General features: G+C 42.4%; 1 protein-coding gene, 1 long non-coding RNA gene, 2 other non-coding genes and 1 pseudogene across 7 annotated transcripts; 4 read left to right on the top strand and 1 right to left on the bottom strand.

The window, feature by feature from the left end:
* Nucleotides 1–3,144: 3,144 nt before the first annotated feature.
* trnai-aau (transfer RNA isoleucine (anticodon AAU)) lies at nt 3,145–3,218 on the top strand. The gene has a single exon. It is a non-coding gene; the product is annotated as a tRNA-Ile (tRNA).
* Nucleotides 3,219–3,825: 607 nt separating this feature from the next.
* On the top strand, nt 3,826–3,899 carry trnai-aau (transfer RNA isoleucine (anticodon AAU)). The gene has a single exon. It is a non-coding gene; the product is annotated as a tRNA-Ile (tRNA).
* A 4,065-nt stretch (nt 3,900–7,964) lies between these two features.
* On the top strand, nt 7,965–8,073 carry LOC116364616 (uncharacterized; annotated as a pseudogene).
* Nucleotides 8,074–10,235: 2,162 nt separating this feature from the next.
* On the bottom strand, nt 10,236–39,268 carry LOC116364613 (uncharacterized). Of its 4 annotated transcripts, XM_031817635.1 has the most exons (28): nt 39,229–39,268; nt 37,763–38,338; nt 33,088–33,639; nt 32,359–32,620; nt 31,927–32,050; nt 31,623–31,728; nt 31,284–31,471; nt 30,195–30,353; nt 20,966–21,024; nt 20,797–20,877; nt 20,573–20,697; nt 19,833–19,976; nt 19,441–19,539; nt 19,169–19,330; nt 18,930–19,029; nt 18,531–18,751; nt 17,736–17,892; nt 17,327–17,550; nt 16,919–17,039; nt 16,402–16,598; nt 16,173–16,287; nt 15,793–15,962; nt 15,607–15,704; nt 15,309–15,439; nt 14,790–14,979; nt 10,647–10,788; nt 10,439–10,535; nt 10,236–10,359 (listed from the first exon to the last, which is right to left on the bottom strand). In XM_031817635.1, exons 3-28 carry the CDS (start codon nt 33,568–33,570, stop codon nt 10,286–10,288), a joined length of 4,029 nt encoding a protein of 1,342 aa, XP_031673495.1. In that variant the 5' UTR covers nt 33,571–33,639; nt 37,763–38,338; nt 39,229–39,268; the 3' UTR covers nt 10,236–10,285. The 4 variants fall into 4 exon arrangements, with proteins under 4 accessions (XP_031673495.1, XP_031673493.1, XP_031673494.1 ...); XM_031817633.1 differs by lacking the exons at nt 37,763–38,338; nt 39,229–39,268 and adding an exon at nt 33,826–33,981; XM_031817634.1 differs by lacking the exons at nt 37,763–38,338; nt 39,229–39,268 and adding an exon at nt 33,826–33,981 and having other exon boundaries at nt 19,833–19,973.
* Nucleotides 26,061–28,094, top strand: LOC116364614 (uncharacterized). The gene is made up of 3 exons (XR_004208017.1): nt 26,061–26,540; nt 26,845–26,975; nt 27,300–28,094. It is a non-coding gene; the product is annotated as an uncharacterized LOC116364614 (long non-coding RNA).
* Nucleotides 39,269–68,161: the final 28,893 nt, after the last annotated feature.

Here is a 68,161-nt window from a genome sequence, read left to right as displayed (position 1 = left end):
GGTCGGAGAACCAAGGGGCTATATCTGTTCCTGGTTCTAAATTTCTTAAATGGGGCATGTTTATTAAGATGGTTAGGAAGGCATTTTAAAAAATATCCAGGCATCCTCTACTGACGGGATGAGATCAATATCTTCCAGGATACCCCGGCCAGGTCCGATTAGAAAGGCCTGCTCGCAGAAGTGTGTTCAGGGAGCGTTTTACAGTGATGAAGTGGAGGTCGTTTGACCGCTGACCCATTACGGATGCAGGCAATGAGGCAGTGATCGCTGAGATCTTGGTTGAAGACAGCAGAGGTGTATTTAGAGGGGAAGTTGGTTAGGATGATATCTATGAGGGTGCCCGTGTTTAAGGTTTTGGGGAGGTACCTGGTAGGTTCATTGATTATTTGTGTGAGATTGAGGGCATCAAGTTTAGATTGTAGGATGGCTGGGGTGTTAAGCATGTTCCAGTTTAGGTCGCCTAGCAGCACGAACTCTGAAGATAGATGGGGGGCAATCAGTTCACATATGGTGTCCAGAGCACAGCTGGGGCAGAGGGTGGTCTATAGCAGGCGGCAACGGTGAGAGACTTGTTTTTAGAGAGGTGGATTTTTAAAAGTAGAAGTTCAAATTGTTTGGGTACAGACCTGGATAGTAGGACAGAACTCTGCAGGCTATCTTTGCAGTAGATTGCAACACCGCCCCCTTTGGCAGTTCTATCTTGTCTGAAAATGTTGTAGTTTGGAATTAAAATGTCTGAGTTTTGGTGGTCTTCCTAAGCCAGGATTCAGACACAGCTAGAACATCCGGGTTGGCAGAGTGTGCTAAAGCAGTGAATAGAACAAACTTAGGGAGGAGGCTTCTAATGTTAACATGCATGAAACCAAGGCTATTACGGTTACAGAAGTCGTCAAAGAGAGCGCCTGGGGAATAGGAGTGGAGCTAGGCACTGCAGGGCCTGGATTCACCTCTACATCGCCAGAGGAACATAGGAGGAGTAGAATAAGGGTACGGCTAAAAGCTATGAGAATTGGTCGTCTAGAACGTCTGGAACATAGAGTAAAAGGAGGTTTCTGGGGGCGATAAAATAGCATCAAGGTATAATGTACAGACAAATGTATGGTAGGATGTGAATACAGTGGAGGTAAACCTAGGTATTGAGTGATGAAGAGAGAGATATTGTCTCTAGAAACATCGTTGAAACCAGGAGATGTCATTGCATGTGTGGGTGGTGGAACTAATAGGTTGGATAAGGTATAGTGAGCAGGACTAGAGGCTCTACAGTGAAATAAGCCAATAAACACTAACCAGAACAGAAATGGACAAGACATATTGACATTAAGGAGAGGCATGCTTAGTCGAGTGATCAAAAGGGTCCGGTGAGTGGAGAGGTTGGTTGGTGATTTAGACAGCTAGCCAGGGCATCGGTAGCAAGCTAGCATAGGATGGAGGTCTGTTGTTAGCCACCTCCTGCGCTCCGTCAGTAGATTAATCCAAATCACACAACAACAAAAATAAAAACAATAGATATAGTTATAGAGGCCCAAGAAGAAAACATAATAATAATAATAAAATAAAAAAAAAAATTGTCAGATTGTCTATTCAGATAGCAGCCGGTAAGACAGCTAACGGTTAGCAGGCCGCAGATGGGCGTTCAGGTAACGTCGCGACGGAGGAGCCAGCCGAATAACTCCTTCGGGTAGATAACGTCGGCAGTCCAGTTGTGAAGGCCCGGTGGGGCTCCGCGAAGGCAGCAAAACGGGTCCGGATAGGCGACTGCAGCCCAGGTGCGATTGATGGAACTCAGGAGTGATTGACGGAGCTTGCTAGCTCCGGAACAATTGATGTTTGCTCCGGAATCGACGAAGGGCGATAGTCACACGGATAGCAGCTAGCTAGCTGTGAGATCCGGGCATGAATGTCCAGAGAGCAGTCGAAATCCAGGGACATGGAGAGAAAAATTGGTCCGGTATGCTCCGCTCCGAGCCGCGCTGCGCCGTACAGAACTGGCGATAGACTTTCGAGCCAAAGGATAGCCGATGACCACAAACCGTGGTTAGCTGAACACCAACGACTTGCCAGTAAAGGAGCCAACTAGCTTCTGAACTAGCTTCTGGATTAGCTACTGGCTAGTTTCAGGCCAGCCTCCTGGAGTTTCTGGCTAGCTTCTTGGAGGATTACAGATCTGAGGTAAATAATACTTTTTTATAAATATACATTGGTGAGGCGGGTTGCAGGAGAGTGTTTTGAAGATGAGTTGATGGAAAATAAAAATAAAATGTATGTGAAAAAGTTGTAAATATATATATATACAGGACACGACAAGACGAGGACAAAAGACGTCTGAACTGCTATGCCACCTTGGAGAAGAATGACAAGCAACTTTCCTGTAACACATCAGTGTTACAGGAAAGTTGCTTGTCATTGTTACATGACAGTAGGTTGTCGTAGGACAAGGCTGCATGAAGTGTGAACTGGAGCTTTCTTGGATCCACAAAAAAATGTGTTTTTGGGGAATGCGGGCATGGATCCCACTACCTGTAGCATGCTAAGCAAACACAATACCAATTGATCAAATTCCCCAGCTCTCTTGAATTGCCACAAGGAGCAACCAAGAGAGTCCAGTCTTGTCAGGCTATGCTGTTGGTGGACTTGTTAGTTTGCGCTCCAGCACTTGCAGAGGCTCGGTGCATCTCAACAATTGTGCTCTGTAGCCAGCGGCCGGTTAGCTCAGTTGGTTAGAGTGAGTGATACGCTGCTCTCTGAAAGTAAGCAATGTCTTCTTTTTCATCTGACATTGTGACATCAGTATTACATGAGAATTGCTTGTCATTGTTACATGACAGTTTCTTGTCATTGTTTACATGACAGTTTCTTGTCATTGTTTACATGACAGTAGGTTGTCGTAAGACAAGGCTGCATGAAGTGTGAACTGGAGTTTTCTTGGATCCATAAAACAATGTGATTTTGGAGCATGCAGGCATCGATCCCACTACCTCACGAATGCAAAGTATTTGAGCTAATTCCCCAGCTGTTTGGAAAATCCGCAAGAAGCAACCAAGAGTGTCCAGTCTTGTCAGGCTATGCTGTTGGTTGACTTGTTAGTTTACGCTCCAGCACTTGCAGAGGCTCGGTGCATCTCAACAATTGCGTCTAATAGCTATTGGCCGGTTAGCTCAGTTGGTTAGAGCGTGGTGCTAATAACTCCAAGGTCATGGGTTCGATCCCGGTACTGGCTATGATGTACTTTTTGACAGTCAAAATTGTGAGTCACATGCATGTGAATTGTCAAGGTTGCCACAGAATTGAAATGAGTGAATTGCCGAAATAGCTCAGTTGGGAGAGAGTTAGACAGAAGATCTAAATGTCCCTAGTTCGATCCCGGGTTTCGGCATTTGTATTTGTTCTTTCTTTATGCTCTGGCTTCAAGGAAACTATCCACAGCTTTGTTTGTGGGCCTCAATTGTGTGTGCTACGCTCCTCCTCTGAAAGTAAGTAATGTCTTGCTTTTTCATCTGACATTTTGACATCAGTGTTATAGGAAAGTTGCTTGTCGTTGTTACATGACAGTAGGTTATCGTAGGACAAGGCTGCATGAAGTGTGAACTGGAGCTTTCTTGGATCCACCAAAAAAATGTGTTTTTGGGGAATGCGGGAATCGATCCCAATAGCATGCTAAGCAAACACAATACCAATTGATCAAATTCCCCAGCTGTTTGGAATTGCCACAAGGAGCAACCAAGAGTGTCCAGTCTTGTCAGTCTATGCTGTTGGTGGAATTGTTAGTTTGCGCTCCAGCACTTGCAGAGGCTCGGTGAATCTCAACAATTGCACCCAAAAGCTAGTGGCCGGTTAGCTCAGTTGGTTAGAGTGTGGTGTTAATAACACCAAGGTCATGGGTTCGATCCCTGTACTGGCTATGATGTACATTTTGAGTGTCAAAATTGTGAGTCACATGCATGTGAATTTTCAAGGGTGCCAAATAAGTACGTCTAGTAAATTGCCGAAATAGCTCAGTTGGGAGTGTGTCAGACAAAATGTCCCTGCTTCAATCCTGGGTTTCGGTATTTTGTATTTTTTGGCCAGTTGGCTCAGTTTGTTAGAGTGTGGTGCTAATAACTCCAAGGTCATGGGTTCGATCCCCGTACTAGCTATGAAGTACATATGAGTGCTATGAGTCTCAATGACAATGTGAGTTACATGCATGAGAATTGTCAAGGGTGACGACCATACCGGCCTGAGTATAAAGAAATAAGTACGAAATAACCTTGTCGCATGCAAAGGGAAAAGAAAGAGTAATAGACAGGCTAAAAATAAAGAGCTGTCAAGTCATGGCGAAAGAACTCGGGAACGATGAACTTGTGGTGTCCTTTTTGAACTTGCCGGCATATATTACGGATGATGAAATACAGTGCCTTGCGAAAGTATTCGGCCCCCTTGAACTTTGCGACCTTTTGCCACATTTCAGGCTTCAAACATAAAGATATAAAACTGTATTTTTTGGTGAAGAATCAACAACAAGTGGGACACAATCATGAAGTGGAACGACATTTATTGGATATTTCAAACTTTAACAAATCAAAAACTGAAAAATTGGGCGTGCAAAATTATTCAGCCCCCTTAAGTTAATACTTTGTAGCGCCACCTTTTGCTGCGATTACAGCTGTAATTCGCTTGGGGTATGTCTCTATCAGTTTTGCACATCGAGAGACTGAAATTTTTTCCCATTCCTCCTTGCAAAACAGCTCGAGCTCAGTGAGGTTGGATGGAGAGCATTTGTGAACAGCAGTTTTCAGTTCTTTCCACAGATTCTCGATTGGATTCAGGTCTGGACTTTGACTTGGCCATTCTAACACCTGGATATGTTTATTTTTGAACCATTCCATTGTAGATTTTGCTTTATGTTTTGGATCATTGTCTTGTTGGAAGACAAATCTCCGTCCCAGTCTCAGGTCTTTTGCAGACTCCATCAGGTTTTCTTCCAGAATGGTCCTGTATTTGGCTCCATCCATCTTCCCATCAATTTTAACCATCTTCCCTGTCCCTGCTGAAGAAAAGCAGGCCCAAACCATGATGCTGCCACCACCATGTTTGACAGCGGGGATGGTGTGTTCAGGGTGATGAGCTGTGTTGCTTTTACGCCAAACATAACGTTTTGCATGGTTGCCAATAAGTTAAATTTTGGTTTCATCTGACCAGAGCACCTTCTTCCACATGTTTGGTGTGTCTCCCAGGTGGCTTGTGGCAAATTTTAAACAACACTTTTTATGGATATCTTTAAGAAATGGCTTTCTTCTTGCCACTCTTCCATAAAGGCCAGATTTGTGCAATATACAACTGATTGTTGTCCTATGGACAGAGTCTCCCACCTCAGCTGTAGATCTCTGCAGTTCATCCAGAGTGATCATGGGCCTCTTGTCTGCATCTCTGATCCGTCTTCTCCTTGTATGAGCTGAAAGTTTAGAGGGACGGCCAGGTCTTGGTTAGATTTGCAGTGGTCTGATACTCCTTCCATTTCAATATTATCGCTTGCACAGTGCTCCTTGGGATGTTTAAAGCTTGGGAAATCTTTTTGTATCCAAATCCGGCTTTAAACTTCTTCACAACAGTATCTCGGACCTGCCTGGTGTGTTCCTTGTTCTTCATGATGCTCTCTGCGCTTTTAACGGACCTCTGAGACTATCACAGTGCAGGTGCATTTATATGGAGACTTGATTACACACAGGTGGATTGTATTTATCATCATTAGTCATTTAGGTCAACATTGGATCATTCAGAGATCCTCATTGAACTTCTGGAGAGAGTTTGCTGCACTGAAAGTAGGGGCTGAATAATTTTGCACGCCCAATTTTTCAGTTTTTGATTTGTTAAAAAAGTTTGAAATATCCAATAAATGTCGTTCCACTTCATGATTGTGTCCCACTTGTTGTTGATTCTTCACAAAAAAATACAGTTTTATATCTTTATGTTTGAAGCCTGAAATGTGGCAAAAGGTCGCAAAGTTCAAGGGGGCTGAATACTTTCGCAAGGCACTGTATATGAGAAATTACAAGGATGGAAAGTGAACGCGACAACACCAATCAAGAGGAGGATGTGGCCAGGAACGGAGATTGTGGACGGAACGAGATTTTGTAAGGTGAAGTTTACGGACAGTGTGCAATCATTGCCTTACTCAACAAAGTTCAATACAGTCGAAGGATTTGAATATTTCCGAGTGATCCACGATAACCAAGTTAAGGTATGTAGACTATGTATTCAACCGGGACACATACTTAAAGAATGTCCAGAATTGATATGTCATAAATGTGGTGAACAAGGGCATTATGCCAGGGAATGTTCGAACATCGGTGATATGTGTAGAAGGTGTGACAGACCTAAGGACAGATGTAAATGTAAGAAGGGGAGTGATGTCTTATTTCTGCAAACAATGGACCTCATTATTGAAGAAGATGAGGGGAGTGTGGCTATGGAGAGAGAGGAAGAGAGTGATATGGAAAGTGTGTCGCAGGTGATTCCAGAGACAGCTATAGATGTGCTTGGAGAGTATGCAATTCCTTCTGGCAGTATTCGAGACGCAGTCTTGGTCTCTGCTGCTGACAAGGTGGAGCAGCAGCACAGGATTGGTGAATTAGACACACAGGTAGAGATGGTGCAAGGTCCTTCTCAGGTGTCTGAACCAGCTTTAAGCCTGTGTGAAAATGACATCAAGGAGAGGGCTGGGTCCACTGGAGTTGATGGCACGGTTAAAGCGCATTTTACAAAAGGCTTGAATGTTGCTCCCCTCATAAGTCCAAGTCATGAGTCGGACGAAGAAATAGAGAGTGAGGATTTTCAGCTGTTTGCTAGAAATAAGAGATCATTGACGAAAGCTTGGGAGGTGATGGGATCTGGTAAAAAGAAAAAGTCTATTTTGAAATGACATGTTTGTCTTTGACTATATTTCTGCATACATTAACAATGATTAAAGTTGCATCACTAAATGGGAACAGTCTGAGAAATATGAACAAATTGGAGCAGGTTTTGGTGTCTGTGAAAGCTGACATGTGGTGTTTTCAAGAGACTAATTGGACAGACTCAAATTAAGAGCAAATGGTCTGAGCTAATGTTTTGTAGTCACGGAAGTGAAAAAACATGTGGAGTAGCTATTTTGGTAAAAAATGATGTGGTTCAAAATGTCAAGCAGGTATATGCAGATAACAGGGCAGACTTATTGTTGAGTTTGAAGTGCAAAATGTCATTTTTCGTCTAATGTTTATGCTTCAAATATTGGAAAGGAGAGATATGTTTATTAACCTGAGATCACTGTGTTCAGAAAATTGTATACTGGTAGGAGATTTGAACGTGAAGTGTACTAGAATGGATGTCTCGAGATGTGATCACTGTGATCAGAATCTGCTGCTCTAGTTTCAACTGTTCTGCCTTATTATTATTCGACCATGCTGGTCATTTATGAACATTGAACATCTTGACCATGTTCTGTTATAATCTCCACCCGGCACAGCCAGAAGAGGACTGGCCACCCCACATAGCCTGGTTCCTCTCTAGGTTTCTTCCTAGGTATTGGCCTTTCTAGGGAGTTTTTCCTAGCCACTGTGCTTCTCCACCTGCATTGCTTGCTGTTTGGGGTTTTAGGCTGGGTTTCTGTACAGCACTTTGAGATATCAGCTGATGTACGAAGGGCTATATAAATAAATTTGATTTGATTTGATTTGATAGTTTCAGACATGATTCGTCTAGAAATGCCTTGTGGAATTAACTCTTTGTCCGTTTTTTCCCACAAGGCTGAAATATGTGCCCTCGCTTTGAAATAAGTAAGCAAGGTTAGTTTGTATTTCATCCAACAATCTGTGCTACAAATTATGGCTACAGTATATGCAATTTCTTCCACTTTGAGTGACACAAAGATGCTTATCTAAATGGTGAAAATGCAACAGCTATTAATCAGACTCACTTTGACTTTACATAGTGCACCGAGAGAGTTTTTTGCTTATGACCACACCGGCCTGAGTACGCCTGATCTCGGAAGCTAAGCAGGGTCGGGCCTGATTAGTACTTGGATGGGAGACCACCTGGGAATACCAGGTGCTGTAAGCGTTTTGCTCCAGCAGAGGGTTCTCGTGTCATGCGTGGAGCAACTGCCTTTTATTTATCACCCTAATGTTCTTTTTATTGGACTAAATGCAGTTTGTTAGTGCTTCCCTGCCCTGATCAAATAATGGACAGTGTTTCCCTCAAAATCTAGGCAGTGCATTCAGCATTTGTTTTTAGGCTAGGAGACTGTCAATGTCTGTAGTCCATTAGGGCCCTTTAAATTTCCTTCAATGTTTCTCCATTTACATTTCCCCATTGACCGTTTGTCCCTGCATCTATAGGTTTTCGCTCTCTAAAATGTACACCTTTTTAATAGAAATATAACATGATTGGATGTTCTGTCCACGACAACGTTTAAAACCCTAGCAGGAAACCAATTAAGACATATCGATTTTGGGGTGTAGTTACCCTTTAACTAGGCATGTCAGATAAGAATGACGGCCTAGGAACTGCCTTGTTCAGGGGCAGATTTTTACCTTCTCGGCTCAGGGATTTGATCTTGCAACCTTCTGGTTACTAGTCCAACGCTCTACCCACCTGCCCGCCCAAGATTGAGCTCGTATAATATTATAAAATGCACTTCTTTCAATAAAGTGTTTCACATTCTCCACTGGTTGAAATATTATCCTGTATCCTCAGATTAATGGAGTTAGATATGCATACGTTTTTTTCCTGTATATATGAATTACAAATCAATCATGTTTAGTCTATTGTATAGTTACAATGTGTAAACATTGATATCCCAGGAGCAGTAAACACTTTTGAAGTGTACAATTGTAATACATACATGCAGACACCGCATCGTTTGATATGACTGTAAGTGTCTGTCATACCAGAACCACACCTTTATTTGCCAAGGAAGAGTACATGATTGGTGAATATATTCAATGTACAGGCTACAAGATGGGAATCTCATACGTGGTATTAACTAAAATACGTGTGTATATAGGTGTTGCATTCTTGGCACAATAAAGGTATATTCTACTCTAGGCTTCATTAATGCCATTCAGACTTGAGGGTCATTGATTGGAATGAATATTAGTTCATAACTACGTTTTAGGGTCCATACCCAGAGTGGCAGTTATTTTTAATCCGACTCAAGCAAGTCAATAGCAAGCCATGTTACTTTAGCTGCATTGCAAGGCAAGCGTACAATTGTGCAGTCAATGCTTTAGCCAGCTAGATACTTTACAGCCACTGTTTCACAAGACAACATCCTGGTTTGTTGGTTCTCAGGAGTCCCAGAAAGACAAATTCATTCTCCTAACAATAGCTAAATAGAGATTTTCGTAATTTAATTTTGACCAAAAAATATTATATATATATATATATATAGCCACGTCTCTACATTATCACATTCCTCTCAAATTGTACATTTGCTTGACTCGTTAAGACAACTTCCATCTGTTTTGTCAGCAATCTTCGTTGAGCGCCACAAGGCAAGTGTGGCTCGTGTCAAAATTAGTCTTTGGGACCCAAATGCATAATGATTGTGCAAACTCCCCTTGTGGTGGTCTGGAGCAATGAAACCGTCCCACGGTGCAAGCTCGCAACTTTAAGGAGTGTCTTCAGTCCCCGCTGTTCCGTACGGTGTGTGTTGAAATCTTATCCTGATGCGGAATAGATTGCAACGTATTCATGGCTCTACCTTCGTAGATCGGACTTGGAGATTGTGAAGAGATGTCTTGTGGGGAATGCATGGGTGTCCGAGCTGTGCGCGAGTTTAAAACAGACAGCTCGGTACATTCAGCTTGTCAACACTTCTTACACAAACAAGTAGCGATGAAGTCATGCTCTTCCCATTTGAGCCATGAGAGATTGACATGCATATCATTGAAGAAGAAATGTCCATATTGGATGGAAACCAAGCTAGTGAGAGGTATCAAGGAAAGTTGTAATTTCAGTTGAAAATTACCAACACTGCATCCAACCACAGCCTTGCTGGTTTCACTTTGGCAAACCACCATCTGCTATAACATTGAGTCAGTTCATCCTACTGGACAACGGAAAGCTTTTGTTTCGTCACCCATTGTTTGTCCTAGACGGGAAATTGGTGTGCAACACTTCTCCCTCCGGTGGATGGTTGAGTTCCATGCTTACAAAAGGGTTGATTGATACATGTCAGATGACAAGCCTACGACATGGTGTTAAGGTAGCTCCAACGGTTAGGATTGTTTTATATAGAATACTTTATTTGTCATGTTAGAACAATACATTACACCCAAAGAATGTATCCAGAAGAAACATATACATGACGCTCCTCAAAGAGGTCTTTGACATGTCGTTGATCTGTTGAGAGAGAGAGAGAGCGAACCTATTAGTTCAGTTATGGTCTGCCAGGGTCTGAAAAGCATAAAACAAGACCTACCTCTTTTCAGGTTGTCCTGATTCACACATTGTCCACTACAGGGGCCGCCAGTGGGACTACTGGCATCACAGATGACCACATCACAATGGACAAAGACCTAGGAATCAAAGATTTGATGGTGTCAGTTTTTTTGTTAAAATTCTTTTAAAGGGATGATTGCCACTCACACAAAATTAAAGAATAAAGATTGTTGGGTGAACTTTGTTACCTGGCCACTCTGCTCAACCGCATCCTCGGCGAAGGAAAACATATAGGCCTCAAAGCGTTTGACGTGAGAGGGGAAGTGGACCCTGGCGTCAACTTCTACCGGGTGGAAGACCACACGGTATGGATCCTCGGGGTTCTCACAGCTGCCAGTGTAGAGAGAGAGGGACTAAGTTATGAACAAGAAAACGCTGCAAACCCCAACCGCCTTGTGTACAAAGTCTTGTGGTGGTGTCATGACTGTCCTGTGAGGATCAGATCAATTTACAGCAGAAGTGGGTTCTTTCTCCCCCTCCAGTATGAACTAAAGGAATGTTTTTGCTAACAGGCTTTACCCAACAATCACCTTTGTCTTGAAAAAAAACATATTTCATATACAATGTAAAGGCTAGAGACGTCCTACCTGTAGAGTAAGCACGTTTCTAGTAAAATCACAAAATAAAACCAATATGAAATTCATTTTATATAGCTAATCTCTGAGTGCATAAAAGGAATGGTAACAGAAATTAACATTAGACCAGAAAACCGTGAGGCGCAAGCTAGACGTTTGGAACTTTCCTAACCTAGAAAATTAACTTAAAGACCATTCTGCTACCACATCCAAACCATCCTACTCATCACCCACTGAGGAATCAGCAACAGGGTTGATTAGCCTATCTTCCAGAACGTGTGAAAGGAAAATCCATCCTGTAGTTCTGTTCAAGACTAGTCATTGGAGCCACGGACAACCAACAACATTGACCTCATGTAGCCAATCAGAGAGAAGACCAACCACCTACCTTTCCACAAATACATTCATGCCTGTACTCCAAGCTGGTGCCGGTTCGTGTGTTCAAAAATGTATCAATGATAAGCGTCCCTTACAGAACGGTGGGGGGTGTGAAGAGAAACCTTGTAACAAGCTGTCATTGTGTCACCTGTGTGTTTAGCCTGTGTTATTTAGTTAGCTAGTAATTCAATTAAACCAACTTGTATAGTACTGAATCATAAGGCTGGGGTTTTTGCAGCTGCAAGGAGGATACGATGTAAAGTTAATAAGTTGACTATCAATTTAATAGATTTCTACCGTCTAGAGTTTAAGTCGGGAGACGGTAACTTTAAAACCGCTTCCTCGGCACCCCAAATCCTACGTTTTTATTTTATTTTAAAGAACAGAAATTGGGCTTTCCGTCAACAATATTTATTTTGGTCTACTGCAATGGCTTGTTAAAATGACAGATGTCAATGGAATAGAATATACATGTTTGACATGAGGTGAGATGTCCCTCTAAATGGTTCTTAAAATTCTAAATGATCCAGAAAGGTCGCCTGTAGTCTGACCAGAATATTGATCGTGGTTTAACCAAAGTTGCCGAATAGACAGTCGGTATCATCAACAAGGCAATCATATTTTGCAACACAAGTACTTCATTTTAAACAAGAATTTCATGCAATGCGCCAGAGCAATTCTTCCGCTGTTGGAGAAAAATTGGTCACAAAATAAATTCCACACCCACGGCATCGGAGTCACATGGAGGACTTCTGTGAACGGCGCAGCTCTAACCTACGCATTGACAGTTTAGGCCTACTTTTTTAATTTGCATCTTTGGGAGGTTTATCCTTTACGGTTTAACTGCCAGATATTAGCAAAAAGGAATGTGAAATCTGAAGACGTTACATTAAGAGAAACACCCACACCAGTACAAATCACTTGAGCTGACAGATGATAGTAAGGATTTTGCACAACGATATAGTTGCAGCTGAAGTGACAAATCTGAACCCATTTTGTGCACAGCCATGTGAATGTTGTGTCTTTTCCTATGATATACAAAACATTTCAGCCTGTTTTTTTTAAACTGCTATGACATTGCTGATTTAATAAACAGTTACGCCGTGTCCACATGGCCAAATTTAGGTTGATACCAATTCATAAAAATGGTAAAATTGCATGATTTCAAAGCAAACCCGATCCCCCAAATGAACGGTTGACAATAAAGTTGCTTCACTACACTGCTTGGTGTAACATGCAGCCAGATACTGAAAAGGCACCCGCAAAATAAAGTGTCATTTGCAGCGTGCATAATCATGGGCAAAGTCATTGTAGCCCATTACAAGGTAGGAAAAAGTAGTCATCTTTCTATAGTAACCCAATTTAAATTCTTGAGATAAAAATTAGGCCAGCATGTCCATCTGTGGCAAAGTGCTCACCCAAATAAAAAAATGTAGTAACATTTTTTTTAAATATGAACATTAGCTAGCTAAATAAGGTTAGCAAGATGCTGCTACACTTGACTGTGGTATTTGTTCATGTTTATCAACTTCCAATTAGCGCATTCCTCTAGGACAGGAAATTCCATTGAAAGCGGCATCAACTTCTGGGGATCCTGTCAACTGATCCTATTCAGTTCCAAACATCCATGCTGCACAGGCATCTGAACCATCCTTTAGGTTTAGTGCATCAACTGTTTTAAACACAAGAGGTCACTTGTGCCTGAATTCAACCCAAAACCAACAACTATTCAGTCAGTGTTAAAAGCAGTTGTATGAAACCAATCGGAAAGGCAAGCCAAGCTTGCCAGCCGCTCCTGATTTCCATTCGAATGACCATCAGCTTGGCACAACACTGAACTGTAGCAAACCAAAAGGATAACATTGAGTAAAAAGGTGTAGGTAATGCCAACATTAACCTTTTCACACACACAAGTTCCAAATATTTTCAGTCGCCCCAGTGGGAGTTGATTTTATGCGCGTGATGTCAGAATGCACTCACCGTTCCAACATGTGGACATTTAACCCGCGCTGACCTCAGACCAAGGCACACTACCTGCTAATTTTCTAGAGGCCGTTTCAACTTCTAATTTTGCCTCATTCATTCACAAAAGTAGCCCATTTCACTGTTGCAGACCATTTATATTTGAGAATTTAATGAGCCGGACAAACTTTCCTTCAAAAGAAAGCCCAAGCACTTCCCCAGATCAAGTATACAGTCCTTGAACATTTATTGCCTTCCTTACAAATAACTGTGGACATGCGTGTATTCCTATTAAAGTGCCTTATTTTCTGTGTCACGTGTTGTCGTTTCTACTGCATCGTACCATAGGTATAATGTACTTAGCGTTTTATTCATGCTTTCTGATTCTTGCCTAGATTGTAATGGACACATGTGTAAACACTTGAAGGTGGTACTGAATATGAGCTAACACCATACAATGCAGTCGGGTTATCACGTAAGCGTCTGTTCGACTTATGGTGATCTCAACTGGAGTACCCCCATTGTCATTAATGCACTGAAGTCGTCAGTTGATTTGAACACGGCATCAGAGTGTAAACTATGGTACCTCAGGGTTGCCAGATCAGACCTCCCTTTCCAGGGGTATATAGCTTAGAAAAACTGTCTGCCTCACCATTTATTGTTGATAAATTCCCAGATCTTAGTAATATTTCCTGCATCATACTCTTCACAATACCTTCCCCAAGGACTTAACCCCCAATAATGGATTGTGCTATATCTTGCAACTCTGTTTCGCTTTCGTGCTAGGTGACAACAATTGGCGTTTTGTATAGTTACCTGTAAACTACTTGTCATGTGTACGCCGTAACAAGTACAAACATTATCACGTGCTGAAGTGGCCAAACTAAGTTAAGATCTCAGGCAACGGGCGCAGTGAACAGCATTCTAGGAGTTCTTGCTTGACAAACATGGTTGCCATACTTTCTATACTAGATTTACATGGCTCCCTTGTACCGCATCATACTGTAAAACAAGTCAACCTGTTATTTAGACTAGATGATAACGTTAACATTGATATATTTTACAAGCAAAGCTGGAATAAAGTTGTGAAGAACTTTATTTCTCAACACCACAAAACATCGTTTAGATGATTTCAGACAACGCGGTTTAGAGTCGATTTGATGCAGCATACGTTCCGTTCCAATGATACGCTGCAGGGACCACTCAGTGATAACAAGCATGTGAAATTGGGTGGAGATCTGTGACAGACCACACATGGCTCACATCGTTTTTAAGCATTGTGACCACTCGACCTATGGATGGGGGCATAGCCACGGTAGCCAAAGTAAATGGCCTGCCAAGCATGATAGGTTGCTAATTACTCAGGAACCACACCTGTGGAATAACACTTGTTTAGGCCCAAAAACAACATGTTACCCATTAATGATGAGATTCCACCGGGGTCGGGAGTCACGGTCCTCGTTGAGGGTGGCCCAGCAGTGGTCAAGCACCAGCGCTACCTTGGGATCAGAGGACGTGGTCAGCTCCACCTCAAAGTGCAGAGGCTGTCTAAGGTACCTCACCACTGGATAGTCCTCCTCCTGGTGGAACGTGTTATACGAGGCGTCTGGAACACAGAACAAGACAACCGGGGTCGTGTTCAGTGGGCACCATCTGAACTTGTCCATTAAGAAATGCTCGTTTATCATATCCTGTTGTGCCCCAATGAACACAAGCCATTTATAGCCAACACTATCCACCCCCCACTAGAGGCTTCTGACAAATTCCCAAATCAGCTCCTCACCGTTACTACATAGCCACACCTGTAGATCTCAGAACGCAAGAGTAATATATCACAAGGCTTACATTTTTGGGAATGGTTTTGTAAAGGAGACCTTCCAAGATTCTTTTAGAGGCTAGGGGTCAAGTTGAAATTCTGAATTTGTGCACGCTTACCCTGAGCGAGTCTCATTCTGACCATTAGTCGACCCGTCCCAGTCTCGGCAAAAGGCTCGTTGTCACGCGGCCTGGTCAGAAAGGCCAATGTGCGAGTGATGTTGGCCACATAGTAGCAGGAAACCTTTAACCTAAAAAGAGGGATGTGAGCAACTTCAATAGGGGAAACGTCAAGCAGTGGAGTGGACACTGGTAGTAGAGGCACATTTTCCCTGTATACAAAGTATTGAGCAATGGATGAAGAAAAATGAACCTTATGAAAGCTAATAGCTACAATTGTGATGCGTAATGCACTTACTGATATTCCTCCTCTGAAGACGTCGTGGCATTCAGCTTCACCTCAAGTTCATCTGGCAAGGAGATTTCGTTCTCATACAGCATGACATTGTTGATAAACTATGTAGTAGAGGGGAATTGCTTATTACAGCCTGCAGAAGCAAACAGTCCATAAATACACATCACCTCAGGGTAATAGTCATTTTACCTTCCTGGTGGTGCCACAGGAGTTCACAGTGAAGTGGAAGTAGGCGAAGCGATCGTCACTGTAGGTGGGACCACAGGCGGGGTCGCTCAGGGTCAGCTGACCGGGGTTCAGACCGGGAGCAGACTCCACCTTCACTGCCAGCGCAGTCATCGTTCCGTTAGAGAAACACTCTTGGAGGTGGGAGAGCAAAAGACAGGTAGCCATCAGACCTGGGTTCTGTATTTGTTACACTTATTGAGCTTGAACCAATGGAATAGCACCAAAAATGCAAACCATGCCCATCTGGCACTACCATTTAGACTCACGGTATTTGCAAGGAACCCAGGTTTGGTAACCATGTTAAACGACAATTTATCGTAAGTAATTGTTTGAGAACCAACCAGTCAGCGTTTTGAGGAAGCTGCAAGCCAGGGAAAAGTATTTGATGGTCATGTTGTTGTAAGGATTCAACAGAGCCACATCCAGTCTGCTCCTGACAGAGGACGAGTGAACCGACTGGGAACCAATGGGAGAGTTCATTAGTCCAATATTGTATGCATGTATACAGGGTAAGGAATGCAAGGCTAGCTGCAGCAATTTAGGTTAACATGTTTTGGGAGAGCGTCGTACCTCAAACACTGCGTCCGGCGAAGAGAAGGGCAACGTGATGGTGAAGTCTGTGTCGCCCTCTGTTAAATACTGTTGAGCAAACTCATGGTTAAGCAGCCGCTTGCCAACCAAGACCACAAAAAAGGGCTCTTGGTTCCTGTAGTCCACAGTGATGTGGAAGTTCTCCTGATCACAGTTGCCAGTGACTGAGGGTGGCACTGCAAGGACAAACAGGGTTGTGTTCATTATTTAAGCACAAAAAACAGGAAGGTACTACTTGAACTGGTCCAAGAAGAAACCCTTGTTTAGATTGCAAAATGTTTTGCTACGGTGGGACTGAATAAACACAATCCTGGCAAATCAGGAACAGGGAAACTGGGTCCAAATACTCTAAAGCTTAACATTTTCTTTGTAGAAAGACCGCATAGGAAAACCCTACAGTATGGCTAGTTGGTCTTTCACTGCCAATTTCCCTTCAGGGCAATCATTAACGAGAGGAAACCATTCAACAGTAGTTTGGCGTAGTCCAGAGGCATACCAATGTCCAGCAGTACAGCGTCCACAACGGCAGAGTGAGAGAAAGGAGCGTACTCTGGAAAGATGACCAGGCCGTAGATCAGCTGAAGAGTGAAGGTTGTGACACCTTGTTCCGCCCTTCTCTGTAGTGAAGTTAAAAGCATTGGTCAGCATTGTTGCAACAGAACTCTATTCAACATCAAGTGACAACTAAGTACATATGGGGACTATTAAAACAAACTATATACTTATAGTAATGTTGCCCTCATTCCTCTAAATCAAATGCATACAACTGCCAAAATAATGGAAACACTTGAGTAAATGAGGGATACAAAGTACATTTGTGCCATTATTTATATTTTGTTGGTGGCCCACTTATTAGGGCATGAACAAATCACTGCGTGTGGCTTTGCATTTAACAGAAACACACCTCCTTAAAGACCACCGGGTCTGAGAAGGGCACCTCCATCCTGAAGGTCTTCAAGGTGTTGTCCGGGGATCTCTGCTCTTGAACATTGAAGCCCCTGGCGTTGCACTCTGCAACAGTTAGCACCATGGTGGGAAAGGTGATGTTCAGCAGCTCCACATCAAGGTTGAAGGTCCCCAACTCAAGCACAAACACTGCCTGCTCAGGAACTGTGTCTAAGGGCGTGTCTGTTCATTGGCAAACAAAGGAAACCATTTTGAAATGCGGTACAATGGAAGTTGAAAATTGACATTTGTTATTGGGTAAGTCCAGGTATTGCCTCCCCGTTTCAGTACATTTTCTGTTTTGTGCCTAACGAACAACCCAGGCATCCCAAATTACCATAGGCACTATTTAACTAAACCAGACTCACAGTTGCGAACTTGTGGAGGCCTGGCCATCGGAGGTGTTGTGATAGGGAAGAGGACTTTATAGCTGGTGTTCTCGTGTGCGACCTCCTCGATCCACAGCAACTCAAGCATGGGCTCAATGGTGTAAGTGACAAAGTACTGGTCATCCTGAATATGGCTCTGTAAGGGAGACGAGTGATGCAGTCAGGCTGTAATATACAATTTGAGTGCAAAAACAGGTAAATGTTCCTTAAAAGCCAGAATGTTAAATACAATTATTCTACCACTTGTCTTTGCCACTCGTAATTTAAGACACAATATCCAAAGGAAAGTATTGGTTACCAGACTTTAGAAAGCTGGTAGGTGTATGGTTGTCAACTTGCATTTCTGGCGGTGTGCATTTTCAAAGCAACTGACACGCAAAGTAAACACTTGCGCAATATGTAAACAGCAGCCGAGTGTTGCTTGCATTCAGTTGACAGTGGCAAAGCTACCGCCTCCCTAAAAAGTCAGGTAAACAATACTTTAGTGTGGATATTTGGTCTGAAATTTCAAGCGGCTAAAGGACAAACTGCAAAGACAAGAGGTAGAGTATGTTTAAGTGTAATTTTATGCAAAATTCTCACAATTTTGCAAACCATTGTATATTAGCCTGGTTAAGCAAACAATTGCTCAATAAGAAACGTTTTACACAAGACAACGTTTCTAGGAGTTTACCCATGAGAGATGGTAAAGGGTTACTGCAAAGCACTGACAACTGCTATAGTATAAAGGGCTCTACAAATAAGACAGGAACATTTTACTCATCCAATGCTGACCTTGAAGTAGCCGCCAACCGCCCCCACCGGAATTTCAACAATAATATGAGCCTCTGTGACTAAAACCGAGTAGTTTCTGGCAGCCATTTCCTCAGTGTCCAGCCTCTTAGCGTCAATTCCCATGTACACCTCCAACATGGTGAAGGCATCAGAGGAGAAAAGTGGGTCTATGTGCTTGGGCATGTACCAGGTGATCACTTCTGGAGTAAAGGCCACTGCCTCTGCAGTGACACAAGAAGCCAAGTGCACATCAAAACAGAACATTTTGCAACTGAAAACTGTGCCATTATTTGGAAAAAGTTCACCAAAACATTTTCCCAACTGAACACTACATGAATGTCTTGTCTGGAGCCAATTAAGAACTGGGCTTATAGGCTCTTAAATTATTTCACACTCAACCTGGTGTTGGACAAACAGCCGTGGCATCTACTCGAGTAACCAGCCACTTCTGCTCAAAGAAGGTTGAGGTTGAGAGCACCCGCATCGGAACCCCAGCTACCTGTTCAGGGGGCAACCACACCAGGGCCGTGTTCAGTAGGACACACCGTATTAACAATATGTTGCAGAGTTCAGGTAGGGCCACCGTTTCCAAATGTTTGCTCTACTAAACATGACCCAGTTCATGGAGGTCAGCTTACATTCTGGAGGTATGTCTCCTCTGCATTATGAGGGCTTCTTAACACCAGCCGTGTGGGAGTGTTGGCTATTGCATAGCCCTTTCTTTGGACCTCATCCACATTCATGACATTCTTGCTAGGACTAAAGACGACTGCTGTCATTTTGTATCCTGAAGCAACAGCCTGTCTCAGGAAATGGAAACATGAATTAAACAAAATTGTCAACAAACGCACATTGTTTAGCGCCATCCTGTCATTTTGTAGTGAAATTACAGAAACTGAAATATATAAACCTCAGCTCCCCTCCGGAAGTTGCCGCTCCTTGCTTTCGGGCCCCCAGTGGGCTGTTTGGGGATGGTTTGGATGTCTGGAAGAGTCCTTCTGACAGACACCTAGAGAAGAAAGGCCATTATTCCCTATGCATTTTCTCCCTCCCATACAATAGGAAATCAAGGGCCAGTTCTCAATCTGTCCACTCGCCTCCTTAAATGCATTGAGAATAGGCTAAAGTTCTCCTATGTGCATTTTGAAGACGCGAGTGGAATTGAGAGAGTCAAGACCTCTACGTTGTGTCGCAGAAGAAATGAAACACGGGACAGTTGTAGCTCTAGACAGATCATTTATACAGGCAGTACAACAAGCGGGACTATAAACATGTCCATTGGGGCATGCTCTGCTCACTTGCCTCCATGTAGTTGCGGTCGCACAGAATCTCTCGGGAGGTCCAGGGGGTGTAGCTACAGGTTTTGCCAACTCTATAAACAGGGTCTTCAGTCATGTGGTTTCCTGGCAGCCTGAACTGCATGACCAAGCTGAACATCTTATCATCCTAAAATGAAGGGGGAAGGGAAAAAAGCCTTCATTATATAGCAAAAAAAAAACATCTGGTGACATTCATGCAAGTTATAGACTGTGGCAAAATTGGCTATATGAATGCAGCTGCCACTGTATTGAAGCCACACTACAGGAGTAGAGCTCAATAGTTCACATCACTGCAGTCTGTATCAGAAAGTTGGCTGGCCCTCTGAAAGCCCTCCATAAACTTCTGCTGTACCTTACGTCATCGTTAACTTAGAGGTAAGAGATACCAGACCAAAGGGTGGCTAACAATGGAGATCCTTTTGATATCCACAGAGTTAAGTAAAACTGCGTCAATGTTTCTGGAACCGGACTTCGGCAACTCAGGCTTATTGAGGACCTTTTTACTGAAGAATGGGTTCAGTTATTTCATTTTTCCATCTAGTGATGCAAATATTGACTTGTATCTTTGTGTAGACAGGGCTCATCTGTAAAAGAGCCTGGTCTCAGCATGACTCCATGTCAAAGGTAAATAAAATTGCTACAGAATGAGTTGCAAATGCAGTGACACTGAAAGGCAAACTTTCCATTTGAAGTACAAGCAAACACTACAGTTCTTAAGGTTACCATGTTTTGGGAAAAGCAGTTTTGAAGAGAAGCAAAAAACATGGCATTCCCCATGGGGTCAAATTTAAAGCTGAATCCACACTGAGTAGCAAGGCCAGGCGTCAGGTTTATGATTTGTGTGTCATCTGGAAGGGATGGAGATGGTGTGAACACAATAGTTGACAAGCAATATCAAGCCATGAATTATGAAAGGAGAGAAAGAGAATCATAAGAGGCAAACTCACTGAAGACAGCGTCAACATCTTCAAAAAGAGGAGCGACACTCAAACGAATAACGTTACCAAGGCATTCAGCGTTGAGGTCATCTGGAATAGGAAAGGTTAGTTAAAAAAAATATTTAAAAAATCTTGTCAAACGCTTAGTGCTTAAATTTGCAAGGTACAAAATGCATACTTATAGAAGGTGTCTGTTGTGCTTGTATGCCCACAGCTGCCATCAATAGGCAAAACAACCTGTAAGGCATTTGACAAATTATTATGATTAAAAGGAGGAAGAACAACTCAAATGTTTGCGTCGCATAAGACTCTCCTAGGCCTGCTACTACTTACCCTGAGCTAAGGAAAATAATCATTGTAGAACAGATTTGTTCTGATGAAATACACAGCTACAGAACCTGATATTTGACCCAAAGTGTGCAGCCTACAGCCCAGGGGTATGCAACTTTTACCCTATGACAAAGGCTTCCCACACTCAGTCACCTGAAGCCCAAAGGGCTGCACATTCTCTTTTTATTCCCCGAGCCCTACAAAGCTGATTCAAATAATCATCCAGCTTTGTTAATCTGAATCAGCTGTGTAGTGTTAGGACAAAAACCTAAATGTAAGGCTACTGTTCAATTTTAGAAGGGTGCTCCGCCCTCACCGCTCGGCTCAGGTTAATAGAACTCCCTCATTAGCAGCACAACAGCCTTTCACAGGTGAAAAGCATAATTACCCAACCGTCTACAATTGTAGCCCAGACAGAGAGAAAGATATTGGCCTCTAATGGCCAAAATGCTGCATTTGCATGCACTTTCACAATTTGAATGTAGTCAACTGGGTGGGACTACCAACTTCATTGGCTGAGCCCTACTGGTGACCCTGTTGAAGTCATGTCCAATCGGGTCATCAGAAGGGCTCAGACAATTGTGAAGAAGAAATGTTACTACTTTAATATGAAGATAGCCTCAATGGCGCTGCCCATGCTGTCACAGACACTATATTGGCACAGATACATAGATGAGTCTTTTATCTTCTTATGGCTTCTTATTATCTTCTTGTCCAGAGGTGCCCAGAGTAAACTGCCTGCTACTCAGTCCCAGAAGCTAAGATATGCATATCATTAGTATATGTGGATAGAACACACTCTGAAGAGTGAGTATAACAGAACACATATGGCAGGCAAAAACCTGAGAAAAAATCCTACCAGGAAGTGGGAAATCTGAGGTTGGTCGTTTTTCAACCCATTCCCTATTGAAGACCCAGTGGGATATTGGTCATGTTGCACTTCCTAGATGTCAACAGGCTTCCACTAGATGCCAACAGTCTTTAGAACCTGTTTGATGCTTCTACTGTGAAGTGAGGGCGAATGAGAGGGGAATGAGTCAGAGGTCTGGCAGAATGCCTTGAGCTCGTGATGCTCGTTCACATGAGGGCGAGCTCTGTTCCATCGCAATTCTACAGACAAAGGAATTCTCCAGTTGGAACATTATTGAAGATTTATTTTAACAACATCCTAAAGATTGATTCTATACATCGTTTGACATGTTTCTACGGACTGTAACGGAACTTTTTGACATTTCGTCTGCTCCTAGTGAACACGCTTCGTGAGATTGGATTTGTTTACAAAACTCGCTAAGAAAAGTAGCTATTTGGACATAAATGATGGACATTATCGAACAAAACAAACATTTATTGTGGAACTGGGATTCCTGGGAGTGCATCCTGATGAAGATCATCAAAGGTAAGTGAATATTTATAATGTTTTTTCTGACTTCTGTTGACTGCACAATATGGCGGATATCTTTTTGGCTTGTTTGGGCTCTGAGCGCCGTACCCAGATTATTGCATGGTTTGCTTTTTCCGTAAAGGTTTTTTGTAATCTGACACAGCGGTTGCATTAAGCAGAAATATATCTTTAATTCTGTGCATAACAATTTTATTTTCATCAACATTTATTATGAGTATTTCTGTAAATTGATGTGGCTCTCTGCAAAATCACCGGATGTTTTTGGAACTACTGAACATAACGCTCCAACGTATACTGAGATTCTTTTGATATACATTTGATATACATTTGATAACTTTATCGAACAAAACCTACATGTATTGTGTAACATGAAGTCCTATGAGTGTCATCTGATGAAGATCATCAAAGGTTAGTGATTCATTTTATCTCTATTTCAGATTTTTGTGACTCCTCTCTTTCGCCGTAAAGCATATTTGAAATCAGGCACTGTGGTGGGATTAACAAGAAGTGTATCTTTAAAATGGTGTGAAATACTTGTATGTCTGAGGAATTTTAATTATGAGATTTCTGTTCTTTTGAATTTGGCGCCCTGCACTTTCACTGGCTGTTGTCACATCGATCAGCCCTAAGAAGATGTATCTATCTCTATGAGGCAAGACAATTGTCATTCAGGATTAAAAGGTGACTGCACTTCCTGATTTGGCCTTAGCTGTGTTCGAATACTCGCACTAACTGTACTGTTTGTGACATGAATTGAGTATTTAGTATGCTTATTGGTCATAGTATACCTGTATAAATATATCATAGTATACCTGTATACCTCTGGCCCTTCTTTGGACACTGTGTTAACTAACCTTCAGATGAGCTTCAATGCCATACAACTCTCCTTCTGTGGCCTCCAACTGCTCTTAAATGCAAGTAAAACTAAATACATGCTCTTCAACCGATCGCTGCCTGCACCTGTCCGCCCGTTCAGCATCACTACTCTGGACGGTTCTGACTTATAATATGTGGACTACAAATACCTAGGTGTCAGGTTAGACTGTAAACTCTCCTTCCAAACTTACATTAAGCATCTCCGATCCAAAAGCCCCATTTACTACCCACCACTGCAACCTATATGCTCTCGTTGGCTGGCCCTCGCTTCATACTCGTCGCCAAACCCACTGGCTCCAGGTCATCTACAAGTCTCTGCTAGGTAAAGCCCCGTCTTATCTCAGCTCACTGGTCACCATAGCAGCACCCACCCATAGCACACGTTCCAACAGGAGAATCTCACTGGTCACCCCCAAAGCCAATTTTTCCTTTGGCCGCCTTTACTTCCAGTTCTCTGCTGCCAATGACTGGAACAAACTGCAAAAATCACTGAAGCTGGAGACTCAGATCTCCCTCACTAAGCTTTAAGCACCAGCTGTCAGAGCAGCTCACAGATCACTGCACCTGTACATAGCCCATCTGTAAATAGCCCATCCAACTACCTCATCCCCTTGCTGTATTTATTTATTTATTTAGCTCCTTTGCACCCCAGTATCTCTACTTGCACATTCATCTTCTGCACATCTACCATTCCAGTGTTTAATTGCTATGTTGTAATTACTTTGCCACCATGGCCTATTTATTGCCTTACCTCCCTTATCCTTTCCTTATTTGCACACACTGTATATAGACTTTTTCTACTGTATTATTGACTGTATGTTTGTTTATTCCATCTGTAACTCTGTTGTTGTATGTGTCGAACTGCTTTGCTTTATCTTGGCCAGGTTGCAGTTGTAAATGAGAGCTTGTTCTCAACTAGCCTAACTGGTTAAATGAAGGTGAAATAAAATAGAAATAAAAAAATACTATGGATATATTTAGTATGCCAAATGTTCCAGGATGTCGTACTAAATTCGCCAAAATATGGACACTGTTTCCGTACTTTAGGGCCAATAATGCAATTCTTCAGGAAATGGGCGTGGCTTCACATCGTTTCCAGATTTGTTGAAAATGGCGGAAAATATGCAGTCGAAGTACAACGAGAGCGGATACAAATTCATTGCTTTAACTAATTATGACAAATATTAAGAAAATGTTGAGCAATGTAATAAAGTAATTACTTTTTAAATAAGTTAACTTACACGTTATATTGGCTGACAATTTGTTAGCTACACTGGTCTTACGAACCACATAGCGTATCAGTACAGCAGTATGTACCGGTATGTTGTTAGCTAGATACCTAACGTTAGTTGGCTACTTATAGATCAAACTTGACAGTATAATAACTATAGGCTATCTAACTAACTACCCAATGTTTGACGTGATTATTCCCGTCATTCTGAGCTTAGCTAAATGGTATAGTCATTGTGCGTTCTCAATGGACATTTTGGTGCTTTCGTAAATTCGCTCTGGCTGTCTACTCTGCTCTGAATTTACAAACAGACAATCTGACAAAGCTCTGAATTCATGAGCGCATTCTGGAACTCCTGATTGAATTTAAGAACACACCCGAAGTCGTATAATGTCTAACCAGTCATTTGTTATGCTAGATAGCTAGCAAGAGGTTGCATAGCAACAGCATCACCTTCCGGTAGACAGGTGAAAAGCTAGAACGCGCAATTGAAAGCATACTGTTCGTTTACAGAATACTAAAATGAACTAATAATATATAGTATTCAGTATATACTCATTAAGTATGTAGTATACAGTATGTTAGTGTGGGTATTCGAGCACAGCTCTTGTTTTTCATCAATGCTCATTAAGAAATGCTAGCGGCCATGACTGAAGGCAAACAAGAATTGTCTTGGGGGTGTGGTTTGATGTGGGTGTTTCTTGGATGTGTTTTTACCATTCAATTGCAATAAACAAGTGCAGTAGTGAATACGTAAGGTAAGCCAGCTTTGCTGTAGAAAACAACGTTTTGAAGTTGAGGACTTCTCCCGATGAGCATTGATACCAGAGCACGCTCATTTGGGCTACAGTTTGAATCACAATGTACCAGATGAGTGCGGAATCTGACTTTGGACATTGAATTATTATTATTTAAAAAATGTTGTGTTCGATCAAAAACATTCGGTTTCGGAAGTGAATGTAGTGGTGCGTTTGGTTGGTGGATCTGCACATCTGTACTGAGGTAGGCTGTGCAGGTAGCCCAGATGAGAGTACGTCTGAGATGGATGAAGGTGAAAGGATCAGTGATGAGTCTACCTACAAGACTGTACACATTTTTTGGTGGAAAATGTTTGTAAAAGGAGACGGGGGTGGTTTTGCCACAGATGGGGACATAGATGGAAGGGGAGAATCTAGAAGAACAAACAGGCAGGCAGAAGAGGTACAGGAGAACAAAGTAGTAGTGTTTTTTTATCTGAGACAACCAGTAAAATGTTACATCTGATAAAGTTGTCAGATGTACAGTTACTTTCGAAAGTTTTGAGCTTATGCAGCCACCGTTTGTGGTAGATGGTGGCAGATTGTGGTAAATTGCGTCTTGGCTGACACTTAAATAACGTGCCATAGAATTATGCGGAACCACGCAAGATGTGATGCAGGATGCCGCAACATTTAAGCTTATAGGGTTCCAAAAAAGGACTGCAAAAACATACGAAATAGGTTGTTCCAACCTGTAAACGAACAGTATGCTTTCAGTCGCGTGTACTAGCTCTTCACCTGTCAACCGGAAGTTGATGATGTTGCTATGCAACCTCTTGCTAGATAGTTAGCATAACAAATTACTAGTTAGACATTTTACGACTTCAGGTGTATTCTTCAATTCAATCTGGAGAACCAGATGGGCATGGTTTGCATATTTAGGGCTATTCCATTGGTTCTACTGTGCTCGGCAAGCTCAATTAAGTGTAACAAATACAGAACCCAGGTCTGATGGCTACCTGTCTTTTGCTCCCCCACCTCCAAGAGTGTTTCTCTAACGGAATGATGACTGCGCTGGCGATGAAGGTGGAGTCTGCTCCCGGTCTGAACCACCTACAGTGATGATCGCTTAGCCTGCTTCCACTTCACTGTGAACTCCTGTGGCACCACCAGGAAGGTAAAATTACTATTATCCTGAGGTGATGGGTACTGTGTATTTATGGACTGTTTGCTTCTGTAGGCTGTAATAAGCAATTCCCCTCTACTACAAAGTTTATCAACAATTCATGCTGTATGAGTGCATTACGCATCACAATTGTAGCTATTAGCTGTTATAGGGTGTTTTTTTTCCTTAACCAATTGCTCAATACTTTGTATACAGGGAAAATGTGCCTCTACTATCAGTGTGTCCACTCCACTGCTTGAAGTTTCCCCTATTGAAGTTGCATGTTTCCCCTATTGAAGTTGCATACTCTTTTAAGGTTAAAGGTTTCCTGCTACTATGTGGTCAACATCACTCGCACATTGGCCTTCCTGACCAGGCCGCTTGACAACGAGCCTTTTGCAGAGACTGGGACGGGTCAACTAATGTTCAGAATGAGACTCGTTCAGGGTAAGCGTGCACAAATTCAGAATTTCAACTTGACCCCTAGCCTCTAAAAGAATCTTGGAAGGTCTCCTTTACAAAACCATTCCCAAAAATGTAAACCTTGTGATATATTACTCTTGCGTTCTGAGATATACAGGTGTGGCTATGTAGTAACGGTGAGGAGCTGATTTGGGAATTTGTCAGAGGTCTCTGGGGGGGTAGTGTTGGCTATAAATGGCTTGTGTTCATCGGTGCACAACAGGATATTATAAACAAGCTTTTCTTAATGGACAAGTTCAGATGTTGCCCACTGAACACGACCCCCGGTTGTCTTGTTCTGTGTTCCAGACGCCTCGTATAACACGTTCCACCAGGAGGAGGACTATCCAGTGGTGAGGTACCTGAGACAGCCTCTGCACTTTGAGGTGGAGCTGACCAGGTCCTCTGACCCCAAGGTAGCGCTGGTGCTTGACCACTGCTGGGCCACCCTCAACGAGGACCGTGACTCCCGACCCCGGTGGAATCTCATCATTAATGGGTAACATGTTGTTTTTGGGCCTAAACAAGTGTTATTCCACAGGTGTGGTTCCTGAGTAATTAGCAACCTATCATGCTTGGCAGGCCATTTACTTTGGCTACCGTGGCTATGCCCCCATCCATATGTCATGAGTGGTCACAATGGTTTGAGCCAATGGTTTGAGCCATGTGCGGTCTGTCACCAGATCTCCACCCAATATAACACTTATGGGAGAGTCTGGCGCGTACGATCACATGCTTGTTATCACTGACTGGTCCCTGCAGCGGACCATTGGAACATGTAAATCTAGTTTAGAAAATATGGCAGCCATGTTTGTCAAGCAAGAACTCCCTAATCCCAGAATGCCGTTCACTGTGCCCATTTCCTGAGGTCTTAACTTAGTTTGGCCACTTCAGCATGTGACAAATCTGTGTACTTGTTACGGCGTACACATGACAAGTAGTTTACAGTTAACTAATCAAAAAGCCAATACAACCTTAGCACGAAAGCTAAACAGAGTTGCAAGATATAGCTCAATCCATTTTGGGAGGTGAAGTCCTTGGGGGAAGGTATTATGGAGAGGATGATGCAGGAAATATTAATAAGATGGGGATTTATCAACAATAAATGGCAGGGCAGACAGTTTTTCTAAGCTAAATATCCCTGGAAAGGGGGTCTGATCTGGCAACCCTGAGGTACCATAGTTTACACTCTGATGCCGTGTTCAAATCAACTAACGAATTCAGTGCATTCAAGACAATGGGGGTACTCCAGTTGAGATCACCATTAGTCTGACAGACGCGTACGTGATAACCTGACTGCATTGTATGGCGTTAGCATTAGCTCATATTCAGTACCACCTTCAAAAGTGTTTTACACACGTGTCCATTACAATCTAGGCAAGAATCAGAAAGCATGAATAAAATGCTAAGTACATTATACTTACGGTACACTACAGTAGAAACGACAACACGTTACACAGAAAATAAGGCACTTTGATCAGAATGCACGCATGTCCACAGTTATTTGTAAGGAACACAATAAATGTTCAAGGACTGTATACTTGATCTGGGGAAGTGCTTGGGCTTTCTTTTGAAGGAAAGTTTGTCCGGCTCATTAAATTCTCAAATGGAAATGATCTGCAACAGTGAAATGGGCTACATTTGTGAATGAATGAGGCAAAATTAGAAGTTGAAACGGCCTATAGAAAATTAGCAGGTAGTGTACCTTGGTCTGAGGTCAGCGCGGGTTAAATGTCCACATGTTGGAACGGTGAGTGCATTCTGACATCACGCGCATAAAATCAACTCCCACTGGGGCGACTGTTGAAGATATTTGGAACTCACGTGTGAAAAGGTTAATGTTGGCGTTACCTACACCTTTTTACTCAATGTTATCCTTTTGGTTGGCTAGAGTTCAGTGTTGTGCCAAACTGATGGTCAGTCAAATGGAAATCAAGAGCGGCTGGCAAGCTTGGCTTGCCTTTCCGATTGGTTTCAAACAACTGCTCTTAACACTGACTGAATAGTTGTTGGTTTTTTGTTGAATTCAGGCACAAGTGACTGTCCTAGAGGAATGCGCTAATTGGGAGTTGCTAAACATGAACAAATACCACGGTCAAGTGTAGCAGCATCTTGCTAACCTTATTTAGCTAGCTAATGTTCATGTAAAATCCCTTTTGCCTGATACCCCCCCCCAAAAAAAATCCCCCTATTCTCCGTTAACATTTCCCCCGTCGACCGTTTGTCTCTGCTTCTGCAGGTTTTCGCTCTCAAAAGTACACCTTTTTAATAGAAATATAACACGATTAGATGTTCTATGTCCATGACAATGTTTAAAACCCTAGCAGGGAACCACTTTTGAGGTCTGGGAAAAACGGAAGACATGTCGATTTTGGGGTGTTGTTACCCTTTATAAAGGCAAGTGTGCGCCAGGAAGAGACCTTTATTTGGTTAAGCGGTGTTGCTGTAGCGCTCATGGCACCAAACAGATGGAAGGAAACTGAATCAGGTACGGAATATTTGGACTCATTTAGATTTGTAATGTAATTAAATTTTTACCCCAATTTCGTGGTATCCAATAGGTAGTTACAATCTTTGCCCATCGCTGCAACTCCCGTAAAGACTCTGGAGAGGCGAAGGTCGAGAGCCGTGCGTCCTCCGAAACACAACCCAGCCAAGCTGCACTGCTTCTTGACACAATGCCCGCTTAACCTGGAAGCACCAATGTGTCGGAGGAAACACCATACACCTGGTGACCGTCTCCGTGCATTGCACCCCGCCCACCACAGGAGGTCGCTAGTTGGCGATGGGAGAAGAACATCCCTCCCGGCCAAACATCCCGGCTAAGCTTTGGCTTTTTAACTTTCAAACCCACATGTGTGCCTGGACTTGGATTGTCCTATGCCACGTAGCACTTACTTGTGTTTATAATTTTTCCTTTTTGTTTTCAATTACTATTCCCCTCCAAGAGAACCTGTGGTTGTTTTGGAATACCTAAAATCTGCAATTCAATCCATGACACCCTTTAGCATAGACAGACGACAATGTGGCTTTTAAAGTCAATTCAATTTGTATTCGTGGTAAATGCTGCAGATGTTGACTCAAGACCTAAATTACCTTTAAAAGCTGCATTGTTGGCGATCTAGTGCTATAGCGAGCCATGGATTGAATCCCGGCCTTAACTGTTATGTTGAAGCAAGCTACTTTACAGGAGGAACTTCCCACCTGACTTCCTGTGAAGGGTCCACAGCCAGTTTACTGACGGCAATCAAGAAACGGTCAGTGAGGTCTTTCTTCCCCGACAGGAGACGAGCCGTCCCCATGACCTCAGCCAGTCTCTCCAGGTGCTGAGCAGTGCAGCTCCTCACCGCAGCGTTACGGTGGCTGAGGAAGGAAAAACAGAGCACATCAGTTATATGTCATAGAGATACATGAGTTAGGAGATGAATGATAATGGATTGTATTGATGAAGTCTCATCGATGGATCAAAATGTTCGGTAAAACTTTATATTAAGGTCCCTTAATATACCATTTATAAATTGTTTGTAAAGAGTTTACTTACCATTTATTAATCATTATTCCTACATTTGTAAATGTCAATAAGAAATCTATAAATAGTTATTTACACATTTATAAACGCTATTTTAAATGATTTGTTCATGACTTACTAATAAGGTGTTTGATCATAGTATGATCACAATATGTAAATGATTAATAATGTTCTACTAATGTACTATAAACCAGTTATAAAGGAGTTACTGTCAAGGCATTTGTTAATGGTTGATTAATGGTTTGACTCACCATTTATATACATATTTATAAATGTATTTATAAATGTCACAAATGGTGTATTTATTAATGAGTGCATTTATGAATGTGAGTACATGTACTTACTAATACCTCAGTGCCTCACTAATAGCCCCTAATCTAAAGTGTTCACTATATATACACTTTATAAATGTTTATAAATGACTTGTTACTCCCCAAAGGCTAGCACACATCAGTAGACAGTACCTCTCCACCAATGGCTAAAAATAATCTAAGTAACGCAATGGTAAAATAAGAAGTACACAACACAAGGAAGTATAAGACATAACAAAAAAATGTGATTCCATTCAAATGTGACGTCTAGCGTTGGGGTGAGTTGCTGCCGGAAGTGTTGTGGAATAACCTAGCATGCTGATGAAAAAGGCAGTTAATTAAAAACTAGCAGTATTTCAATCTTCTCAATTTCGAGATTTGGATAATGGGACAATTTGTGGAAGTCCGGATCTACCCCTTAGTGAGTGTTAATTGACCCCTCTCCCTCTTTACCTCAGCCCACCGACCAGCAGGGCATTCATGACACGTGTAGGGGTGCAGCTCTGCACCATGTGACCCAGGGCAAAGTTGGCGCCCTGCCGGATGAAGGCGTTGGCCTTGCTGGCTTTGTGCAGCAGCACGCGTGCCGTCCCCTCCACCTCACTGTCAGCACAAGACACTGCAGAGCGCAGGTTCTTCACCTGAATCATAATAACATGCACAGGACCAGCTATTAATGTTGAGCAGTACAACCCACAAACATCAGAAACATGACACAATAATTTGACTTGTTCTCCAAATGTAGCAGATTTGTGCAGATGAATGAATAGGGCAGTGAATGAATACAGCTACCTCATTTATAATGGCAAGGCAGATATCATGGAGTTTAGGCATCAGTATGTCCATGTGGTTCTGAGCCATCACACGGAGAGAGGTCAAGCCCTCGATCTTCTTCTCCCTGCAAATCAGTGAAAGAAACGTAAGCATTTTCCACAACATTTTCCAAAAACATTAAAATTATGTTCATCAATTAGGACTCTGGTCTCTTAAATTCAGAAGTTTCTACGCTCTGTAGCTCAAATCTACATTTCCAAGGACACTACACTGTGCTTCCTTTAGCCTAGCTCCATTGGTCTTGTCTAGGGTGAATGCTCACCAGTCATCAGAGGGAGAGTGGAGCAGCTTGAAGGTCTTAGTCAGGGCCTGCTCTGGGTTGGACAGGGGCTGCAATCTGGCCTGGTTCTTTATTTGGCCCTTTGGCTCACTGGCTGCCTTATTGTCTATGGATTGACAGCAGACATCTTATTTATGTATTTACTCATTTTCATATCTGTTTGTAGCTTTTAACACTAGTTCATTATGATATCATTTTAAATTTAGCACATATATTTTTGGTGCTCTCCCTGCTCAGAAGCAGGGTCCAATTAACCTTGAGTAAAGGTTATCTCACTGTGAAACAGGCAAATCAAGTGTGGCCCTGGGCTAAAGCCATTTGTGTCTCTTCCCTTCCTACTGTTTTTCTATCACTCTACCTAGCTTCATCTCCCTGTCTAATTTACATTAGTGTGAGTACATGAGAGGGACTGACCTGAGCCGGTGGCAGCCTTTGGCAGGCTAAGGAACCTTATAGGCCGAGGCTGTTTGCTCCTGGGCTTGGTAGGAGGGGGAGCAGGCCTGGGTGGGCTGTCACGCAACTTGACCGGGGTCCCAACATCCAAGTAGTCACGGAGCTCCGCAGGGGTGTTCATATCCACTGAGCTCAGGCTTCCCAGAGAGCTGGTGGCTATTTCCCCCATGGACATGGCCGAGCCCAAACTTCTCCTGCCCATGGCCTTCACCTCATGTACCACCTTTGGTGTAGACCAGAAAACAATGCTCCCATCATAGAAATACATATAGAACTAGTATATACATAAACTAATACACAGAGAGATCCTGTATTCTAGGATCTATTCTATCATGCTGTCAAAAAGAGAGTATCCTTTCTAACTTGTACCCCCACACACTTACTCGGTACTGTATTTAGCCTCGTTATTGTTATGTCATTGTGTTACTTTAATTATTATTATTTTTTAACTTTATTATTTATTTATTTTTACTTTATTATTTATTTGGTAAATACTTTCTTAACTCTTCTTGAACTGCACTGTTGGTTTCACGGTAAGGTCTACACTTGTTGTGTTCGGCACATGTGACAAATAAAGTTTGATTTGATTTTAAGACATGGAACCACTATCTGTTTTGGCAATTTATCAGTCCAAGTATAATTCTGAACTGCAAATGTTCACATTTACAATAAATTCTAAGTCCATCCTACCTTCCAGGCCTCCTCCTTCAGGTGAGGCTCGATGTCCCTCACCTCCTCCATCAGGTCAATGGGTCCGTTGTTGTCAGCACAGCCCTGATCCGACTGGACTTTCAGGGCTTTGACTCCCCGCCTGCCCTTCTTCTTCTTGCCCCTCTTGGAGGGAGCTCCAGTGGGAGGGACGGGAACAGGCCACACGTTACTGCTGCTGAATGACTTATTTACCTGGATGGACTCCAGAGAGTGAGATCCGGGTCGAACTTGGGCTCCGTCCACCCCCACCACGTTCTTCAGTGGGGCCAGAGCTATGTGCTCAAGCCTTCGTGGCAAAGGCCTCGGTGGAGCTTTCGGCCACGGAATGCACTGAATAGAGGGGACGAAGTGGTGCGCGAAGGTGCTGCCAACCCCGATGAGAGCAGTCCGGACATAATTCTCATGGATAGCACTTATCTTTCTTTGCTTTGCTTCCATGGTCTCTCTCTCAGCTCTCTGCATCTGCAGAAGTCTGGCATCACTGATGAAGACACGATGGCCCTCTGGGACTGGGTAGCTCTCCTGATAGCCCTGGATCACAATGGTACAGTATGAAATGTATAGCAGAAGTGAAGTAGGCAAAATAGTTTCCACAGTGTGTCATAAAAAACTTTTAAGCTAAAGATTTTATGGATGTAGGCCTACTGTATGTCTATGAAACCACAAAATAAACAATAATATTTTTGGAAAAACATTTGAAAAACTGATGAGCCTTACAAAACTTGAAAACTTGTCCTGGTCATCCTGTTGGTTTAAAGCCATGTTTTGCTTCCTCAGGTTTTCGATGAGACTCTTCATCTGTGAGTTCTCTTTTTGGAGTTTGTCAAACTCACTTGATTTTCTCCCTCGATAAGCCATTGATGATAAATATTAACACTCTCAAAATAAGAACTTAACCTAAATCAAATCAAATGTATTTATATAGCCCTTCGTACATCAGCTGATATCTCAAAGTGCTGTACAGAAACCCAGCCTAAAACCCCAAACAGCAAGCAATGCAGGTGTAGAAGCACGGTGGCTAGGAAAAACTCCCTAGAAAGGCCAATACCTAGGAAGAAACCTAGAGAGGAACCAGGCTATGTGGGGTGGCCAGTCCTCTTCTGGCTGTGCCGGGTGGAGATTATAACAGAACATGGCCAAGATGTTCAAATGTTCATAAATGACCAGCATGGTCGAATAATAATAAGGCTCCAGTTGAAACTGGAGCAGCAGCACAGTCAGGTGGAAGTTGAAACTGGAGCAGCAGCATGGCCAGGTGGACTGGGGACAGCAAGGAGTCATCATGTCAGGTAGTCCTGGGGCATGGTCCTAGGGCTCAGGTCAGTTGAAACTGGAACAGCAGCATGGCCAGGTGGACTGGGGACAGCAAGGAGTCATCATGTCAGGTAGTCCTGGGGCATGGTCCTAGGGCTCAGGTCCTCCGAGAGAGAAAAAGAAAGAGAGAAGGAGAGAATTAGAGAACGCACACTTAGATTCACACAGGACACCGAATAGGACAGGAGAAGTACTCCAGATATAACAAACTGACCCCAGCCCCCCAACACATAAGCTACTGCAGCATAAATACTGGAGGCTGAGACAGGAGGGGTCAGGAGACACTGTGGCCCCATCCGAGGACACCCCCGGACAGGGCCAAACAGGAAGGATATAACCCCACCCACTTTGCCAAAGCACAACCCCCACACCACTAGAGGGATATCTTCAACCACCAACTTACCATCCTGAGACAAGGCTGAGTATAGCCCACAAAGATCTCCGCCACGGCACAACCCAAGGGGGGGGCGCCAACCCAGACAGGATGACCACAACAGTGAATCAACCCACTCAGGTGACGCACCCCCTCCAGGGACGGCATGAGAGAGCCCCAGCAAGCCAGTGACTCTGGATTATCTCTGTGAGAGATCTATCAAGAAATGAGTGGAAATTAAATGTTGCTTGTCAGATGGAAACAGCAATGTTATTAAATTTAATTTGAATTTTACTAGGCAAGTCAGTTAAGAACAAATTCTATTTTCAATGACGGCCTAGGAACAGTGGGTTAACTGCCTGTTCAGGGGAAGAACGACAGATTTGTACCTTGTCAGCTCGGGGATTTGAACTTGCAACCATTTATCATGGCAAGGTTTCCGTTACATTGTGATGCCATAATGGGGGTCTGTTGACAGTGCTGAGCACATCAGCACATGGTGAACATCAATGAAAGCTTTTTGATTCCCATATAAAATCATGAATGTGGTGAATTTGTAAATACTATATATATATATATATATATATATATATATAAACTCAGCAAAAAAATAAACGTCCCTTTTTTAGGACCCTGTCTTTCAAAGATAATTCCTAAAAATCCAAGTAACTTCACAGATCTTCATTGTAAAGGGTTTAAACACTGTTTCCCATGTTTCCCAGGCACAATCCCTACATCAGTGCTCAGACTTTCCGCAATAAACAGAGAGGCTGAACTGAGGGCTTGTAGGCCTGTTGTAAGGCAGGTCCTCATTAGACATCACCGGCAACAGCGTCACCTATGGGCACAAACCCACCGTTGCTGGACCAGACAGGACTGCCAAAAAGTGCTCTTCACTGACGAGTCGCGGTTTTGTCTCACCAGGTGTGATGGTCAGATTTACGTTTATCGTTGAAGGAATGAGCGTTACACCGAGGCCTGTACTCTGGAGCGATATCGATTTGGAGGTGGAGGGTCCGTCATGGTCTGGCGCAGAGTATCACAGCATCATCGGACTAAGCTTGTTGTCATTGCAGGCAGTCTCAACGCTGTGTATTACAGGGAAGACATCCTCCTCCCTCATATGGTACACTTCCTGCAGGCTCATCCTGACATAACCCTCTAGCATGACAATGCCACCAGCCATACTGCTCGTTCTGTGCATGATTTCCTGCAAGACAGGAATATCAGTGTTCTGCCATGGTCAGCGAAGAGCCCGGATCTCAATCCCATTGAGCACATCTGGGACCTGTTGGATCGGAGGGTGAGAGCTAGGGCCATTCCCCCCAGAAATGTCTGTGTACTTTCAGGTACCTAGGTGGAAGAGTGGGGTAACATGGTACAGCAAGAACTGGCAAATCTGGTGCAGTCCAAGGGGAGAAGATGCACTGCAGTACTTAATGCAGTTGATGGCCACACCAGATACTGTTACTTTTTATTTTGACCACTGATTTTGATTATTCCATTTCTGTTAGTCAAATTTCTGTGGAACTGGTTCAGTTTATGTCTCAGTTGTTGAATCTTGTTATGTTCATACAAATATTTACACATGTTATGTTTGCTGAAAATAAACGCAGTTGACAGTGAGAGGACATTTATTTTTTTGCTGAGTTTATATATATATATATATATATACAGTTGAAGTCGGAAGTTTACATACACCTTAGCCAAATACATTTAAACTCAGTTTTTCACAATTCCTGAAATTTAATCCTAGTAAAAATCCCCTGTTTTAGGTCAGTTAGGATCACCACTTTATTTTAAGAATGTGAAATGTCAGAATAATAGGAGAGATTTATTTATTTCAGCTTGTATTTCTTTCATCACATTCCCAGTGGGTCAGAAGTTTACCTACACTCAATTAGTATTTGGTAGCATTGCCTTTGAATTGTTTAACTTGTGTCAAACTTTATGGGTAGCCTTCCAAAAGCTTCCCACAATAAGTTGTGTGAATTTTGTCCCATTCCTCCTGACGGAGCTGGTGTAACTGAGTCAGATTCCGTTTCCTATCGCTTCAACAGTGTCAACAGTCTTCAGACATAGTTCCAGGCTTTTATTTTGAAAAATGAGCCAGAAACATAACATTGCATCAAGTGGTCACATGAGTTTTGCTCGAGCAACAGATTTTGGACAGCTATTGCTTTTCCCTCTCCTACTGTGAAAGATATTTGCGGTTGATATATTATCGATCATAATTTTAAAAACAACCTGAGGATTGATTATAAAAAACGTTTGACATGTTTCTGTGGACATTATGGAAACTATTTGGAATTTTTCCACGTTGTCGTGACCGCTCTTTCCTGTGAATTTCTGAACATAACGCGCCAAACAAACAGAGGGATTTTGGATATAAAAATTATGTTTATGGAACAAAAGGAACATTTGTTGTGTAACTGGGAGTCTCGTGAGAACATCCAAAGATCATCAAAGGTAAACAATAAATTGAATTGCTTTTCAAATTTTCATGACCGAGCTACTTGATGCTAAGTGTACTTAATGTTTTGTCGAGCGATCGATAAATTTACACAAACGCTTGGATTGCTTTCGCTGTAAAGCATAATTTCAAAATCTGACATGACAGGTGGATTAACAAAAGGCTAAACTGTGTTTTCTTATATTGCACTTGTGATTTCATGAATTTAAATATTTTTAATAATATTTATTGAATGTAGCGCTATGCTATTCAGCGGTTGTTGATGACACTTATCCCGTTAACAGGATTGCAGCCATAACAAGTTAATCCCTTCTCTTAACATGTATGGCCCCAAAACATAATCAAGCAGTTGACCAATTACGCAAGACTTTAGTTCGAAGTTAACTGAAATTAATCAACAACTGGATACATTTCTTTCTTTCTAAAGTGAAACTATCCTCTGCATTGGAGTATCTCTACAAGTATAAGTTTAACCAGTATTTCAGTTGTTTTACCGTCCCATGAAGAAGTGTGGCAGGCCTGTGAGGAAGGATCCTACAGCCATGAGGAAACAGCCCATAGCAATGAGCCTGGGCCGGTGCAGCTTCGCCCCAAAATGGCTGACCACAGCCAGGAACAGCAGGTTACCTGCAAGAAACCACAACACTACAGAAGTCAGGAATTGCAAATTATAAACACTGTTTTTTTTCAACTAAAAATGGTATATCAGTTTGGATACTAGGCTGCAACAACATAGCATCAAATACAACAATGTTAGGGGTTTGACAGTAGAGTCATGGACAAACGCCAGTCAATCAATTAATAGGAACAACTATAAAACTGGACAGTATTGAGAGCAGACTCTGATTGAACCACAAAAAAAATGGATCATACTGTAGTCTGTATCTGGTTTTTACTACATGAATTCTCAAGCAACTCAATGTTATTGTTGAAACCCATCTCAAAGCTGCTGTCTATGAGTCCGATGAGAGAGCAGGACAGGTCAAAGTGTCTCTCTGAGTGATGGCACTCTTCATGTAGGTCCCTGACAGAGCTTTGGTGAAGGAGGCGAACGACAGGGCCACGATGAACTGCTGACAAACACAAGAGAGAGAACATTCGTGTGTGTTTGTCCGTGTGTATGTGCATGCGTGGATGCGTGTGCAGACAGAGTACATGTGTAGCTGAGGTGGCCTGCAATAGTAAAAAGAACGGACACAAGTTTAAGTCTGCAAAGTTCTGCCGCTTTCTTTATTTTGAAGAATATTTTTTTTCTCTTGTTCAATTGTCTATTTTCTTGTTAGTACTTTGAAAATATTCACATCAAACAAGTGCACACTTTAAATTAAACAACATAAATGCACTTTACCTAAAGCAGAAATAAAAAATGTTCCACAAATAACCCTGTCTTAGTGTACGGTTTCACATGAAAACCACAATGTATTTCACATTCATACAATAGAAACACCTATATATGAAACCATAAATAACTTAATGTTTCTCTATATACCTCTACCTCTATAGAAAAGTGACAACAATACATTCAGCTTTAAGATAGTGGCACCTCCAGAAAATCTTCTCTCTCTCACTGTATGCACTAAAAGTCCACCAGACTGAGCGTGCTCGGCCAGTTTACCAGCTAGTGAGCACAATTTTACACAAAACAACCAATAACATGTAAAACCAACTCAGAAATCCCTAACAAATGGATTCTTGATAAAAAATCTCCTAGACAAAATCCAGTACAAGTCAGCTACTCAGTAAACATAGTCTTTGTGACTCGTAAATGTTTTTTTTACCTCAGCTAGCATCAAGCTAACATACACTCTCACTCAATGTAAATCACCTTCTTCTCTCACTCAGTTCGACACAAAGCCAAAACAAAACCTTTCCTAACGTGATAATATCTTGACAAAGTTGTTAAATAGCATGTTATTACATATTGTGTATATATTTGAACGTTTGAAGTGCTGTTACATACCTGTAATAGTAAAAGAACTGACACAGTTTACCTCTGTAAAGTTCTGGTCCTTATTCTGCAGATGGTGAGCTCTTGACCAGAACTTAATGTTTCTCCTGTTACAACAGTGCAACAGCGCCATCTATTGGCCTGATGGACTGCTGACGATAAAGTATGTAGAAAATCCCATTAAGATTCATTAAGACAAATACAGAAACAATTAGGGGGGATAAATAATAAATGGGTGTCTGTTTTTAGTGACTTTGTTTTCAACCCATTACACATGCACAATCATACATGTGCATTTAAAGCATTATTAAGATCCTTGAGTGTGGAACTGCAGGGCGTTTACGCAAAAAACACATGAATTTCACATGAACACGGGAAGTGTACCAAAAACATGTTTTAATGTAATCTTATGTGAAGATAATGTGATAACATGTAAAGCAACATGTGATTACATGAAACTACACATGTGAAAATGTGATCACGTTGTGTTCCAAAATGTCATTTGTGCTCACATAAAATGTAAGTTGAAATCATGTGGTTTTTCTGTCAGGGCAGGAATATAAGATGCATTTTGATGTTACATGATCTTGAAAATGCAATGTTCTTTGAGGTTCTTCCATGTTCCTTTCCATGTATTTTCCATTTTACTTTCCCTCAGTCCTTTTCACTTTCCTTGTCAAAACAAGCTCTGTCCCCGTCAAGACTTATTGAGCTTCTGATGGATTTTAAACCATTCAACAAATAGTTTTATAATGAAGAGTAGACCCAACTAAACACCCTGGAGTCTTTACACACACATTGAAAGGCAAAAATGTCGAATTTGGACTCATCAGACCAAAGGACAGATTTCCACCAGTCTAAGGTCCATTGCTCATGTTTCTTGGTCCAAGCAAGTCTCTTCTTATTTTTGGTGTCCGTCCTTTAGTTGCGGTTTCAATGGAGCAATTTGACCATGAAAGTCTGATTCACGCAGTCTCCTCTGTGAACAGTGCATGTTGAGATGTGTGTGTTTCTTAAACTCTGTGAAGAATTTATTTGGGCTCCAATCTGAGGTGCAGTTCACTCTACTGAACTTATCCTCTGCAGCAAAAGTAACTCTGGGTCTTCCTCATGAGAGCCAGTTTCATCATTGCGCTTCATGGTTTTTGCGACTGCACTAGAAGAAACTTTCAAAGTTCTTAAAATGTTCCGTATTGACTGACCTTCATGTTTTTAGTAATGATGGGATGTTGTTTCTCTTTGCTTATTTGAGCTGTTCTTGGCATAAAATGGACGTGGTCTTTTACCAAATAGGGATATCTTCTGTAAACCATCCACAACACAACCTGTTTTAAGAAGGAATGAAATTCCACAAATTAACTTTTAAGAAGGTACACCTGTTAATTGAAAAACATTCCAGGTGACTACCTCATGAAAAGGTTGGAGAGAATGCCAAGAGTGTGCAAAGTGGTCAAGGAAAAGGATGGCTACTTCGAAGATTCTCAAATATAAAATATATTTTGATTTGTTTAACACTTTTTGCTTACTACATGATTCCAATTGTGCTATTTCATAGTTTTGATGTCTTCACTATTATTCTAAAATGTAAAAATTTTTAAAAATAAAGAAAAACCCTTAAATGAGTAGGTGTGTCCAGACTTTTGACTGGTACTGTATATATTATGGAAATGCAAATATGGTACAATCCAAGGGTGCAAAGCTTTTGGAGACTTACCCAGAAAGACTCACAGCTTTAATCGCTGCCAAAGGTGATTCTAACATGTATTGTGAATACTTATGTAAATTAGATATTTCTGTATTTCATTTTCAATACATTTGAGAAAAAATTACAACATATTTTCACTTTGTCATTATGGGGTATTGTCTGTAGCTGGGTGAGATGATAAAAAAACTATAATTTAATCCATTTGGAATTCACGCTGTAAGAAAACAAAATGAGGAATAAGTTAAGGGGTATGAACACTTTCTGAAGGCACTGTATATCTGCAAGAAAGTGATAAATGAGTGACTCTTTGAAAGGGGGTCATATATACATTGCCTTATTAAAAATAAAAATAAAGCTATCGTGCTATAATCGGCATAGTTTCTCAGACCAAATCTTCATTCTGGTTTAAACAAAGCAATCTGATCATGCTCCAGTAAAATACACGCTACAGGGAATTAAAAAAAAAGGCTTCTGCAAAGCACATATACATTGTCCAATCAACATCCACACATTGATTTCATTCTTCGGGTCTTTATTCAAACACAAACACACGTGGAATAAAATGATCTTTCAGTGTCTTGTTGCAGGTTGTGCAATGTTCGAAAGTGTGTGAGAGATTAGCATTAATGTTTGTGTATGTGTGTGGGGTCAAGTTTGGACGGTCGTACATATGCAAATAGGCAAGATTGTACATTTCAGGTCCATGGACAGCAGCAATATCGGTATAGCGATATCTGTCATTCAGCACCACATGACAGTAGACAGCGGCCATCTCATGTGAAGTTGGCACTGGGGAAATCCCATGTAATGAGAAGCGAGGCCAAGGAGGCAAAAAGACTGAAGGAGAAGACTCCCACAAGAACTCTATGCTAAACTGTTCTGCCACATTAATTTCAAATGTTACATCTTTCGATTTGTAAATGATAGGGAATACATCTGCAAATAATTGAAACTGATTATTCAAACTACACTGTACAGCTTTTGTGTGTCTGTACATCATAGGTACAACAGTAAGCAATTCCGTTCTCAAATGTCTGTTTATTGTGAGAAACAAAAGGAAAAACACCTGTTAGACCATTACAATGCGGACTGTCATGCATTTGTACTATTACCAACAAGACAACGAAGTGATACGTGTCATGGAGACTAAAAACGGATACTTTCCAAACACCAAAAGTTCCTACGCTGAGCGATATTGTTTACTACACTATTATTCACACAATCCAAGTCAAACGTTTATTGTCATTCATACTCTTATTTTTAACCGAATATCTTTTCAAAAGTGTCCATTCTGTCAATTCAGAGCATGGAAAAATATTGGAATAATGTGCTTAAGGGGACTGACACTCAAACCGCACAACAGGATAACACAACAACCACATTTTCAATTGACAATCATTGCTTTAAATGGATGTGGTCGATAGATTTGTATAGGTGTAGCAGTGTGATGTTGTTCCCCTATATTATGCACCAAATTGCACACAAGGACCAATTCAAATCGGCCAGGTCAAGAGGGGATGTTAATAATTTGATAATAATACTAATAATTCAGTGTATTTAAAAAAAAATGTAATTACAGCTGCATAGCTAAAGTGTACAAACACTTTGTTACAATGTGGATAATATAAAGATACTGTATAGGCATATATAAACAATGTATTTAACTTGGAAACCAAGGTTGGATTAGTTGGTCTAAGCAACATGCACCTGGATAATCGGGTCATGAATCTGGACGGGCTCCTACATCCTCATATACACATTATGACAAAATAAAGAGTTTAATGTTTCACGAAATAAAGACATAGAAGCATACCCAATTATACAGGTTCTACACATTCCATTTCTCCATGGCAATAGAATGTAAACATTCTATTTTGCGCCAAACATCCCTACAACTCAATTCTAAGTGCAGCATATTGGAGGACTCCAGCCATTGATCATTCGCGACTTTAAGTCATTCCTGTTGTCTCTAGAGCATCCCGTATATCTATAGCGCTGCATTTCTTCCCCATCTTACCATGGATAGGGTTTGGTGCATTCCGGAGTTCACTTATGGTCCCACAAAGGTAATCTTAGGATAAATTCATTTTAGCATACTGTAAATGCCTGTGCATAATGTGCATAACAAAGCATCATTATTTTCATTATTTTCATTATCTTCAAAGGATTTCTGTAGAAGCAGCCTTTATTTTCAGACTCTGCAGGCCTGCTGGGAGGAAACATATTACAATAAACAGGTGAGATTCAGCCCACAAAAACATAAACAACAGAAAAAGAGTTGTATTTCAAGACAGTTTAGAGAAGGTGGTCATAAGAGTTCTTAATAATCACTTGAAGTTGTGAAATGTTGCGAGAGGCCCTTCTGAAAGCACATGATATGGTATTTCGTGGCACAGACTCACACCTTACCTCATCTTGCAGAAGAAGCTCATGGTCCACTATCTGCTGCTCCAGAGTCAAGGCCAGGTCCCTCCCCATGTCACCACGGAGCACATGAGCAACTGGCTGGTGTCTCAGGGCAAAAAATCTCTTAGGGAGAGGTGAGTACCACGTCAGCACTCACATTCACTGCCATTCCCTGCCACCAGCAGCACTCCAGGAGGTGTGGGTAAAATAAACAACAGAAAAATCAGAAGCCAGGAAAGTTGAATTGCTCTGTGTTTTATTTGAAGGGTGTGGAAGGAAACCCTGGAGGAAGGAAACGACCTCGCTCGGCTGGTAAGAGAATGAGAGTTAGAGACAAACTACAAGTTAGTGAGCTCTTTACTAGCCTTTCAACAACGAGTTAGCACAGCAGAATAGATCTGTTGTGAAATTACACCAATGGGACTTCCTGTTTCATACTGCAGGCCTGGGAAGTAAACACTTGCCTAAAAATGATGAACATAGAGCACGAGGCTTTCTGCAAGCTCCGCCGCTCCATGCACCCCACCTCCCCAGCTGACATGTGAGTTCCATGTACTGCCCTGCATATGACTTGATCCATTTATCTACACATCTGGAACTACGCAGAAACAGACTAAGACAGTGTTCTAAGTGAGTACATTGCACATCGTTTACCTTTGTTTTCTCCTTATTGTTGATTTCAGCGATCCGAAGGTCCACAGCATCGTGGAGAAAGCTGTGAGAAGCATTCTGGGCGAGCAGTCCAATGAGCCCCGTAGCAACCTGCTCAGCCCATCTCAGGTGGTGGTGGAGGTGGTGCCCAGGCTCCTCCTGGCCCTGTGGCTTCAGCCAGAGGAAGGCCATTCAGAGCACCCAATCCTAATAAGCGGGATGGCCGTGGGCATGGTGGCGGCCGTAGTGGAGAAGCTCTCCTGCATGTTAAAGGACCCTTCCCCTCACATCCCTTTCTCCCGGGCTGCTGCTTTTGACTCTGTGCGGTCGATCCTCGGGAGAATCAGTCAGTCCTTCTCCACCGATGACCTGCAGAGCCCTTTTTATATCAGCTCTGTCTGTGGCTTTGTGGCTGACGAGGTGCAGAGCTGCTTCCAGCCCCCTGCAGCCACCCTACCAGTCCCCCCTGTGCTCACGGTGGCCGTTTCCACCACACTACCAGCTGGCATCCAAGCAGGTGAGTAGAAATGATAGAGAACACTCTGACAGATGCCTGTTCTGATGACATCTTGGTGCCTTGTAGTAGTAGAGCTCATCAGGATTGTTGTTGTCACCCATAATACAGACCCGGCTTCTTCCCACCTGGAGGTTGAGGACATCACCCCTAAGAAAGAGGCAGATCCGGCTTCTTCCCACCTGGGGGTTGTGGACATCACCACTAACACAGAGGCAGATCCGGGTTCTTCCCACCTGGAGGTTCAAGACATCACCACTAACACAGAGGCAGATCCTGCTTCTTCCAACCTGAATGTGGTGGACATGACCCCTAATACAGAGGCAGCGCCCATCTCTTCCCTCTTGGAGGTTGTGGACGTCACACCTGAAGAAAGGACTCTCACGATGGCCGTCTTCGTCACTCTGCCAGCTGACATCCAAGCAGGTGAGTAACACTTAGAGAGCACTCTGACAGGTGCCGTTTGTCATGACATCTTAGTAGAACCTTTCAACTGGCCAGTGTTTAGAAGCTACGGTTTGCATTAGTTTACATTCTGATCCTCTTTTTTCCCTTTCCAGAGGATGTTGCTGTGGTCATTCCGGATGTCACCCCACACGTCACCAAGGATGTGACACTGGATGTTCCATGCAGAGCTAGGAAAGGGGCAGTCTGGCGATTATTTTGCAGGCTTTGGAGGGCAGTGTGCTGCTGCGCCTGCCACAAGGAAGAGGAGGAACAATATTAATTATTCATCACACCTGCAGAAAAGGGATTGAACCATAGACCATTAAATTATTCACATTATAATTGAACTCAATTCTGCTTTTCTTCTGTTTACTACTTAATTTCTTAACTTTTCTATAATATTTCACTTTGCAAGTATGGATTAGGTTGTGTAAATAAGTGGGACACATCCCAATGTTGATGCTTTGAATAATTTACTTTGTACATTTAAAAAAAACATGTCTTATTTGCCAACAAAAATGGAGGGCGCTCAACCAACGTTGAGTTGAGGTGCATCCAAATATTTGAATCATCATAGAAAAGGAAAAAGCCCAACTCTTGCTCACTATAAAAAATGCATTGTTTTATTCAAGCAAGGTTAAAAGATTAACGTTTCGGCCTAGTCTTTGACGATATGGAAGTTCTATTTGCCCAGTAAAAGGGTGACCCAGACTCACCCTGGTTCTTGAGGGTTGAAGACAGTGAAAAATGGTCATTACGTAAATGGGACTTTTCAATTCTTGAATAAAAATCTTTAATGAACAAGAATTTAAATACAATTGACTTGAGGATCAGAGCAGGCAGGCTGACTGGCTAGCCCTGTGCCTCTACCTCTGTGCGGTTCATCTCAACCAAGAGGTTGTGTGGGTTGTCTTTCTCTCTGTGGGTGTGAATCACTATGAGCTCTCCCTCTGCCTGCCATTTGGCTGATCAGAAGCCTTCTGCTCTTTCTTACTCACATGAACAGGAGGAATGGCCTCTGGGGTAACCTCCTCCTCTATCTAATGCCTCTTCCACCTCCTCTTTCTGACTGTGTTCGACTGAGGTCACTTGTTCTCTCTCACTGGGTGTTGGATAGTTCCTCCTCCTCTGTGTCTTTGTGATGGTGGAGGGAGTTATCCTGTTCCGGCTCCCTCTAAGGGTGTGCACCGTAATCTCTTTCGGTGTGTTGAGGGGTTCAGTGGTTTTGGAGGGAGTCTGAAGTTCGATCTCTAGAGATGAGTGTGGGGTCTGTCAAATCAAATGTATTTTTATACGCTGATATCTCAAAGTGCTGTACAGAAACCCAGCCTAAAACCCCAAACAGCAAGCAATGCTAGGAAAAACTCCCTAGAAAGGCCAAAACCTAGGAAGAAACCTAGAGAGGAACCAGGCTATGAGGGGTGGCCAGTCCTCCTCTAGCTGAGCCGGGTGGAAATTATAACAGAACATGGCCAAGATGTTCAAATGTTCATAAATGACCAGCATGGTCAAATAATAATAGTCACAGTAGTTGTCGGGGGTGCAGCAAGTCAGCACCTCAGGAGTAAATGTCAGTTGGCTTTTCATAGCCGATTATTAAGAGTATCTCTACCATCCTGCTGTCTCTAGAGAGTTGAAAACAGCAGGTCTGGGACAGGTAGGACGTCCGGTGAACAGGTCAGGGTTCCATAGCCACAGGCAAAACAGCTGAAACTGGAGAAGCAGCACGGCCAGGTGGACTGGGGACAGCAAGGAGTCATCATGCCAGGTAGTACTGAGGGATGGTCCTAGGGCTCAGGTCCTCCGAGACAGAGAAAGAAAGAGAGAATTAGAGAGAGCATACTTAAATTCACACAGGACACCGGATAAGACAGGAGAAGTACTCCAGATATAACAAACTGACCCTAGCCCCCCGACACATAAACTACTGCAGCATAAATACTGGAGGCTGAGACAGGAGGGGTCAGGAGACACTGTGGCCCCATGCGATGATACCCCCGGACAGGGCCAAACAGGAATGATATAACCCCACCCACTTTGCCAAAGCACAGACCCACATCACTAGAGGGATATCTTCAACCACCAACTTACTGAGACAAGGCCGAGTATAACCCACAAAGATCTCCGCCACGGCACAACCCAAGGGGGGGCGCCAACCCAGACAGGAAGATCTCATCGGTGACTCAACCCACTCAAGTGACGCACCCCTCCTAGAGACGGCATGAAAGAGCACCAGTATGCCAGTGACTCAGCCCCTGTAATAGGGTTAGAGGCAGAGAATCCCAGTGGAAAGAGGGGAACCGGCCAGGCAGAGACACCAAGGGCGGTGCGGTTCGTTGCTCCAGAGCCTTTCCGTTCACCTTCACACTCCTGGGCCAGACTACACTTAATCATATGACCCACTGAAGAGATGAGTCTTCAGTAAAGACTAAAAGGTTAAGACCGAGTCTGCTTCTCTCACATGGGTAGGCAGACCATTCCATAAAAATTGAGCTCTATAGGAGAAAGCCCTGCCTCCAGCTGTTTGCTTAGAAATTCTAGGGACAATTAGGAGGCCCGTGTCTTGTGACCGTAGCATACGGGTAGGTATGTACGGCAGGACCAAATCAGAGAGATAGGTAGGAGCAAGCCCATGCAATGCTTTGTAGGTTAGCAGTAAAACCTTGAAATCAGCCCATAGTGGTGTCCCCATCCCTCCTAAGGAGGAGCCACTGAGACATGTGATGAGGCCAAGGAAGATCACTCTGCAAGGACGGAATAGGACACATCACAACACTGCTGCTCATTCATATTCAAACACACCTCAGAGTACGGACACAAACATGGACGCCCCCCCCCCCCCCCCCCCCCACACACACACACACACACAATGAACTTACCTGTACATATCAGAATCATACATTCGACAGCCACCTCTTCCCCCACATGTATTGATCCCCCACCTCAAACATGTTGAGTCAATTCCAGATGCTGGAATGGTGCTGGAATACAGGTGCAGTAGGGCCTAGTATGTAATGATGTGATACCATGTGTACCCCATATCCTGTGTTTGTGTTGATGTTTTTTTATTTTATTTAAACAGGGAGTCACACTGAGATTAAACATCCATTTTACCACAGTGCCCTGTAAAAGCTGTAAAAGTTCAAGTCATATTGAACAACTACCAGAGAGAACCTTCTCTACATAGGAATTGCATACCATATATTTTTCCATACATCAAAATAATAATTTATTGTCAATCAGCCATTACTAACTTAGATAAGGTCTCAACAAGGCCCCAGTTAATGGTTGAAAATAACTAATTTACACTGAGTGTATAAAACATTAAGAACACCTGCTCTTTCCATGACATATGCTGACCAGGTGAATCCAGGTTAACGCTATAATCCCTTATGGATGTCACTAGTTAAATCCACTTAAATCAGTATAGATAAAGAGGAGGGGAAAGGTTTAAAAAATATATTGTAAAGCTTGAGACAATTGAGACATGGATTGTGTGTGTGCCATTCAGAGGGTGAATGGGCAAGACAAAATATTTACGTGCCTTTCAACGGGGCATGGTAGTCGGTGCCAGGGGTACCAGTTTGTATCAAGAACTGCAACGCTGCTGTTTTTTTTAACGCTCAACAGTTTCCCGTGTGTATCAAGAATGGTCCACCACTCAAAAGACATACAGCCAACTTGACACAACTGTGGGAAGCACTGAAGTCAACATGGGCCAGCATCCCTGTGAATGTTTTGTACACTCAGTACATTCAAAAGTATTGGTACGTGTTCTTGCCGTAACCTGTAAAGCTGGAAGAGCCTGCGAGGCAGGGGGAGGTGTAGGTGATGCCGTTGTCTGAACACTCAGGGTCCCACTCCCCAGCCAAGCAGAAGCAGTCTCTGTTACACTCTGACAACAGGCTGCCATCGTACACCAGGGGACCTGGGGGACAGAGAAAATGGCTGGTAATAATGATGTTTAAATAATTGTTGCTGAACTATCATTGACACAGGCACAGTGACAAAACAGCTAGGAATACGGGCTCAGTAACAACCATACTGAATATTCCCACAAGAGGGAGCCCCGGCACAAGCCCATGTGTGTTTTGGTCAAACTCTCCCTCATATTCCACTGATCAAAACTTTTGTTTTTATCAACCCACCAACCAACCAACCAATCAGATGTCATATTTACCCGTTGTAGGACACGGTCAGACCAGCCACCTGAACGTTGTCACACTTAGTGCCAGACTGCAGAGGGAGGAGGAGGTAGGCCATGAAGGAGGTGACGAAAGACAGCTGGGCTCCAGACACAACGCCAAGCTTATACCTCTTCGTCAGTAGACCTCCCAGGAATATCCCCACTGCACCCACAGGCAGGTTCAACTCACCTGGTAAAGTTATACTCACACGTCTTTAGTGCTACCAGTGTGCTGGAGTTTCATTTCCAATCATGTTCAACAAACCTACAGGGGATGGGAGAGAACAAAAAAAGTGTATTTAATGCCATTCAACATCAGTGCTGACAGGAGGGAACATTTCAGTTGGAGCATGTCCAGGTTTCTATGGCTTCGTTGAGACAGGCAGCCCAATTCAGTCATTGTTTTGAGTAATTGTTGTAACTTTAATGTGTTCATGTTTAAGTTAATTCATTGAGCTGTAATTAAAGATATTTCTTTCCAGTTATTTACATATGTAATTGTATTGGTTAGTATTGAGTTACGCTTTTGACTGCAAGTTCCAGAATGCTTTGCGACAGGAATGAGAGTGAGAACGCGCAAGTTATGTGCTGGTGCAAAGTGATTCAGCTGACCTTTCCGCTAGCATCTTACCTGCATTGCTCTGTAGAATCTAAAGTTCTTAAATGTAACGTGAACAAGTAATATTACTAAAAGAAGCGTTCATATCCACCCCGACGTCCCGAGTCATTACTTTGAAGACAGTTATTCTAAAAGTAATTGCTCTTTTGACCAATCAGATATGCTCTGAAAAAGAGCTGATGCGAAAATATCTAACGTGATAATTTCCCATCATTATTCAACAGGCTAATGGGTCTCCAGTTGTCTATATAAAGAGTATCCTTATTAAGTTTGGGATTCAAAGTAATCACACCTTGTTTTAAGGAAGCCGGAAACTCCCCATTTTCTATTGATTCGTGAAACATAGCAAGAATGAAAGGAATCAATTTATCATTGAATGCTTTATAAAACTCGCTTATTAAACCATCATTTCCAGGGGACCTATTGTCCTTAAGGCTTTTAATACAGTCTTTTATCTCAATTTCAGATAACTCATCATCACAAAAATCCCTGAAATCATTATCTATCTTCTTAGCAATGTTTGCAACACGTCATGCTCTTATCTTTTTTTTTTTAAATATTTTTTATTAACAACAAATCAATACATAAAGCACATGAGAGAACACAAGCATACATAGATTGTATGTATGCTGTATATGTATATATGGATTGTATATACATGTATATGTATATATGTGTATATGAAATTTGGCCAAAAGAATAATGAAATTAATTACATAAAAATGATTCCGCTTATTTCTATTGTATGTAAAGAATCCAAACAGTACATCTCTCCACAATAGTGTCAAATCTTCATAAATGTGTTCAATTATAAACCTACTGATGTCTTGCCACAGTTTTCTTACATGCATACAATGCCAAAAAAGATGCACAACTGTTTCTGGGTGGTCATTACAAAGGGAGCAATTTGAGTTGATGTTTTCCTTAAACTTCTTCATATAGTGGTTGGCAGGATAATATTTATGAATAATTTTAAAGGAAACTTCCTTAATTTTGTTAACAAGTAGGTATGTGTGTGGCAACATCCAAACTTTTTTCCAACAGCTTATTAAACCATAATTTTGTCTTGTTTTCCCACACACCTGGTTTACATTAACCCTCTGTTCCCCCCATGTCTCTGTGTGGAATTGTTTGTTGTAAAGTGTATGTGCACCTCAGACTGGTTTGCGATGGGTTATTTCATCCCATATTTTGTGCACAGGGTGCTGTTGGTTTTCTCCTCATTAAACTGCTCCCGTTATAACCCAGTTCTGCTCTCCTACGCCTGACTTCCCTGCAGCCCATTACGCACCTCCTAAAAGATCAATATCTTAGGTCTTGTACCATTGATTTTTCCAAGCGCTGGGATGCGCAGAACTTAGAACGTGGAGTTAATGAAATGCCCAGGAAATGGCACAGAAAATGTGGGGCGGCCTCTCCATAAAAGTCAATGGCCACACACCAATACATGGATTTGACAGTCAAATGATTACTTAAATAGCAGTCAACTGTTGTCACTGTTGTTATTCTATAGAGGGTCGTGATTCGTTTAGGTTAACTAACAAAAAAAGTGGTCTGGTCCCTTTTCCATGATGAAAGCCTCCCGAAATTAAAATCCAATATTCCAAAATATAGATATAAGCCTTCAAGTACTCATCTAACCAGTTTCTTCAGGGCCAACCAGTCCCCCTGTTGCCCTGAAACCCAAACCCCATAAAAAGAAGCCCAAATACGATCTGCCCTTGCCCAGTATACATACAAGGTCAGGGGACAACACTGGTTTTTCATCTTGTAGTTCAACTTGTTTTATACACAGTTTAAAGGGATAATTCATCCAAATTACAAAATGACTTAAGTTACGTTTACATTTAATTTGAAATCCAATGCATCCAAAGTGTACATGAGTCTTTTCTGGTTCATAACATATTTTTTGGTCCCTTTCAGATCACAGTCATGTCAACAGTGGGCATCAGGCTTGTAAGAGACATGAATTATCTGTGAGATTCAGTGAACAAGGCTAGAAGGTGAGATTCTGTCTCTCTTAACTACTCATTGTACTGAATAGATAATCATGAGCTAACATTGTACTACGTTATCTGCTGTAACACACAGTTAGTATTTTTAGGGAAGCAAGGCATTTGTGTAGAATGTGCATTGTAGAGTATGTTCTTTGCATTCTTTATCATGTATTTCTCATAGAAAGAGTCTATTCTAGTCATTCATCTAATCTTGTCATTCGATTTCTATGGTATTTCTCTCCATTAGGACTGGGTATTGGCTCCTACGGGTTACTCTGCCTTCCACTGTGATGGAGAATGTCTCTACCCTCTGTGTTCCTGCATGAACTCCACCACCCACACTATGATCCAACTAGTGGTCAGTATGCACTACTACACCCTCTCTCACATGAACGCTCACATTACTGGTTTCAGTGGGAAAGACGGGAAATGGTTCAGACATTAATGGCAAATATAAAAAACTAAGATTGCCATTGTAGACTCCGGTAACTTGGGTGACTGTTAATGTAGAGTAGGGATAGTGAGAAGTAACATTCAAGACTGAAGAAATGATCCCCTCTAGTGGTATACTTTATACTGTACCAGGTTACTACACACACTGATAATACAAAACATTGAGGACACCTGCTCTTTCCCATGACATAGACTGACCAAGTTAAAGCTATGACCCCTTATTGATGTCACTTGTTGAATCTACTTCAATCAGTGTAGATGAAGGGGAGTTAAAGAATGATTTTAAAACCTTGAGAGAATTGAGACATGGATTGTGTGTGTCATTCAGAGGGTGATTCAGCAAGAGAAAAGATTTAACTGTCTTTGAACGGGGTATGTTAGTAGGTGCCAGGTGCACCGGGTTAAGTGTGTCAAGAACTGCACCACTGCTGTTTTTTTTCATGCTCAACAGTTTCCCATGTGTCTCAAGAATGGTCCACCACCCAAAGGACGTCCAGCCAACACAACATGGGCCAGCACCCTTGTGGAACGCTTAGGGCAGCTTGTCGAGTCCATGCCCAGAGGAAATTAGGCTGTTCTGAGGGGAAAAGAGTGTGCAACTCAATATTAGGAAGATGTTCCTAGTCTATTGTGGACTCAGTGTATGTCATCCTACATGTTTTTAAATAGTACAGTATTTTTTTTTTAACTAGGCAAGTCAGTTAAGAACAAATTCTTATTTTCAATGATGGCCAAGGAACAGTGGGTTAACTGCCTGTTCAGGGGCAGAACTACAGATGTGTACCTTGTCAGCTCGGGGGTTTGAACATGCAACCTTCCGGTTACTAGTCCAACACTCTAACCACTAGGCTACCCTGCCGCCCCAGTATCACAAACCACTGTACAAAACCATATAAAGTGTGGGCCTGTAGTATCTGTAAATCAACTAAACGTTGTTTTTTATTTCCATATGCAGATAATAAAGCATCATTGTTCATGTAATATTCTAATATATGCATTATACCTCCAGGAAGAGGAAATGGTCATAAAATCAAATAGATGAAAAGACAGAAACAAAAATGATTTTGAACTACAACTTATTTTATTTTAAAAATGTCAAATTCAGTGCAAAGTAATGTAGTGCATTGGTGTCTAGATCCCTGTTGGGTGGCAAAGTGTCACAATAATCCTGTGGGGAGAGAAAACAAGAGAATACATTAAATTAATGGGTGTTAACTAATCAGGGTTCAACAAAGCACTTCAAGTCCTCAATTCCTTCAAAAGAGAGAGAGAAGGAGAAAGGAGTATGGTCCCTGCAGTAGGACTACATGCTGGCCATGAGGTTCTCCAAGTGGTACTCCAGGAGGCTGGAGAGCTCAGTGACCAGAGACTCGGAGTTAAAATACCAGGCCAGCTGCTGGCCAAACATGTCATCTAGCAGAGCCATCAGTCCGCCCTGAAGAGAACACCACACAACACATAGAAAATGGCTCTGAGTTACTAGCTTATCAAGAGGAGAGAGACAATTAGAAATACTGAAACCTGGTTAACCATGAATAAGGAAGTCAAAAGGAAGTACACTAAGAATATGGAAGTAAACAGGAAGTAACCTCTTGACTCTTACATTGAGCAGCAGTAGGATTCTATCAGCCTCTGGCTCCATGTTGGCAGCAGTGGGCAGGAAGGAGTACAGGAGAGAACACAGACGCTCCACGAACCCACCAGGGTGCTAAAAGAAACAAAGGAGGAGAAAAGAGAATAGAAGAGATGAGGAATTTAAGTGAAACTGCTAATAGAGAGATATCAAAACATGTTCCAGTGAGATGCTACTTACCACCATCAGGGACTTCTGAGCTGTCATCATCCCAAACAGCACCAGCTGTTCTAGGATCTAGGACAAGAATCTAGGATCTAGGACAAGGATCTAGGACAAGAAAACACATTTGTAGAAAATAGGAATGATTTCATATAGATCAGCTACTGTGATGTATAAAAGACATGCATATGGAAGAACTCAGTGAGACTTGAAAGAGTTAATGAACTCACCTTTGCCTCAGCCAGCTCCCTCTCAATGTCATTCCGCTTGGAGGGGTCACTCAGGTAGTCCACAAAGTCGTTATAGGTACGGATGAATTTGGCCTCGTCCTATGACAAAGAAAAGAGCATCTTAGTGAACAGAACACATTTCCCCTCAGGGACGCTCTCTTTCCCTTGAAAGAGAATGAGTTAGTGAGTTACCATGTGGTTTGCCTGAACAAGGCTGCCCAGGAGGACCTTTCCTGCCACAAACAGATGGTTCCTGCTCAGGGTGGAACCAAGCAGGGTCTAGGGAAGAGGGAAGAGTTAGGGTGAGACCTCTTCCTCTTGGAGACAGAACAAGAAGTCACAGAGACAAAAAGAACAGTGGGTCCACTCACAGTGAAGGCCTGGCGCAAGGAGACGAGCCTCAGGACGATGTCCTCCACTCTCTTGGTGGTAAGGTAGAGGCTGTGAAAGGGAGGGAATGAAGCATGTCAACCATTAGAGTCAATGGGGGATAACAGCATTATGACCACTATCCTTCAGCATCTGACAAGCTCAGACTACACAGACATTTAGAGGAACTCACTTTAGCAGAGGAACCTCCCTCTCCTCAGGCAGCAGGTCCTCCTCCCAGCCCTACGACAACAAAACAAGCATTCAAAATCAGTGACCAGTGCAATGACATAACAAACAATCGGTCAATGGAAGGATCTTAATGCTCCTAGTCAATAGTATGTGTGTGTAACGTCTGACCTCATAGCAGTTGTGGCCCTCAGGCTCTGGGTCAGTGAACTGCTGAGTGGTGGGAGTAGAGAAGGAGGCAGCCTCCGACCACGCTGAAGAGGAGAGAAGCCCGTCCAGCCCCATGTGGAGAGTGGCGTACACCACTGAGACATCAGTCTGCTGCTCAAAACACACACAGCACACCGGTTTACCACACACACACATTATTAGAAAACTCACCAAATCGAATGCAAAAATGCCCAGTAATGTCTAGTCTATATACATAGGAAATCGTTTATTTACCTGGTAGCAGCCAAGCGTCACGTCCACAGACGTCTCTTGGCGGAGGTGAGACGCATAGTGGGTCACCCTGCCAGCCACACGCTGACAAAGAGAGAATACATATTAAGGCCAAATGGAATAAGTGAAGAAAAGCCTAACCTACTACTGTTTCAGTAGTATTTACGTCTTACCTGGATCCAAGTGATGGACTGCACTTTGGTGGCACAGTAGGGGATGCCCTCAGGACTAAGCCTGGCTGTCTCCTTGGAGATGGCCCACACCAGTTGAGTCTCCAGGCCTTTCACCCTACTCACGTGGTGCATCCTCACCACCACCTGCTGTTGAGATAAACAACAAGACAACATCAACAAAACCACTTCGGCAATTGCTGTGACACATTTCCATCAAGATCAAATGACTGACAATATAGATTATGATTAGGTTGTTACAAAGACACATACCTGGGATCCCCCACGCATGTAGGTGATGATGGGGCCGATGAACTGGAATGTTCTCCAAGCTTTAACCACCGGACCGGCATTGTTCTGCACATTACAATACATTCATGTTGGAAACAGTAAACATTGTAACAGTGATGTGACTGTGTGTGTGTGTGTGGGGGGGGGGGGGGGGGGGGGGGGGGGTCTCTTACCCTGATCACAACAGGCCCACAGTACTGGGGGCTGAACCTAATCGGAATCAACTGCCAAATGCCAGTGGCATTTTCAGAAAATTGTACCTCAAGGATAGTCTGCACATCTGGCACATCCTCAAGGATCATAGCAGCATTCTGGACATCAAGGAGGACTGGCAGCTGTGGAACATCTAGCACATCATCCAATGGCACATCCAACTGGACCTCATCCAGGACAGTTGTTTCTAAAATGAGGAACATTGGAATATAAAATAAACTATTGTTAGGACATTAAAACATAGCAAGATTGCTAATATTAGCTAGCTAGGTAGCAAAAGTTGATTGCTTAGCAACAGTTACTAAAGTTAATGCTAGCTAGCAAGCTACAATATCTCGAGCACAAGCATTTTTGCCAAGTCTGAATGATAGAAATACACAACATTTCGCAAATTATAATGACATTGTTAAATGTAGTAAAATAAGAGTTGTAAACTCCACATACCCTCTTCGAAGTCGCTGTCCACCTGTCGACGATCACGAACCCTGCAAAACAGAAAAAGACAAGAAAAACAAGCCACAAATGAATTTGAACAACCTGTCGACGCAGTAGGCCGCCGACGTCCACGCACTCTCTCCGCCAGTCTTGAAAAGCACCCAGGCATTTTCCAGTCGATTGTTCTCAGGTCTCAAAAATCAAACAAGTTTGTTGTCAGCAGCAAAGTTGTTGTTTTCGCACAGAAAACGTTCCATAGAACGTCGGTTAGATGTCTCTTGGCAACACACGTTCGAAAATGATTGTTTACAAAATTGACAACTGTGTTGCCATAGAAATTAGTTTGGAATTCTGATTCCCTTTAGAATCCCTTAAAATTGCTTGTCATCATTCTAGTGACGTCGACGTGCTCCTTCGTAGCTCAGTTGATAAGAGCATGACGTGTTGCAAACATTGCTAAGATAGATAATGATTTCAGGGATTTTTGTGATGATGAGTTACCTGAAATTGAGATAAAAGACTGTATTAAAAGCCTTAAGGACAATAGGTCCCCTGGAAATGATGGTTTAATAAGCGAGTTTTATAAAGCATTCACTGATAAATTGATTCCTTTCATTCTTGCTATGTTTCACGAATCAATAGAAAATGGGGAGTTACCGGCTTCCTTAAAACAAGGTGTAATTACTTTGATTCCCAAACTTAATAAGGATACTCTTTATATAGACAACTGGAGACCCATTAGCCTGTTGAATAATGATGGGAAATTATCACGTTAGATATTTTCATATCAGCTCTTTTTCAGAGCATATCTGATTGGTCAAAAGAGCAATTACTTTTAGAATAACTGTCTACAAAGTAATGACTCGGGACGTTGGGGTGGATATGAACGCTTCTTTTAGTAATATTACTTGTTCACGTTACATTTAAGAACTTTAGATTCTACAGAGCAATGCAGGTAAGATGCTAGCGGAAAGGTCAGCCTAATCACTTTGCACCAGCACATAACTTGCGCGTTCTCACTCTCGTTCCTGTCGCAAGGCATTCTGGAACTTGCAGTCAAAAGCGTAATTCAATACTAACCAATACAATTACATATGTAAATAACTGTAAAGAAATATCTTTAATTACAGCTCAATGAATTAACTTAAACATGAACACATTAAAGTTACAACAATTACTCAAAACAATGACTGAATTGGGCTGCCTGTCTCAACGAAGCCATAGAAACCTGGACATGCTCCAACTGAAATGTTCCCTCCTGTCAGCACTGATGTTGAATGGCATTAAATACACTTTTTTTGTTCTCTCCCATCCCCTGTAGGTTTGTTGAACATGTGTGGAAATGAAACTCCAGCACACTGGTAGCACGTGAAAAGACGTGAGACGTGAAAAAAAGACGTGAAAAGACGTGTGAGTATAACTTTTCCAGGTGAGTTGAACCTGCCTGTGGGTGCAGTGGGGATATTCCTGGGAGATCTACTGATGAAGAGGTATAAGCTTGGCGTTGTGTCTGGAGCCCAGCTGTCTTTCGTCACCTCCTTCATGGCCTACCTCCTCCTCCCTCTGCAGTCTGGCACTAAGTGTGACAACGTTCAGGTGGCTGGTCTGACCGTGTCCTACAAGCGTAAATATGATATCTGATTGGTTGGTTGGTTGGTTGGTGGGTTGATAAAAACAAAAGTTTTGATCAGTGGAATATGAGGGAGAGCTAGACCAAAACACACATGGGCTTGTGCCGGGGCTCCCTCTTGTGGGAATATACAGTATGGTTGTTACTGAGCCAGGATTCCTGGCTGTTTTGTCACTGTGCCTGTGTCAATGATAGTTCAGCAACAATTATTTAAACATCATTATTACCAGCCATTTTCTCTGTCCCCCAGGTCCCCTGGTGTACGATGGCAGCCTGTTGTCAGAGTGTAACAGAGACTGCTACTGCTTGGCTGGGGAGTGGGACCCTGAGTGTTCAGACACCGGCATCACCTACACCTCCCCCTGCCTCGCAGGCTGCTCCAGCTTTACAGGTTATGGCAAGAACACGTACCAATACTATTAATGTACTGAGTGTACAAAACATTCACAGGGATGCTGGCCCATGTTGACTCCAATGCTTCCCACAGTTGTGTCAAGTTGGCTGTATGTCTTTTGAGTGGTGGACCATTCTTGATACACACAGGAAACTGTTGAGCGTAAAAAAACAGCAGCGTTGCAGTTCTTGACACAGTTCTTGACACAAACTGGTACCACATTTTCAACCATTAACTGGGGCCTTGTTGAGGCCTTATCTAAGTTAGTAATGGCTGATTGACAATAAAGTATTATTTTGATGTATGGAAAAAAACATGGTATGCAATTCCTATGTAGAGAAGGTTCTCTCTGGTAGTTGTTCAATATGACTACAACTTTTACAGCTTTTACAGGGCACTGTGGTAAAATGGATGTTTAATCTCAGTGTGACTCCCTGTTTAAATAAAATAAAAAAACATCAACACAAACACAAGTATGCTCTCTCTAATTCTCTCTTTCTTTCTCTCTCTCGGAGGACCTGAGCCCTAGGACCATCCCTCAGTACTACCTGGCATGATGACTCCTTGCTGTCCCCAGTCTACCTGGCCGTGCTGCTTCTCCAGTTTCAGCTGTTTTGCCTGTGGCTATGGAACCCTGACCTGTTCACTGGACGTCCTACCTGTCCCAGACCTGCTGTTTTCAACTCTCTAGAGACAGCAGGATGGTAGAGGTACTCTTAATAAATCGGCTATGAAAAGCCAACTGACATTTACTCCTGAGGTGCTGACTTGCTGCACCCCCGACAACTACTGTGACTATTATTATTTGACCATGCTGGTCATTTATGAACATTTGAACATCTTGGCCATGTTCTGTTATAATTTCCACCCGGCACAGCCAGAAGAGGACTGGCCACCCCTCATAGCATGGCTCCTCTCTAGGTTTCTTCCTAGGTTTTGGCCTTTCTAGGGAGTTTTTCCTAGCATTGCTTGCTGTTTGGGGTTTTAGGCTGGGTTTCTGTACAGCACTTTGAGATATCAGCGGATAAAAATACATTTGATTTGACAGACCCCACACTCATCTCTAGAGATCGAACTTCAGACTCCCTCCAAAACCACTGAACCCCTCAACACACCGAAAGAGATTACGGTGCACACCCTTAGAGGAAGCCGGAACAGGATAACGCCCTCCACCATCACAAAGACACAGAGGAGGAGGAACTATCCAACACCCAGGGAGAGAGAACGAGTGACCTCAGTCGAACACAGTCAGAAAGAGGAGGTGGAAGAGGCATTAGATAGAGGAGGAGGTTACCCCAGAGGCCATTCCTCCTGTTCATGTGAGTAAGAAAGAGCAGAAGGCTTCTGATCAGCCAAATGGCAGGCAGAGGGAGAGCTCATAGTGATTCACACCCACAGAGAGAAAGACAACCCACACAACCTCTTGGTTGAGATGAACCGCAGAGGTAGAGGCACAGGGCTAGCCTGCCTGCTCTGATCCTCAAGTCAATTGTATTTAAATTCATGTTCATTAAAGATTTTTATTCAAGAATTGAAAAGTCCCATTTACTTAATGATCATTTTTCACTGTCTTCAACCCTCAAGAACCAGGGTGAGTCTGGGTCACCCTTTTACTGCTGCTCATTCCTTAAAGTACTATTACCAACGAATACCTGTTTGTCTGTAGTCATAGCTGTTCTTAACCTGTTCAACTCTGACGCCCTCTGGTGGCATTTTATAAACGATGCATAATATTGTATTCTGCCCGCATAAAGTACATTTCGGTCCTTACAGAAACATGCTAACGGAAAAGGAAAGGTGAATACCTAGTCAGTTGTGCAACTGAATGTATTCAACTAAAATGTGTCTTACGCATTTGACCCAACCACTCTGAATCAGAGATGTGCGTGGTCTGCCTTAATCGACATTCACGTCATCCGCGCCCAGGGAACAGTGGGTTACCTCCCTTGCTCAGGGGCAGAACGACAGTTAAGTACTGTTAGAAAGCTAAGAACTGTGGGATTCTGATAATCGTCAGAAACAATGTGACAATTACAGAGCCCGAGATACGGTGGAGGTCCCAATTGTCAGTTGTTGGGGAATAAGAGGTTTGAAAGTCTAGGATTGACATAAAATATGTAAACAATTACTCGCTCTAAACATGTGCACATTTCCATAGGAACATAGCCATTTTAAAAGCGCGGGGTTTGTGCAACGTTTTTCGTTTTACAGGATATACACATGAGAAGAAAGCTGAAGTCTCTACCTATCCATTGATATAAATATTCCCCTGTCTGATTCCCAGTTCATCCACTAGTTAGCAATAGGAGATCACATGAGTTCTCTTGGCCACTTGAAACCAGTTGCATCTGGATCCTGTCATTTCCTAATGAGCCGCCCCCAGGTGGTGAGGGTAGGCAACAATTTGTAACTGGATCCTGGACTTCCTGACAGGCCGCCCCAGGTGGTGAGGGTAGGCAACATCATATCTGCCATGCTGATCCTCAACACGGGGACCCCTCAGGGGTGCCTGCTTAGTCCCTTCCTGTACTCCATGTTCACCTGCGACTCCAACACCATCATTAAGTTAGCCAATGACACGATTGTGGTAGGGCCTGATCACCAACGACGATGAGACAGCCTATAGGGATTTTAAAAAATTGGTTTATTGCTTAAACACAAATTTTAACACAGCATAAACCAATACTGATCAAATTAGAAATCAAAGCAGTGGTCGGTTTTATGGGGAAAACAGTCAATCAAATACACATGGTAAGCAGATGTTAATAATGCGAGTGTAGCGAAATGCTTGTGCTTCTAGTTCCGACCGTGCAGTAATATCTAACATATCTAATTTCACAACAACTACCTTATACACACACAAGTGTAAAGGAATAAATAAGAATATGTACATATAAATATATGGATGAGCGATGGTCAAACGGCATAGGCAAGATGCAGTAGATGGTATAGAGTACAGTATATACATATGAGATGAGTAATATAGGGTATGTAAACATTATATAAAGTGGCATTGTTTAAAGTGACTAGTGATGTATTTATTACATCCAATGTTTTATTATTAAAGTGGCTAGAGATTGAGTCAGTATGTTGGCAGCAGCCACTCAATGTTAGTGATGGCTGGTTAACAGTCTGATGACCTTGAGATAGAAGCTGTTTTTCAGTCTCTCGGTCCCAGCTTTGATGCACCTGTACTGACCTCGCCTTCTGGATGATAGCAGGGTGAACAGGCAGTGGCTCGGGTGGTTGTTGTCCTTGATGGTCTTTTTTGCCTTCCTGTGACATCGGGTGGTGTAAGTGTCCTGGAGGGCAGGTAGTTTTACCCCGGTGATGCGTTGTGCAGTTGCTGTACCAGGCGGTGATACAGCCTGACAGGATGCTCTCGATTGTGCATCTGTAAAAGTTTGTGACCGTTTTTGTTGACAAGCCAAATTTCTTCAGCCTCCTGAGGTTGAAGAGGCGCTGTTGTGCCTCCTTCACCATGCGGTCTGTGTGGGTGGACCATTTCAATTTGTCCGTGATGTGTACGCTGAGGAATTTAAAACGTTCAACTTCTCCACTACTGTCCTATTGATGTGGATAGGGGGGGTTGCTCCCTCTGCTGTTTCCTGAAGTCCACGATCATCTCCTTTGTTTTGTTGACGTTGAGCGTGAGGTTATTTTCCTGACACCACACTCCCGAGGGTGTAGCATAAGAACAACTTCATTGGCACAATGGACAATAACCTTGCACAATGTTCTAATCTAACATTCTAATCTATATCTGCTTAATTTGTAAATTATGTCAGTGTTGGAGCCCCTAGCTATCCATAAATGAAAAAAACAAGAATATGGTGCCATCTGGTTTGCTTATTAATATAAGGAATTTGAAATTCTTTATAGGTTTATAAGTATATTTTATCCAATTACATTTTTTATACTTAAGTATATTTAAAACAAAATACTTTTAGACTATTACTCTAGTATTTTACTGGGTGACTTTAACTTGAGTAAAAGTAAAGATACCTTAATAGAAAATGACTCAGTCATGTATGACAATTGTGTACTTTTTCCACCACTGGTTCTGTGTATAAGCCATTTAGTAATAACTTTTACCCAAAGCGACTTTGCTAAGATCATGCTTGCTTCGTCCCGCAAAGTATTGTTCCTAGAGACACTGAATATGTCGCTGTTAAGTGGAAACGTTATTTTCGTTTGAGTTGGTTGATCCAAGGACACGTACGGAAGCTTCTGCAAAGAGTCTTTAAAAAAAATATATATATATATTTTATTTTTTATTAACAACAAATCAATACATAAAGCACATGAGAGAACACAAGCATACATAGATTACAAACAATGGACAATCGAGCTAGGGGGTACAATATCACATTACAATTACACAAGGGCCTTAAGAGACATGCATATACTTACAATTCTAACAGCTTTTTTGTTAGTAGAGCATTTAACCGTCTTAAAATACAGTTCAATTTCTTTTTGTAGGGTACGAAAATGTGGTTTTCTGTTTGTAAATTTACATTTGTGTATATGAAATTTGGCCAAAGGAATAATGAAATTAATTACATAAAAATGATTCCGCTTATTTCTATTGTATGTAAAGAATCCAATCTTCTTCTGCAGAGTCGTCTGTATCAACAATAGTTCGTTGAGGGACAAAGCAATGGCCATGCACGTATACATTTTACGTATGGGTGTCCAGGGAATCGAACCCATAATTCTTGCAGGACCACAGACAATAGTCAACGTTACGTTTCTCTCAAGATTAGAATACTTGTGTTGTAGCTAAACAGTAACACGTTAGCTAACGTGCTAGCCAGGGCTACAGTTTGCATCCATGACATACTTGTGTCATACAGTTAATTCAGGTTTAGCTCATGTCAGCTACAATGTAGTTGGAATCATTTGTAATAACTGTCTCTCTGAAGTTTATTTTGTTGCCACCGCGGTGAACCACGTGTATTTCTGCATGCGCCACCATTTTTTCTCATTTCAACTATGACCCTTCGCCACTGACCCAACAAAACATGGCATGTTTCTGTCCTCGTTTATTCAAAACTGGTTCGTAGTCGCCCTCAAGCGTTCTTCTCAAATTACTGCATTTGATTTGTTATTTTTATTTTTTAAATGATTTAACCTTATTTAACGAGGCAAGTCAGTTAAGAACGCATTGTTATTTACAATGCTATGTATTGCTCATCATTGGTGACGGCTGTTGTTTACTTATTTATTTGTTGTCTCATCACATTATTGTGCAAAAAAACGGAAACGTAGCTAATACACCAGTATTTATTGTTTCGAGTGGTCTTTTTAGTGGTATGGGGATCCAGTATTGCGTCGCTGATTGCATTGATTGACAGATCATCCCTGAAGTTGTTTTATTACGTCAAAGTGCATTCACATTATGACGTTGGCTGAGTTACCGTATAAAATGCGATAGTTTATCTCTTTGGTAATCACTTGGTAAAGTTTTACATGATGGGAATATAGGCTCCAGCCATAGACTTTAACCATGGAGGATAATAAGGTAAGCCTATGAATTGCTAACAGAGAAGCCCCATGCAGTGGTGCAGGAACAGCTCCACCGTCTTTTTTTATGCTGCAGGGTTTACAGGACATGACGGTAGGGGTGCCGCAGCTGGGTGGCGGTGTGGGCTAACGTTAATGTGCCGCTAATATTATCATTTTTAATATTGTAAAAAAATGTATGCATTATAATAAACTATGGGACTTGTTATACATCAAATATGATCCTTGCAAAGATAACAGTGGTAGGCTATTTATCATAATTCTACCTAAATTATTATAATAATAGGTGACTCCATAAGCATTAATTACGAATCTTGAAATCAGGCAATAGAATCTATGTGTATTTATAGCGAAAACCTGTTCTGTTAAAAAATTGTATATATTGGCCATTATAAACTGGGTGTTTTGAGCCCTGAATGCTGATTGGCTGAAAGCTATGGTATATCAGAGCGTAAAACATTTATTTGTCCTCTTCTAATTAAGTTGGTAACCAGTTTATAATAACTGTGCGTTGTGTCACGTGTAAGAACAGCTCTTAGCTGTGGTATATTGTCCATATCCATGAGCATTTAAAGAATGGTCTAATTTCTTCCAATCAGAGTTTAAATGAAGATGATCCACATGATCATCAAAGTTTGGAAGGTCAAGTCCAGAAAATGAAGAATGATATCCTGGGTTTAAACTATCCAGAAGATAGTGAAGTGAAGGATCCCCTGCCTCAGATCGAGCTGAAGGCTGTGACAAGGAGAAAAGTTAAGGTGAGAGAATAGACTGAGGAGAGAAAGGGAAATCTGGGGTCTTACATGTCTACACTTTAAACCTGTCCAATATGCCATATAACATGTTGTTGTGAGGTTGGAGGGTAAATTGTCCTTACAACAGACTTCCATCTCTTAATATTCAATCACCAATTGTTTACTGTAGCTCTTCTCAAAGGCCTGAATAGCAACGGCAACATACAGTATGTCATTGACTGTATTGTCTTTTTAGACCAAGAGGAGAACCAGTGCCAACAGGTCCACAGTTGAACAGAGCACTGATAGTGATGCGGCTGAGAGAGATTTTGTTGATAATCAGAATGATGAAGATGAGGAAAAGGTGAAGAAGGATCCCCTGCCTCAGATGCAGCAGGATGCCGTGAAAAGAAATAAAGTCAAGGTAAGGGAATAGATTGAGCAGAGATGTGGATATTTGTGATATCTTTCATATCTATAACCTGCCCCTACAGCATGATGTTCTGAGGAAGGTAAATTGCCCATGCAATACCCTTTTATCTCCTAATAGTAAATCTAGGGCTGACCCCATTTGGTCGACAGTTTGGTCGATAGGCTGTTGGTTGACTGGGATTTCTTAAGTCGAGCAGCCGCAAAAGTTTGTTTTCTTCATGGTGCACATGGACACCTGTCTGATTCGCGCCTGTCTCAGTTGACTAATCCATTGCCGAGGCCACAGGGATGGCACAGTCCATCACGCTAAGACGTGATACTGACATTGTATATGGTTATATCATGTAAAAATAATGGTGCAACACTAATAAATCAAATATTATTTTATAACAAATGCGCTTTCTCCTGCATTGGATACGGTCGCTGTCCATGGTTCTGAAACATAATCTTCAGTGCTCCGTAGAATTGCCGCCCTTTCCTATGTTGCTATGTACAAATAACAAAGTTAACCAGCATATTGGGATTGAGAACAATGCTGCAGAGGCAGCAGCAGTAGCAGAGACGGGGAAACAGCCCTGGCCTTAGCCTAATTGTCTAAGAAAATTGAGGAGAGTTGAAAACCCAACTAAATTAGGTCTATAATCAAAAGCCTAATTGTTAAATGTGCCTGGCTTTGTAAATCATCCATATACACTGCTCAAATAAAGGGAACACTTAAACAACACAATGTAACTCCAAGTCAATCACACTTCTGTGAAATCAAACTGTCCACTTAGGAAGCAACACTGATTGACAATACATTTCACATGCTGTTGTGCAAATGGAATAGACAACAGGCAATTAGCAAGAAACCCCCAATAAAGGAGTGGTTCTGCAGGTGGGGACCACAGACCACTTCTCAGTTCCTATGCTTCCTGGCTGATGTTTTGGTCACTTTTGAATGCTGGCGGTGCTTTCACTCTAGTGGTAGCATGAGACGGAGTCTACAACCCACACAAGTGGCTCAGGTAGTGCAGCTCGGATGGAACATCAATGCGAGCTGTGGCAAGAAGGTTTGCTGTGTCTGTCAGCGTAGTGTCCAGAGCATGGAGGCGCTACCAGGAGACAGGCCAGTACATCAGGAGACGTGGAGGAGGCCGTAGGAGGGCAACAACCCAGCAGCAGGACCGCTACCTCCGCCTTTGTGCAAGGAGTAGCAGGAGGAACACTGCCAGAGCACTGCAAAATGACCACCAGCAGGCCACAAATGTGCATGTGTCTGCTCAAACGGTCAGAAACAGACTCCATGAGGGTGGTATGAGGGCCCGACGTCCACAGGTGGGGGTTGTGCTTACAGCCCAACACCGTGCAGGACGTTTTTCATTTGCCAGAGAACACCAAGATTGGCAAATTCGCCACTGGCGCCCTGTGCTCTTCACAGATGAAAGCAGGTTCACACTGAGCACATGTGACAGACGTGACAGTCTGGAGACACCGTGGAGAACGTTCTGCTGCCTGCAACATCCTCCAGCATGACCGGTTTGGCGGAGGGTCAGTTATGGTGTGGGATGGCATTTCGTTGGGGGGCCGCACAGCCCTCCATGTGCTCGCCAGAGGTAGCCTGACTGCCATTAGGTACCGAGATGAGATCCTCAGACCCCTTGTGAGACCATATGCTGGTGCGGTTGGCCCTGGGTTCCTCCTAATGCTAGACAATGCTAGACCTCATGTGGCTGGAGTGTGTCAGCAGTTCCTGCAAGAGGAAGGCATTGTTGCTATGGACTGGCCCGCCCGTTCCCCAGACCTGAATCCAATTGAGCACATCTGGGACATCATGTCTCGCTCCATCCACCAATGCACGTTGCACCACAGACTGTCCAGGAGTTGGAGGATGCTTTAGTCAAGGTCTGGGAGGAGATCCCTCAGGAGACCATCCGCCACCTCATCAGGAGCATGCTCAGGCGTTGTAGGTAGGTCATACAGGCACGTGGAGGCCACACACACTACTGTGCCTCATTTTGACTTGTTTTAAGGACATGACATCAAATTTGGATCAGCCTGTAGTGTGGTTTTCCACTTTAATTTTGAGTGTGACTCCAAATCCAGACCTCCATGGGTTGATAAATTTGATTTCCATTGATAATTTTTGTGTGATTTTGTTGTCAGCACATTCAACTATGTAAAGAAAAAAGTATTTAATAAGAATATTTCATTCATTCAGATCTAGGATGTGTTTTTTTAGTGTTCCCTTTATTTTTTTGAGCAGTGTATATATTACCAGTCGAAAGGGTTTTTCTTTATTTTTACTATTTTCTACATTGTAGAATAATAGTGAAGACATCAAAACTATGAAATAACACATATGGAATCATTTAGGTATCAAAAAAATGTTAAACAAATCTAAATATATTTTACATTTGAGATTCTTCAAAGTAGCCCTTTGCCTTGATGACAGCTTTGCACACACTTGGCATTCTCTCAACCAGCTTCATGAGGTAGTCACCTGGAATGCATTTCATAAATGAACATGAATTTCTTTCCTTCTTAATGCATTTGAGCCAATCAGTTGTGTTGTGACAAGGTAGGGTTGGTATACATAAGATAGCCCTATTTGGTAAAAGACCAAGTCCATATTATGGCAAGAACAGCTCAAATAAGCAAAGAGAAACAGCAGTCCGTCATTACTTTAAGACATGAAGTTCAGTCAATCCGGAAAATTTAAAGAACTTTGAACTTTTCATCAAGTGCAAGAACCATCAAGTCGCAAACCATCAATGATGAAACTGGCTCTCATGAGGACCGCCACAGGAAAGGAAGACAGAGTTAACTCGGCTGCAGAGGATACGTTCTTTAGAGTTAACTGCACCTCACATTGCAGCCCAAATAAATGCTTCACAGAGTTCAAGTCACAGACACATCTCAACATCAACTGTTCAGAGGAGACTGCGTGAATCAGGCCTTCGTGGTCAAATTGATGCGAAGAAAGCACTACTAAAGGACACCAATAAGAAGAAGAGACTTGCTTGGGCCAAGAAACACAAGCAATGGACATTAGACTGGTGGAAATCTGTCCTTTGGTCTGATAAGTCCAAATTCCAACAATGTCTTTGTGAGAGTAGGCGTACAGATGATCTCCGCA

The sequence above is a fragment of the Oncorhynchus kisutch genome, unplaced genomic scaffold (genome assembly GCF_002021735.2).
Source record: "Oncorhynchus kisutch isolate 150728-3 unplaced genomic scaffold, Okis_V2 scaffold1105, whole genome shotgun sequence".
Classification (NCBI taxonomy): domain Eukaryota; kingdom Metazoa; phylum Chordata; class Actinopteri; order Salmoniformes; family Salmonidae; genus Oncorhynchus; species Oncorhynchus kisutch.
This window is presented reverse-complemented; position numbering and strand designations above follow the sequence as displayed.

What these genes read in the sequence shown, in the direction of transcription:
- LOC116364613 (XM_031817633.1), bottom strand. Translation starts at nt 33,966, where the DNA reads ATGGCTTATCGAGGGAGAAAATCAAGTGAGTTTGACAAACTCCAAAAA. An exon ending in AGGACAAGTTTTCAAGTTTT is followed by an intron (nt 33,640 to 33,825) that starts GTAAGGCTCATC and finishes ATTGTGATCCAG; the next exon opens with GGCTATCAGGAGAGCTACCC. An exon ending in GACCCTTCACAGGAAGTCAG is followed by an intron (nt 21,025 to 30,194) that starts GTGGGAAGTTCC and finishes AATGCCTTACAG; the next exon opens with GTTGTTTTGCCTATTGATGG.